The 72,089-nt window shown below is 41.0% G+C and overlaps 5 protein-coding genes across 5 annotated transcripts in view; 4 read left to right on the forward strand and 1 right to left on the reverse strand.

Annotated features, from left to right (window-relative positions):
• Positions 1-5,697: 5,697 nt before the first annotated feature.
• Positions 5,698-15,117, forward strand: LOC308139500 (organic cation/carnitine transporter 2-like; the record flags this gene model as incomplete). The annotated part of the gene is made up of 10 exons (XM_080508961.1): positions 5,698-5,904; positions 7,459-7,641; positions 7,799-7,902; positions 7,990-8,144; positions 8,231-8,399; positions 8,572-8,698; positions 9,579-9,673; positions 9,847-10,061; positions 14,673-14,855; positions 14,978-15,117. The coding sequence occupies 10 exons, from the start codon at positions 5,698-5,700 to the stop codon at positions 15,115-15,117; spliced, it is 1,578 nt and encodes a 525-aa protein (XP_080365087.1).
• A 4,926-nt stretch (positions 15,118-20,043) lies between these two features.
• LOC308139501 (organic cation/carnitine transporter 2-like) lies at positions 20,044-39,606 on the forward strand (the record flags this gene model as incomplete). The annotated part of the gene is made up of 18 exons (XM_080508962.1): positions 20,044-20,250; positions 21,443-21,625; positions 21,783-21,886; positions 21,974-22,128; positions 22,215-22,383; positions 22,859-22,977; positions 26,590-26,725; positions 32,852-33,095; positions 34,640-34,822; positions 34,980-35,083; positions 35,171-35,325; positions 35,412-35,580; positions 35,905-36,031; positions 37,022-37,116; positions 37,291-37,505; positions 38,540-38,722; positions 39,169-39,304; positions 39,537-39,606. 18 exons carry the CDS (start codon positions 20,044-20,046, stop codon positions 39,604-39,606), a joined length of 2,754 nt encoding a protein of 917 aa, XP_080365088.1.
• Positions 39,607-44,923: 5,317 nt separating this feature from the next.
• LOC308138933 (organic cation/carnitine transporter 2-like) lies at positions 44,924-51,730 on the reverse strand (the record flags this gene model as incomplete). The annotated part of the gene is made up of 9 exons (XM_080508213.1): positions 44,924-45,063; positions 46,068-46,250; positions 46,370-46,584; positions 47,499-47,596; positions 49,096-49,222; positions 49,713-49,884; positions 49,976-50,130; positions 50,872-50,975; positions 51,332-51,730. 9 exons carry the CDS (start codon positions 51,728-51,730, stop codon positions 44,924-44,926), a joined length of 1,593 nt encoding a protein of 530 aa, XP_080364339.1.
• A 7,163-nt stretch (positions 51,731-58,893) lies between these two features.
• Positions 58,894-62,789, forward strand: LOC308138932 (organic cation/carnitine transporter 2-like; the record flags this gene model as incomplete). Its single annotated transcript, XM_080508212.1, has 10 exons — positions 58,894-59,283; positions 59,378-59,481; positions 59,927-60,081; positions 60,160-60,331; positions 60,444-60,570; positions 60,811-60,905; positions 61,005-61,219; positions 61,773-61,955; positions 62,120-62,255; positions 62,594-62,789. The coding sequence occupies 10 exons, from the start codon at positions 58,894-58,896 to the stop codon at positions 62,691-62,693; spliced, it is 1,677 nt and encodes a 558-aa protein (XP_080364338.1). The 3' UTR covers positions 62,694-62,789.
• A 2,298-nt stretch (positions 62,790-65,087) lies between these two features.
• Positions 65,088-72,089, forward strand: part of LOC308139502 (uncharacterized protein) — a gene marked incomplete at both ends in the record, with an annotated part of 9,471 nt that continues 2,469 nt past the window's right edge. The window contains 12 exons of the mRNA XM_080508963.1: positions 65,088-65,495; positions 65,747-65,850; positions 65,933-66,087; positions 66,233-66,404; positions 66,532-66,658; positions 67,116-67,216; positions 67,393-67,607; positions 67,806-67,988; positions 68,152-68,287; positions 70,945-71,413; positions 71,661-71,764; positions 71,858-72,012. Coding sequence (XP_080365089.1) covers positions 65,088-65,495; positions 65,747-65,850; positions 65,933-66,087; positions 66,233-66,404; positions 66,532-66,658; positions 67,116-67,216; positions 67,393-67,607; positions 67,806-67,988; positions 68,152-68,287; positions 70,945-71,413; positions 71,661-71,764; positions 71,858-72,012 — 2,329 coding nt within the window. The remainder of the gene's footprint in view (positions 65,496-65,746; positions 65,851-65,932; positions 66,088-66,232; positions 66,405-66,531; positions 66,659-67,115; positions 67,217-67,392; positions 67,608-67,805; positions 67,989-68,151; positions 68,288-70,944; positions 71,414-71,660; positions 71,765-71,857; positions 72,013-72,089) is intronic.

A 72,089-nucleotide genomic window follows, 5' to 3' on the forward strand; every position in this document is an offset into this window, starting at 1 on the left:
ACGTAGAATTGCGGCTGCAGGTCATGACAGCCGGAGCCGCAGCTCCACGGCTCAACTGGTATCTGAAGCTGGGAGCTTCCTGTACCTTTCAGAGTAAAACCGCTGCGCTGCGGAGCGCCGACAATTCCGGGAGGTTCATTGCGGACTTGTTGAGAGTGACGGCAAATAATAGTGAATTACACAACAACTACGGGATATTAAAGCCATACCACTCACACTCATGGTTCTAAAAATCCCAGATCTCCCACATATATCTTCCATTTTAATAATGTGTAGCAATAAAGGAGCCGATAGCTGAAATGCATTATGGGAGTTTCTGTTTGTCGTGTTTTAAATGTAATAATTGGGGGTTATGTTAGGTTTGTAGTGTTGGTAATGATTGTGTTGTGTTTTTGTTGCTTAGTTCATGTAGTTAAGTTTATTAGTTGTAAGTTGGCAACCAGCAGTGAAGAAGGTTTTGTGTGTTGTGTGGTCCTGGCATGGTCTGCCGGTGGGAGTGTCAAAATAACATGCGTGCGGCTCTCTGGGTGTTGTGTTCAGTGGAAAACGGGACCAAATGGCTCTTTGAGCATTAAAGGGTGCCAACCCCTGCCATAGCTGGAAGGTAAAAAACCAAGCATGGGTTTAAAACAGCAGCACCATTTAACTGTCAGAATTATTTTTCTAAATGTTATTGTGGTCATGATTACTAATATTATGATCATTGGAGTAGACCCAACATCTGTGCAGCATGACGCTATTGACGTAAAAATGTTATTTTGACATACATCTCAAAAATATATTGTGCCCCCAGCAGCTTAAAAATAGGATTTTTTAATGCAATTATTATTATTTTATACTAGCATATAATAAACCTAAAAATGTACAAAATGGCAGATGTTACACTCACCACTGTATCAGCTGAATTGAATTCTGCAACACTTCTGCTTGTAATGGCCACCTCTGAGTCTGAACATGAGTTTGGTTCCGGAGCTGTGAAACATAAAATCAGACATAATAAGACTATAATGTATGTTGTACAATATCTAAGATCTGTTTGATTTCGGGCCTACGTATTCACTGATATTTATGCCATCTGCCAGGTCACTGCCACCCCAGGCCGGTTACGTTGTTGTTAGATTTGAGCCCCTTAATCAACGTTGTTTTTACTGGTGGCGCCAGCAACTGGCCTCGGAGGATGAGATTCCAGGGAAACGACTTTATATACAAGGGAGTCAGGGGGGTGGTTGGTCAGATTGTGCATGCCTGTGTGTGTATGAGGATGGTTTGGGGAATGTGTCTTTGTCTGTCAGGTGTGGGAGCGCTCCGGCTTTACGTCTGAATAAATTCCACTCTGCATCTTAAGCCTTGAGTCTCAGTTTCATCTTTCCGAATCTCCGGCCATCACTGAAGAACAGAAAACAATTCTCAACAATGTAGAGATATTAATTAATGCAAGAAAGCTTTTTTTGGTAATTGAATTCAGAATCACTTACAGTGCATGAGAAAATCTTCAACTGTACAAATGAACACTCAAATGCGCTGGTATGCCTTCCCCACTGCCTCCTTGTAGCATTTCAAAGTGAAGGGCATTTCAGTTCCTGGTATATCAATGATTTTTGTACCATCAGAGTAGAGAAGAAAGTATGGTCCGATTGGCAAATTTTGATTGAAGTCTTTAAGTTTTTGGACGGCAGCTTTGAGCAACTCCTCGGCATCCAGCTCTGGTTTCACAACAAGCGGTAGGGCTGTTCCTCTTACAGGTTTTAGTACTCCATCCTTCAGACGCATAAGAGCAACTGAAATCTAGAGAAGAAAAATGAAGGCGACTATTAATCGGTTAAGTGACACAGTGCAAAGAAATGACAGAATGAACTATAACTAGGTAGGCCTGTCACAGCAACAAATTTTGTTAAAAGATATATTGTCCCAAAAATAATTGTGATTAAGGATGTTATTCTCATCCAGTCTCTTTGGTAGAGAGAGGCAAGAAAAACGAACATATATGCAAATGGTGATACAGTAAATTGAAGCCAGCAAAATAATTGAATAATTTTCATATATTGTACAATACGTATATTGATTATTGTGACAGGCCTAACTAGAACAAAATTATTGCCTACATTAGAAAAGACAGGTTACCTTTACGCTGTTTGCCCGTTGTGCCTTTTTCTTTTTAAAGCATGACTGTATCTCCTTCTCTTTTAAAAATATAAATGTGGGAATGCCTCCACTGCACTTTTTCCTTCTCCTCCTGCTGCTGCTGCTGTGGTTCCTTCTTCAGAGAAAAAAAAAACATCATAAAGAGAGGACAAAGATCACTGGTAGTCCTGTTGTTTAGACATCCTGTATTTTAGTCTGTATTTACACAGAATTACTCTAAAAAACAAGTAATCTTTAGAGAGGTAGATGGATGGATGGGTGGATGGATACAGAGAGATAGACAGACAGACTTAAATATTACCTCCACTTGTGCCAGGTTTATCAGCATGATGTAAGAATTTGATGTCTTTGCCACACAAACTGCAAAATGCAGTTTGTGAACCCAGGCTCAATCCACAAAAAGGACAGTACATTTTACTGTGAAAATAAAAAGAATATATCACTAAGCAGGCACTCACAACGATGGACCGTCCTAGATGTATAATTAGCAGATCATAGCTACCTGTCACGGCTGGGAGCCGGCGCGTGGAGTGTCCTGAACCCAGAAGCAGACCTCAAGCAGAAAATTGTTTGCAAACATCAATGTTTTATTGAGGAAACAGGGAACGGGGAGCTGGAACGGAGACGGGACCCGGGGGAATCTCTGGGGGGGCCTCTTGGAACCGGGACGGGACCCGGGGGAATCTCTGGGGGGGCCTCTTGGAACCGGGACGGGACCCGGGGGAATCTCTGGGGGGGGCCTCTTGGAACCGGGACGGGACCCGGGGGAATCTCTGGGGGGGGCCTCTTGGAACCGGGACGGGACCCGGGGGAATCTCTGGGGGGGGCCTCTTGGAACCGGGACGGGACCCGGGGGAATCTCTGGGGGGGGCCTCTTGGAACCGGGACGGGACCCGGGGGAATCTCTGGGGGGGGCCTCTTGGAACCGGGACGGGACCCGGGGGAATCTCTGGGGGGGGCCTCTTGGAACCGGGACGGGACCCGGGGGAATCTCTGGGGGGGGCCTCTTGGAACCGGGACGGGACCCGGGGGAATCTCTGGGGGGGGCCTCTTGGAACCGGGACGGGACCCGGGGGAATCTCTGGGGGGGGCCTCTTGGAACCGGGACGGGACCCGGGGGAATCTCTGGGGGGGGCCTCTTGGAACCGGGACGGGACCCGGGGGAATCTCTGGGGGGGGCCTCTTGGAACCGGGACGGGACCCGGGGGAATCTCTGGGGGGCCTCCTGGGACCGGGACGGGACCCGGGGGAATCTCTGGGGGGCCTCCTGGGACCGGGACGGGACCTGGACGGGGAACTTCGGGACGGGACCGGGACGGGACCCGGACGGGACTTCTTGGAACCGGGACGGAACCCGGACGGGGATCTTCTTGGAACCGGCGTTGGAACAGGAACGGGAACGGGAACCACCCCGGGGAGGACAACACCGACTCACCTGCGGCAGCAAGCCAACAGGGGACTCTCCACACGGACTGAAGAATAGACAATCCTCTGGCACCGGACCCACCTCACTGCAGGGCTTAAGACTGCATGGCAATCAATTAGCTGATTGCCTGCAGGAGTGCCAGAGAGGATCCGGTGCTAGAGCGAGGTGTGTGACTCCTGACAGTACCTAGGCTAACATGGATAGTAAGGTGAGGGCAGAAAAAAATAGACCTTTGCTGACCCAACATAATTGGGATTGTACATTGATAAAAATAAAATACGGTTTACTAGGATTCTATTTGTCTTTAATTACTTCATGGTCAATGAAAGTAATGTAGTTGAATTATTTGATTATACTGTAAAGTGAGAGAGCATTGCTCCTGAATAATTATTTAAATCATTATGTTGGAATCAAAGACTTTTAATATGGACTGTTTTTCTGACAAATAAACAAATAAATAAATAAAATATTTCAATTCAAATCGATTTACTTACGCTTCATTAAATTCTCCCAATACCAGGCTTTGTTTCCGGGGGACCTTATTTTCTGTCGGAACCAAAGTGGAACCAAATGATAGGCGATAGAGCACACACGCAACGTTATGACAATTTCAACACAGTGATCAACATTGCAGTTATCTGAAAACACATAACGACATTAATTATGCAACAGTACTTTACTTACGGCTCATTAAACTCCTTAATGTAAGAAACTGTTGTCCTCCCCGGTCCCAAGTCCGTCAGAAAATATGGTCCCCCGGAAACAGCGACTGCGCTCCAACCGCTGCGCCCTTACATTGTGGCATTTTGTTGTGTTGTGTTGTGTTGTGGCTTTTGTTGTTGTGTTGTGGCTTTTGTTGTTGTGTTGCGGCTTTTGTTGTTGTGTTGTGGCTTTTGTTAGTGTGTTGTGGCTTTTGTTGGTGTGTTGCGGCTTTTGTTGTTGTGTTGTGGCTTTTGTTAGTGTGTTGTGGCTTTTGTTGGTGTGTTGCGGCTTTTGTTGTTGTGTTGTGACTTTTGTTGGTGTGTTGTGTTGTTGGCCCTTCTGGGCCACCGTAGGGAAGCCAATCATTCCGACGCCACCTTGAGAGCATCCAGAGCAGCAGCAGTAGCGCTAACAAGAGTGAGGGGGAGTGAACTTAAAGGTGCAGAGTGGGCCTGTCACAATAAAACTACAACAGGAAGTGGCAGTGGCCCTTTAGGTCACAAAGGTTATAATACCCTTGATTAAAAATAACACATTTTATAAGCACCCTGGGATCCGTGCCTTTGTCCTTCGTACTCGACGAATGTTCGCGACGGAACAATGTTGCAGGCTGCACTGTCTCTGCAAAGTCTGATACTGATAATTGACTGTGTTTATGAGCTAAATCCTGTCCTGACACATTTTTTCACCTCTTCATTAAACCGTCCGTCATGCATTTTGAAGCAGTCACATGCCCTGGAATGTGGATAAGCACATTGTATAAAGAACTCTTTTTTTCTGTGTGAAAAATCAATCCCAACTTCGATTTTCCATTTTTTCTGGAGTGCATGAAGATGTTTTTTTTTTAACCTCAGATAAAAAAAATTTAGACTTTGATTTTTGGCTTTGTTTCTGAAGCACATGAGGTTTTGTTTTTTTTAGCCTTCAATTTTTTTTTTCTTCAGTGGCCCTAAGACTCTTCTGTAGTACTGGCTTTTATTACTGTAAGAAACTGGTTGTTATCCTGGTAAACAAGGAAGTAAGCACAGTCATAAACAGGAGAGATAGCAGACGAGTGTGTCACTACTGATTTTAATCTGTTTCTGTTGAAATACATTTACCGATATTTGGATGGACACTGTCATCATTGAGTGCGGGTAACAATATCATAGTCCAAGTAAGTGAAATACTTGCCTTTATGCACTTTTTAATAACATCTGAATTGTTTTCTTGATGTCCCGTCAGCACATTAAACATTCATTGACAAGCTGTGTGCACTTCGTTCCACTAATCTCTAATCTGATAATAGACATTTCAAATCAACTTTGGCTTGAATTCTGCTGAGTTTGTTAAATTCCCTGCTGATACCAAGAGAATGACACTCATCTGCTGCATAATTTGTGTTCAAAAGGACGAAGACAGTAAAGCACAGCAACCTATCAGACACTATGCAGGACTATGAAGACGCCACAGCATTCCTGGGTCATTGGGGACGCTTCCAGCAACAGGTTTTCTTCCTGATTTGTGTCGGCATCTTGACCAATGGACTGGGAGGTTTATTAATCGTCTTTGTGGCGGACACTCCGGCTCACCACTGCCTGATTCCTGATGTAAACTTGACCGTTGATTGGTACAGAGCCGTCATCCCAATAGAGGTTTGTGATTCTACTGTGCGTAAATTTTACTTAAATTCATCTGACAATTCTTTCACTTGTTTCGTTGCTGTGCATTCATATTAATTATTAATTGATTTTTTTTCCAGTCATTGATTGATTGTGTTTTCCATGTAATGGCCCTTTGCCCCCTGATAAATTATATATTTTGAAGATCAGGGTTTATTTATACAAATAAAATAAAAATCATGCTTTTCACTCTCATAGTGCAGGTACTGTATGAAGGTGTTCCTCTGCATTTCAAGCCTCAAAGCTTTATTAACCTATTCACCATGACTTGACTAAAGCTATGTTGCTGCCGCACAAAAAGTGCAGTAATGGAACGCTATGGTCCAGTACAGTTTGGGTTTCCACCGCAACAATTGCAGATTTTACGGGAAACAACTGCGCCGAAGGTTTTTGGTCACCCTTCCATTGGGGTACTCAGGATGACAGAGTGGGTCTGATTTTGAGGAGCTGTTGCTGATTGGTCAGAGATTTACTACACACCTTCAATATTTTAATATGTCCGCTGTGTGAATCCTCTGTTTTTAAAACATTCAGCTTTGCACTGGTTGTTTTTTTTATTTTGTTCTTGTTCATCTTTGCTGCTTAACTTTCATGTTGGTCCCAAAAGACCAGATGCGTGGCAGGGATGGAGACCGGGAGCAGACGCGACGGCTGTAACTGATGTACTACCGAGTCACATTGTGTCGCGGGCTGCCGCCTCCCCGCACACACTGGCCGGCTCCAGAGCTCTGGTGCGACGTTATGCAACGCAACGATTGGACTCGAATCGCATCCACACACAGTGCGCGAATTGCATCACGTCCACGATTTCTGCCCCAACGCAGAAGTTGCAGCTGTCACATCCAGCTCCATGACACTGGTGCCAACTGGCTTTGTGCTGCCGGAGCGCTCTCCGGTGAACTTAGCTTGGGCAACGTCACAGGTGCCGGCGTTTGCTCTCTCTGAACCAACATCACACATCTGCAGAGCTCTCAACCCTGAATACATTTTAACCGTACTTTCTGTGGAGGAAACGCGCACCAGATTTGGCTCTGGTTATGCTTTGCCATCCTGCTCCGTAACACTCCGTTGCTTCCCTGCACTTTTTGTGCGTTGGAAACGGGGTTTAATAGTCACATCACCTACCTGAATAACTTTAAAGCCTTGATTATATTTTTGGTGACACAAGCATGCCTCCATGAACTAAAAGTCTAAGGAAATTAAGAAATGTGTTTTCATTCTAGTTTTTTGGTGTTAGAATTGTTAATGGTGGAGGAATTACTTCTGATAACATCTGTGATTGAATGATGCTGAAATCAAAATGATCATGTTGCAAATCTCCACCTTCAAACAAAGATCAATCTGCTCCATACTGTGATGAGTATATATTTGTGTAGATAAATGTTATGTAAGGACACAGTTGTTAATGTTTTACTCTTGGACGCTCACCACAGGATCAAAGGTTTTTCCTTATATAGTACAAGAATCAGTTCTGTAATGAAAAACTGCTACAAAAGACACTGAAGTTTTTGCTGTTGTGATTCTGAGGTGGTGGATGGGAAACAGGAGCTGAGCAGATGCAGCAGATACAGGCTGGATGTGGTCAGAAATCTCTCTGCTCAGGGTTTCCTTCCTGGCAGGGATGTCAACCTCACTGATCTGGAGCAGGAGAGCTGTGTGGACGGCTGGAGCTACAGCAAGGACATCTACCAGTCCACCCTGGTCTCTGAGGTCTGTGTCTTTGTCCTTCTGTACCTGGAGGCTTTTTTCAATTCAATATAAATCACTTGGCCAGGATTTGTAGCTCAAGATTACCAAACGACACAGACATTGTCTCCTTGTGGTTCATTTATTGAAGTGTTGAATTGATCATGTGTGGATGTTTCAGTTTGACTTGGTTTGCAGTGAGCAGTGGAAAAAGCCTTTCACATCCACTGTTTTTTACTTGGGCGTTTTAACTGGAGGCTTTGTTTCAGGACCCTTTTCAGACAGGTAAAGTTAAAGCAACTTGTGAATTTTTATTGCTTTTTATACGTGAACTTAGGAGGTTTATCCTTCTCATTCAACTTCTCATCCTAGATTTGGAAGAAAGCCTGTCTTATTCATGTCCATGGGAGTTCAAGCTATTTTCACTTTGGTTACAATCTTTTCGCCTTCCTGGGTAGTCTTCGTCATCCTCTTTTTCCTCATTGGTTTAGGACACAATTCCAAATATGTATCTGCTTTTGTATTAGGTAAATGTGCACATTTTACATTTCACATGCTACAATTAAGATTTTCTAAACTGTTTTTGAGGGAATATTTTTCTTTCTTTGTGCAGGCAGTGAGATCGTCACTGGAAAAGTGCGGGTCCTCTTATCCTTGGGTATAACTCTGGGCTATGCTGTTGGCTACATGTGTTTGTCTCTCTTCGCTTACTTCTTAAGGGACTGGACATCTCTCATGTTGGCTTTGTCATTGCCTCGCTTTCTGTACCTGCCCTTGTGGTGGTAAGTGTATTTAATGATGACTACTTTAGCTGAAGATAAAAACATGTAGAAAACTGTAAACTAATTTATATTTTAATGAATCATATTTTTTGAACTTGAAGAATAAAAAAAGCTTCACTGAAGCAGGTAGTATAATTGATAGCATTCGTAATCTGGGCTCTGTTTGAGGCAGGTTCATCCCAGAGTCTCCTCGCTGGCTGCTCTCTCAGGGGAGAGCAGATGAGGCAGAGGCCATATTGATAAAGGCTGCCAAGAAGAACAAAGTCGAAGCTCCACAACCTATCTTTGATGGTGTACGTGTAAGTTGCCTTCGACTGAATCTGACCCACTCTGCCATTGATGATGTCATCCTTCCTCCTAAAGTCCTTCTAAACAAATTGTACATTTCAAAGCGAATTTTCTTTTCAGCAAATCATTCTATGAATAAAACTCGTTTAAGAAATACACAAAGAATTGTATCCAATTTATAGATTATTTAAGCACAAGTTATTATCAGAATGATGTCAGCAGGTGGAAACATCACATCAGGATGTTCATTTACAATAGCTTGAAAGTACTGAATAAATAAATCAAGAAATAATGTAATAATAGTGATATTTCTATGGATGTCCTAACCAGAGATGAGAAGAGTGCAGAAAAAATGTGTAATGAATATTTAACGCAATTGCATATGCTGTTAGTGTCTAAATTTTACTCCAGTAAAAGTTCTGTTGTTTAAAATGGTTCAGTTACTCAGTACAACATTTGATTGAATGTGTGATTGTGACATTATCCTGGCATGTTTTCATATAAAACAGAACATTTGATGTGTAGTCCATTAACTCCTCCTGTGCATACATGTCTGGAGCTGTAGGATGGCATTTTCAGATCAAATCTGTACGTAACTCACTTCAGACATTGTTCTTAGTATGAGTGGTCTGTATTCTGGTGTGAGAAACAGGGATAGATGATCTGATTGTCCAAGGTGGGGGAGGGGGGAGACATTATATGTGTCCTTGATGTTTCTATAAGAATTATCCAGTATGTTATGACTTCTCAATGCATATGTGACACGCTGGTAAAACTTTAGGAATTACTATCAATGTGAGTATTAGATGACGTCCATATGTGTCCAACCATAATTCAACATCCATCATTTGTGTACCAGCCAGTTCTAACACTGAGGCAATATAGTTGCAGAGTGATGAGGCACCATCTCAAGAACATTATAACGTCTTCACCCTTGTGAGGAATGCAGGACTCCGAAATGTCACTGTGATCCTCTGCCTGTTGTGGTGAGTATCCATTCAGACCAGCTGACACAAACCTATAATAACTGTAAGATATAATAACAAGATAATAAGATATAATAAGCTGTAATTGCAGTGATTGCAAATGAAGGACTAATGACTAATGACACTCCAGATAAAACCAGACCTGGTTACCATGCCTCTTGACATTTTTCCAGGTTCACTATGAGTACCGGCTATGCTGGACTGTCCCTCAACACATCCCAGCTTCATACTGACCCATACATCAGCTGCTTCATCTCAGCGGCTGTCGAGGTTCCAGCATACATTAGCAACTGGTTGGCTCTGCAATATCTGCCTCGCCGATTGGCTGTAATTTGTATAACGGTGCTCGGAGGAGCGTCTCTTTATGGCATTCTACTGGTTCCTCAAGGTAAACTATAAACACTGACAAAACAATCGTCTGCAATTTCTCAATATCTACTGTAGTTTCTTCAATACTGTATCTAACTTAAGGGAGCTGGAGCTGGCTATATGGTCTAAGCAGAATAAACCTTGGTCACAAAACAATCACACACACATTCAAACTTATTGTCAATTTTAGAGTCACTAATTAAACCCAACCAAATGTTTTTAAGTGTGGGGACCAAGAACCACACCTTGGGTTTTTAGTCTCAAGGTGCAGGACAAAGCTTTACAAAAGCAACGTTGTTCCTGTTGCTGTCGCTTTATACAAACAATGACAATGAACATCATCTGCTTCATTCATTTTATTTCTGAGCAATATTTATGATCCTGACTTTTTTATTGTATTGTGGCAGGCCGAAGGATGAGGCAGAGCTGAATCTTGGAACATGTCTTTATTGTAGCAAACACAGAACTGGACTGGTACAGCCCACAAAAGCCCCAGCGCGGGAGAGCCCAAACCCCGCCCCTTTACCCATAGTCCTTTGGGTGAGAGGCCTGGCTCCTAGCAACCGCCACAGTATGTTCTTATTCTGGATGTTAAGTCAGAGAATGCTTTTATCCCCCTACATTTTCTATTGTGTTTTATTATGGTTTATTTTGATCCATTTTAATCTTAATTATTTTGGTCTTATCTTATTCATTAATAGTGAATGAGTACTTGTCTTGTTGTTCTTTGTCACTCAAAATGCAATCACAATCTGCAAAATAAATCTACCCATGGGCACAAGTATAGTCATCTTCAATCTTGAACCCACTCACGTAAAGTTTATACCCATTTATATTCCTTTCCCTTTTCTTTACTATACACTTACACATCGACAATTTGATATTATATGGGTGCATTTGTCAAACAGTAACAACGAGAGGGCATGAACATTATCACTTAACTTCTGACTGTCAGAGTGACAGCCCCCCCCCCCCCCCCCCCCCCGAACACCCAGAAGGCACATCTGGGAAACCAGTCATTACCTCATAGGAGGCTTTAACGGTCGGCCATAACGGCTGCGTTGCCACTCATGCGAAACCTCAGATGAAACTTGGCGATTATGGCGTCCATGAGGAGGAGAAAACACAGGGGGTCTTGAAGGAGGGCGACCACGACGGGGAACCTGGGCCGGACACATGACCTCGTCAGCCATCGTATGGGGTTGGAAGGGCGAGCGGTGAGCAACATGTCGCACGATGCAAGGCGGGCCGAATTGAGCTCCGCCTGAACAAACGACCGTGGAAAACCGTGGTGAACGGGGCCCGGAGCCGAAAAACCGCTGGAGGAAAATGGACCGACGTCTGACCGGGGTCGCAGCGCAGAACTCACAGGCAAAAATTCCCCCAGATGCACGGGACACACAAGCACTCGAGACGGACAAACAGCGACGCAATCCGCCTTACCAGCCACATGTCGAATATCGGTCGTAAACTCGGCGATGGATAACAAATGGCGCTGCTGGCGAGCAGACCACGGCTCCATCACCTTAGACATCGCAAAGGTCAACGGTTTGTGATCCACATAAAGCTGTGAATGAACGACCCTCCAAAAGGAAACGGAAATGACGAGTTGCCAGATATAACGCCAACAACTCACGGTCGAAAACACTATACTTGCGTTCGCTATCACATAACTTGCGGCTGAAAAATGCAAGAGGCTGCCAAACTCCAGCCACCTGCTGTTCCACCATAGCCCCCACAGCTATATCAGATGCGTCAGTCGTTAAAGAGATTTGTGGTAAAGGTGCTGGATGGGCTAAAAGAGCTGCATCAGCAAGAGCAGTCTTGGCACTCTCAAAAGCCTGGACACGATCTGGTGTCCAGTCAACTGGATCGGAGCCTTTCTTCACACGCAAAGCCCCATAAAGTGGCTGCAGAAGGTGGGCAGCACGCGGAAGAAAACGGTTGTAGAAATTAATCATGCCCAAAAACTCCTGCAGTGCCTTAACAGAGGCCGGACGAGGGAAATCTGTCACCGCCTGCACCTTAGAAGGCAACGGAATGGCACCCTGAGCGTAAATCCGATGACCCAAAAAATCAATCACAGGCAGACCAAACTGGCACTTAGCAGGATTGACAATAAGGCCATGTTCCTCAAGGCGCTAAAAAACTTGCTTCAGATGCAACAAATGCTCCTCAGCTTATGAACTAGCCACCAAGATGTCGTCCAGGTAAACAAACACGAAAGCAAGGTCGTGCAGCACCGAGTCCATTAACCTCTGAAAAGTCTGTGCTGCCCCTTTAAGGCCAAAAGGCATACGCAGGAACTCAAAACGGGCTGTTTGAACGCCTCACGATGCCCAAATGCTGCATATTGGCAAACTCCTCTTTAGCTATAGCTAGCTTCTCTGGGTCTAAGCGACGTGCGCGCGCAAAAAACCGGCGGGCCCGTGGTAGCAATGAAATGCTCGACGCCGTGCTTCGTCACCGTGGTGGAAAATACAGGCTTGGTCAAAGACGGATACTCCCCCAACAAACGCTGAAACGCATTCTCTGATACAAAAAAATTTGCGCGGGTTAACGGCCCAGGTCCCCCGGTCTCACACGGAAAGGTAGCAAATGACACTGCATCGATCAACCGGCGGTTTGCGACATCAACCAGCAAATCATGAGCAAAGAGAAAATCAGAACCGATAATGGGAACAGTAATGGAGGCGATCACAAAGTCCCACTTAAACTGGCATCCGTGGAAACATACAGTCGCTGACCTACTGCCAAAAGATGAGATGGGGGAACCGTTGGCCGCGCTCAACGGAGGTCCTGTGTCCCGGGCCGGAAAATCCATGCCGGCTGGAGGGAGGAGGCTCAGCTGCGAGCTGGAGTCCACCAGAAAACGCTTCCCTGACACAGAGTCTTTGACGAAAAGCAGCTCACATCATCCACCAGCACCCACAGCTGCTACTGAGTGCTGGCGCTGGTGTTTCCCGACGCCTTGAACGAGCAAGGAGGGACGCAGCGTCACGCCTTGGCGCCAAAACGCTGATGAAAGAAGCACATGTTGGTCCCGCGTCGTCTGACTCCGGCCACTGCCGCCGGGTCTGCGTCCTCCGTCACCAGCTGGGGGGGCTCCGCTCCCACACCTTGCACCGCAAATCTCCTTGTCGCCAGCAGAACTCGATCCGCCTCCTCGGCAAAACCACGAAAGTCACCTTCGGCCAAGCAGCGGGAGTTATCCAAAGCTGCGCGCGCTGGCGGCGGGAGTTGGCGCAGGAACAAGTGGGGGAAAAGGAATCCACCCTCGTCCTCGCCCAACAGCGACAGCATGTCGTCCATCAAGTCCACGGCCGAGCCGTCTCCTAACCCAGGCAGGGAGAGGAGTTTTTCTGCCCTCTCGGGGGCAGAAAGGCAGAACCTCCGCAGCAGGAGCTGCTTCAGCGCCGTGAATTTTCCGAGCCGCGGAGGAGCGCGCAGGAGCTGGATTACTCGGCTGGTGGACTGCTGGTCCAGAGCTGTGACGGTCAAGTAGTACCTCTGCTCATCCTCCATCATTCCTCGTAGTCGAAAGAGCGCCTCGACATGCACAAACCACGAAGCCGGGTCATTTTGCCACAAGTCGGGAAGCCTCAGAGCCGCAGCGAAAACCGCCGTCCAGCGCGGCTGTGGAGACGAGGACGAATCAACGTCGCAGTCTTCTACTTCCTCGAACATGTCCATAACGGGGTCACCAATGTGGCAGGACGAAGGATGAGGCAGAGCTGAATCTTGGAACACGTCTTTATTGTAGCGAACACAGAACTGGACTGGTACAGCCCACAAAAGCCCCAGCGCGGGAGAGCTCAAACCCCGCCCCTTTACCCATAGTCCTTTGGGTGAGAGGCCTGGCTCCTAGCAACCACCACAGTATGTTCTTATTCTGGATGTTAAGTCAGAGAATGTTTTTATCTCCCTAAATTTTCTATTGTGTTTTATCATGGTTTATTTTGATCCATTTTAATCTTAATTATTTTGGTCTTATCTTATTCATTAATAGTGAATGAGTACTTGTCTTGTTGTTCTTTGTCACTCAAAATGCAATCACAATCTGCAAAATAAATCTACCCATGGGCACAAGTATTGTAATCTTCAATCTTGAACCCACTCACGTAAAGTTTATACCCATTGATGTTCCTTTCCCTTTTCTTTAATATACACTTACACATCGACAATTTGATATTGTATGGGTGCATTTGTCAAACAGTAACAATGAGAGGGCATGAACATTATAACTTAACTTCTGACTGTCAGAGTGACTAACAGACTGTTCTCTTTTCTAAAATATGTGTCTCCAGCTATACAAAAAGGTTTATATGGTTTGGAGGAGCCCATATGCTAATGTTGGTATTTAATATATTCAAAGAACAATGTTGTGACAATATTTTAATGAAAACTCTAAGGGTACAACAACAGGTACTCCTGCACTCTGAGAATATTAAAACACTGCACCATTGACTGCAGACTTGTCTTGTTTGCTCCTGGACAGCAACGTGCTTCCAATGCACTCGACCTCAACTGATTTTAAGACCAGCAGGTCCATGTGGTGTAGTACAGTAAATTAACAAGATGAGCATTAAACAACTTGTCCCCATGTCTTGTCTGCCTTCTCTCACTTTAGATTTGTCAGGTCTGTCTATGACTCTGGAAATGGTGGGAAAATTTGGTGTCACGGCTGGTTTGTCCCTGATGTATGTGTACACCGCTGAGCTTTACCCAACAGCACTCAGGAACACGGGAACGGGGACGTGTTCAGCCGTGTCTCGAGTTGGAAGCTGTATTTCACCATTTATACTAGAGCTGAGTGAGTACACTGAACTGAAGGATCAATAACAGCAAGTTGTTTTTCCACTCCATGATTTTTTGAACCTAGTGCAATGATTCAAGCCTTTCTCTCATTCTATTTTTCTCCACTGCCTTGTGCAGGTGTATACTCTAAGTACCTGCCTCAGATTGTACTGGGGACTCTTTGCTTCCTGGCTGTCTTTGCCAGTATATTCCTACCGGAGAGTTTTGGCCAGCCTCTTCCTCAGACTATTCAGCAGATGCAAAAAAGAGAAAGGTGAGACGTTCAAAGCAGCTTCTTGATGCGTTATATGCATGTAACAGTCATGTAACTTAATGTGATTTGGATTTTATAGTTGTTCTGATGTAAGAATCACAGTAAAAACAATTCTCATTATAATGAAGAGGCTCTGATATCAGTGATTATTATAATGATATCTGTGTATAGAAATAGTTCATCATCCATTTTCACAATTTTCCTTTTGTAGAACACCAAAATAAATAACATCTTATTTCTTGTGTCTCTCAACAGGATAAAGTGCCCGTGCATGAAGAGAAAAGCAAACTCAAAGTCTGTGGTGATTATTGAGAGTCAGTTGTGATTGTTTATAAATAGAATAAATTTGAAGAAATGTTTTGTATCTGTGGAGAGTTCTTACATCATAAGGATCACATGGTACCATTTATGTTGTGTTTTGCCAGTTTAGCTATCAATAATGATCAATGAGCAACGGTGTAAAGACATTGTAGTGCCCCGATGTCGGAACGGGATAATGCCACTTCGTAGCTGACCGCTTTGAGTGATGCGTTCAGGTGCATCACGTAAGTGCACTCTCCGACATATTTAGGCACTGCAGGGCCCATACAGTAGCGACATTACTTGATAAACATGATTAAAATATATGACTGATATGGTTATTAGAGAGCTGGAACACGCATGCGCAGCACACGACATTGCCGAAGTTTCGGGTGGGTGGGGTGTCATGTGCACAAAGAAGAACATTCTTCCCGAGAAACAAAGCCATATGATACTATACTAAATATATATGGATGTATACTAGAGAAATGAAATGTATATAAAATATCAATTAGAAATTATATATAAAACTATATACAGGATTTATTTTCGCCCCAAAATTCTGAAATCTCTTGTCCACTGAGGGTGCTGTACATGGACGTATTGTCCGGGATTGCCATTTTGTGGACGAGTTGTCCTACAATCACCTGGGACGGAACCACAAAACAAGATGGCGGACCACAATAAACCACACTCACAATGGTGGTTGTCAGAGAGCAGGAAGGCTGTCCTCTGTCTCCACCATATGTTGGGAGAACTATAGGACATAGGACATCGTCTTTCACATCTGCTTGCTGTGTGTCTGTTAAAGGTCCATTTCTAAAATGAGTTTATGTGAATGTGATTTGCTTCGTAAAATGTCTGGAGTTGTCAGACGGTGTTCAATTATGCGTGTGATGTTGTCTTTGATGTGATATGCGTAGGATTGCAAGTTAACCAGTTAGTAAAGCAAAGATTAGCATGCAGACCCTGTGTCTGTGAGGGCTTTTCCACTGTAAAGAACCAGGGGCTAGTTCAGAGCCAGAGCTGGACTTGGCACCAGTTCTTTGTCTTTCTACCACCAAAGAGTTATCGCTGGAGTTACCGCTACCTCCGGGGCAGAAGAGACACTGAACCAGCATTCTGAAATCTTCAACGTACATGGAGCGGTTATGGAGAAAAAAATTATAATAATGTGTGGGAACGATATAATAAGTCACTCCCTGAAGTTAATAATGCGATGGAACATTTACAGCGAGTGGAACCCGCTTGCCTTTGTCGTTTGGAATACTTCCGAACGATTTGCTCAATAAAGAAAAAAAAATATCTTTTTAAGGTCTTGATGTCGGTGGCCTCCTACAGTAAACCAATGGAAAGAACAGTGAAGGTCTATACACTGGAGAAAATAACAGCACATTTAAACCTTTTTGCATTTATTTTAGAAAGTAACAGAAATGGTCAAAAACGGTCACAAACAGAAAAAACGAAGTATTATATTCATATAATACAGTCTATTAAACAATTCGGCTTTGATGATAAATTATAAAGTAAAAGGATTATTTAAATAAGAGTCCAAATGGTCAGACTGACCAATAGCTTAATTTAAGCAGGCGTTTCAATGGAGTCCGGGACAACACAAACAGGGCCGCCCCTGGCCAAGTGGGGGCCCTAAGCAGGATTTTATTTTGGGGCCCCCCTTCCAATAACATAATAATACTAATAATACTAATAATAATAATAATAATAATAATACATTTAATTACTAACGAATCAAATGAACAGCCTCTATCAACAGTGGAACAATAACTTTATAGATCAAAAGTGGAACAATCTTTTTTATTTCAACAACATCCCCACCTTCAAGTGAAGCACGAGCCTCTTCTTGTTTGGACTTTTTCTTTCTTTTGCTAGCTCCTGAATGGTATTGACGTTTGGAAGCCGTCTCTCTCTCTCTCTCTCTCTCTCTCTCTCTCTCTCTCTCTCTCTCTCTCTCTCTCTCTCTCTCTCTCTCTCTCCGGCCTCGGGCTGACTTGGTGGCGGTGCTCTACGTCAGTGATTCCCAACCGGGGGTACACGGACCCCTAGGGGTACGCGAGGGTATTGCAAGGGGTACGCAGAAAGATTATAAATTAGCCTACAGTATCCACACACACAAAAAAAAAAATAATACTATATTATATTGTATTACATCATGAATTTTAGTAAGGCCATACGTTTATTTTCCATGAGTAGCAGTTCGTCCACAGTGATTGTAACACTACAATGCACATAATATGAAAAGACTATAAAGTGGCGCGCTTTAAAAAAAAAAAAGGTTCACGTTCTTGCTGCGGGCGCGCACGATTCGCGAAGCTAGCTAACTCTAGCTGCATACCGACTGTAAACATGGATGCATGGCTAGGCAGGAGTAAACGTCCAGCTACCGCTACTGCTACCATCGCCTCGGACGCAGGCACAGGGGAGCCCAGTGAAAAAAGGAATTATGAAAGACTTATGAAAGACAAGCAAGCGCAAGTGTCTCATTAAAAGGTATGTTTTTACACTCACAATCATTGTTTTATTTAAATGAGCAGTTGGATAGATAGAAAGACAAAGGGTTAAATATAAGTACACATTAAGGCGAATAATCACACACGAGAGAGGGGGTACTTTTCACATGGAAATCAGCTCAAGGGGTACACTGGTCAAAAAAGGTTGGGAACCACTGCTCTACGTGCCTCTCGGCAAAATGCACGCGCATCCTTTGCGCATTTGCAGAGAATTATGATACTTTATTGATCCCGAGGGAAATTCAACTCACTTGCGCAAAATGGGGCCCCCATGGATCGCGGGGCCCTACGCACAGCGCTTGTTCTGCGTGTAGGGAGGGGCGGGCCTGAACACAAATATGCAAAATGCATTAAACGTACAAGGTGGATCGACACACCGATGAGTGGGGAGATGTTTGGGTTATAGGTGAAGATGTCTTTCTGGTTGTTTTCCTTGGATGACTTCATTAAATTATTATTTTTAATCAGGAAGCCAATCAGTCCGACGCCACCGCGACAGCAGCCAGAGCAGCAGCAGTAGATCTCACAAGACTGAGGGGGAGTGAACTTAAAGGTGCAGAGTAGGCCTGTCACAATAAAACTACAACAGGAAGTGGCAGTGGCCCTTTAGGTCACAGGGATTACAATACCCTTGATTAAAAATAACACATTTTATAAGCACCCTGGGATCCGTGCCTTTGTCCTTCGTAATCGACGAATGTTCGCGACGGAACAATGTTGCAGGCTGCACTGTCTCTGCAAAGTCTGATACTGATAATTGACTGTGTTTATGAGCTAAATCCTGTCCTGACACATCTTTCACCTCTTCATTAAACCATCTGCCATGCATTTTGAAGTAGTCACATGAGCAGTGTTTTTCAACCTTTTTGAGCCAAGGCACACTCTTGTTGGGAAAAATCTCAAGGCACACCACCACCCTAAAATGTTAAAATGTGAAACTCTGTAGCCTATATTAACAATATAAAGTCGTTCGCATCAAAGTTTTATCAACAGGAATCAAATAAATACAGAAAAAAAGTATTTCTCAATTTCTTTTTTTTTTATTTGTACTCACTCAATGTGAACCCTGGGCCTGTTTGGATGAATACAGAGCTGAGATCCTGGTTAGATTCTTCCTTTTCAAAAACTTCTCCATCACTGTCACTGACACAGTACTTTGATACAAGATGGGAGCAGCTGGATGTGGTGGTGATTAACCAGACTGGCGTCTGTTAAATTTCAATTTTACTGGCACATTTATGTGCTGCCATCTATTGGCGAAGAGTATTTATACATGATTACTCTTCAACACACTGCTCTCACAGCTGACAGCGGCTGTGAGAGCAAATGATTTTTAGAAAAAAATGTGAAATTGGATACTTTCCCACGGCACACCTGACTATATCTCGTGGAACACCAGTGTGCCGCGGCACAGTGGTTGAAAAACACTGGTATAGAGAACTCTTTTTTTTTTGTGTGAAAAAAAATCTCAACTTTGAGTTTCCATTTTTTTTCTGGAGTGCATGAAGATGATTTTTTTTAACTTCAGGGGGGAAAAAAATTTGACTTTGATTTTTGGCTTTGTTTCTGAAGCACGCGAGGTTTTGTTTTTTTTAGCCTTCAAATTTTTTTTCTTCAGTGGCCCTAAGACTCTTCTGTCTTACTGGCTTTTATTACTGTAAGAAACTGGTTGTTCTCCTGGTAAGCAAGGAAGTAAGCACAGTCATAAACAGGCGAGATAGCAGACGAGTGTGTCACTACTGATTTTAATCTGTTTCTGTTGAAATAAATTTACTGACATTTGGATGGACACTGTCATCATTGAGTGCAGGTAACAATATCATAGTCCAAGTAAGTGAAATACTTGCCTTTATGCACTTTTTAATAACATCTGAATTGTTTTCTTGATGTCCCGTCAGCACATTAAACACTCATTGACAAGCTGTGTGCACTTCGTTCCACTAATCTCTAACCTGATAATGGCCATTTAAAATCAACTTTGACTGCCACAAGAATTCTGCTGAGTTTGCTCCCTGCTGATACTAAGTGAATGACACTCGTCTGCTGCATAATTTGTGTTCAAAAGGACGAAGACAGTAAAGCACAGCAACCTGTCAGACACTATGCAGGACTATGAAGACGCCACAGCATTCCTGGGTCATTGGGGACGCTTCCAGCAACAGGTTTTCTTCCTGATTTGCATCAGCCTCTTGACCAATGGACTCGGAACGTTTTTCATTGTTTTTGTGGCGGACACTCCGGCTCACCACTGCCTGATTCCTGATGTAAACTTGACCGTTGATTGGTACAGAGCCGTCATCCCAATAGAGGTTTGTGATTCTACTGTGTGTACATTTTACTTAGTCATCAGAAGATTCTTTCACTTGTTTCGTTGCTGTGCATTCATATTAATTATTGTTTGATTGATTGATTGTGTTGTCCAGGTACTGTATGAAGGTTTTCCTCTGCATTTCAAGCCTCAAAGCTTTATTAACCTATTAACCATGACTTGGCTAAAGCTCTGTTGCTGCCACACAAAAAGTGCAGGAATGGAACGCTATGGTCCAGTACAGTTTGGGTTTCCACCGCAAGAATTGCAGATTTTTCTCCCAGTCTGGGATCCGGGAGAAGGAGCGACGGCCATAACTGATGTACTACTGAGTCTGCGTCACATTGTGTCGCGGGCCGCCGTGTGCCCACACACACTGGCCGGCTCCAGAGCTCTGATGCGACGTTATGCAACGCAACGATTGGACTCGAATCGCATCCACACACAGTGCGCGAATTGCATCACGTACACGATTTCTGCCCCAACGCAGAAGTTGCAGCTGTCACATCCAGCTCCATGACACTGGTGCCAACTGGCTTTGTGCTGCCGGAGCGCTCTCCGGTGAACTTAGCTGGGGCAACGTCACAGGTGCCGGCATTTGCTCTCTCTGAACCAACATCACACATCTGCAGAGCTCTCAACCCTGAATACATTTTAACTGTACTTTCTGTGGAGGAAACGCGCACCAGATTTGGCTCTGGTTATGCTTTGCCATCCTGCTCCGTAACACTCCGTTGCTTCCCTGCACATGTTGTGCGTTGGAAACGGGGTTTAATAGTCACATCACCTACCTGAATAACTTTAAAGCCTTGATTATATTTTTGGTGACACAAGCATGCCTCCATGAACTAAAAGTCTAAGGAAATTAAGAAATGTGTTTTCATTCTAGTTTTTTGGTGTTAGAATTGTTAATGGTGGAGGAATTACTTCTGATAACATCTGTGATTGAATGATGCTGAAATCAAAATGATCACGTTGCAAATCTCCACCTTCAAACAGAGATCAGTCTGCTCCATACTGTGATGAGTATATATTTGTGTAGATAAATGTTATGTAAGGACACAGTTGTTAATGTTTTACTCTTGGACGCTCACCATAGGATCACAGGTTTTTCCTTATATAGTACAAGAATCAGTTCTGTAATGAAAAACTGCTACAAAAGACACTGAAGTTTTTGCTGTTGTGATTCTGAGGTGGTGGATGGGAAACAGGAGCTGAGCAGATGCAGCAGATACAGGCTGGATGTGGTCAGAAATCTCTCTGCTCAGGGTTTCCTTCCTGGCAGGGATGTCAACCTCACTGATCTGGAGCAGGAGAGCTGTGTGGACGGCTGGAGCTACAGCAAGGACATCTACCAGTCCACCCTGGTCTCTGAGGTCTGTGTCTTTGTCCTTCTGTACCTGGAGGCTTTTTTCAATTCAATTTAAATCACTTGGCCAGGATTTGTAGCTCAACATTGCCAAATGACACAGACATTGACTCCTTGTGGTTCATTTATTAAAGTGTTGAATTGATCATGTGTGGATGTTTCAGTTTGACTTAGTTTGCAGTGAGCAGTGGAAAAAGCCTTTCACATCCACTGTTTTATTCTTGGGTGTTTTAACTGGAAGCTTTGTTTCAGGAACCATTTCAGACAGGTAAAGTTAAAGCAACTTGTGTGTTTTTATTGCTTTTTATATGTGAACTTAGGAGGCTTATCCTTGTCATTCAACTTCTTGTCCTAGATTCGGAAGAAAGCCTGTCTTATTCGTGACCATGGGAGTTCAAGCTATTTTCACTTTAGCTGCAATCTTTTCGCCTTCCTGGGTAGTCTTCGTCATCCTCTTTTTCCTCAATGGTTTAGGACAAGTCTCCAATTATGTATCTGCTTTTGTATTAGGTAAATGTGCACATTTTATATTTCACATGCTACAATAAAAATTTTCTAAACTGTTATTGAGGGAATATTTTTCTTTCTTTGTGCAGGCAGTGAGATCCTTACTGGAAAAGTGCGGGTCCTCTTTTCCTTGGGTATAACTCTGAGCTTTGCTGTTGGCTACATGTGTTTGCCTCTCTTCGCTTACTTCTTAAGAGACTGGACATCTCTCATGTTGGCTTTGTCATTGCCTGGCTTTCTGTACCTGCCCTTGTGGTGGTAAGTGTATTTAATGATGATAACTTAAGATAAACATAAAAACATGTAGAAAACTGTAAACTAATTTATATTTTAATGAAACACATTTTTTGAACTCGAAGAATAAAAAAAGCTTCACTGAAGCAGGTAGTACAATTGATAGCATTATATTGCAAGGGGGTTTCTCCTTATAATTACACCTGTTGAATAGATTTGTTAAATGTTAACAACACTGTCTTTTCATTTGAAATGTAATTGAATACTGGGAGAGAGGGTATACATGGATCCTCCATAAGGCCAATAATCACCATGCTCAGTAAATGCCAGTAAGGACAGCGTAGTGACATTCAGCCTGCCAATACATCCACCCTCTGGCAATCACTTGACTCATGTATTCACTTTGACCTGTCAGACACACTAAGCCACAATTATTCAATCTATGTTCACCTTTTTGTGCTTGAATGACCGTTCGTACTCTGGGCTCTGTTTGAGGCAGGTTCATCCCAGAGTCTCCTCGCTGGCTGCTCTCTCAGGGGAGAGCAGATGAGGCAGAGGCCATATTGAGAAAGGCTGCCAAGAAGAACAAAGTCGAAGCTCCACAAACTATCTTTGACGGTGTACATGTAAGTTTCCCTTGACTAAATTCATCCAGATCCTGTCAGTAAAAGTGTGTCAAACATGAACATCAGCTTCAGATTGCACAGAGCAGACACAACATTAAAAATAAAGCATGTATTTGGTGAAATCACTGCTCAAGAAAAATGTCATGGTTTACTGAATCACCATTTCGAATAAAATGCATGTATTTGAACTGTGGAAGGGAAGTGGAGAAAATTGCACAGGACAAGACGTAAACTCCACACAGAAATCTCCCCAAGCACAATTGTTATGCCCCAGCATCCAAGCTGCTGGAATGTGACATAACTGCCATCCTTCAATGGTCCAAGCAGCCACACAAAAACAGTTTCTCAGTGAAAAAGTGATATTTTCTTTGCAGTTTATTTAGAAAGTGCTCTAGTGATGAACACAAAGTGAGCTCTCTAAAAGTAGTGAGGTGTCTAAAAAATAAACTGTGCTTTCAGGAGTCCAACTTACCTGAGGAACCAAAAGAGTAAAATAAACACAAAGGCTTGCCTCCCCGTCACAAATTACCAAGAGAGAAATGCTTAACTTCAAGTAACGGCTCACTCCACTCCAAAGCACATATTGCTTGCTCTATGCTGGTTGAGTCATGCTTAAGGATTGTTTCGCCCATCTGACCCACTCTGCCATTGATGATGTCATCCTTCCTCCCAAAGTCCTCATTGTATGAATAAAACTCTTTTGAGAAATACAGAAAGAATTGTATGCAATTTATAGATTATTTAAGCACAAGTTATTATCAGAATGATGTCAGCAGGTGGAAACATCACATCAAGATGTTCATTTACAATAGCTTGAAGGTACTGAATAAATAAATCAAGGAATAATGTAACAATAGTGATATTTCTATGGATGTCCTAACCAGAAATGAGAAGAGTGCAGAAAAAATGTGTAATGAATATTTAACGCAATTGCATCTGCTGTTAGTGTCTAAATTTTACTCCAGTAAAAGTTCTGTTTTTTACAATGGTCCAGTTACTCAGTATAACATTTGATTGAATGTGTGATTGTGACATTATCCTGGCATGTTTTCATATAAAACAGAACATTGGATGTGTAGTCCATTAACTCCCCTGTGCATACATGTCTGGAGCTGTAGGATGGCATTTTCAGATCAAATCTGTACGTAACTCACTTCAGACATTGTTCTTAGTATGAGTGGTCTGTATCCTGGTGTGAGAAACAGGGATAGATGATCTGATTGTCCAAGGTGGGGGAGGGGGGAGACGTTATATGCGTCCTTGATGTTGCTATAAGAATTATCCAGTATGTTATGACTTCTCAATGCATATGTGACACGCTGGTAAAACTTAGGAATTACTATCAATGTGAGTATTAGATGACGTTTATATGTGCCTAAGTGTAATTCAACATCCATCATTTGTGTACCAGCCAGTTCTAACACTGAGGCAATATAGTTGCAGAGTGATGAGGCACCATCTCAAGAACATTATAACGTCTTCACCCTTGTGAGGAATGCAGGACTCCGAAATGTCACTGTGATCCTCTGCCTGTTGTGGTGAGTATCCATTCAGACCAGCTGACACAAACCTATAATAAGCTGTAATTGCAGTGATTGCAAATGAAGGACAAATGACTAATGACACTCCAGATAAAACCAGACCTGGTTACCATGCCTCTTGACATGTTTCCAGGTTCACTATGACTACCGGCTACATTGGACTGTCCCTCAACACATCCCAGCTTCATACTGACCCATACATCAGCTGCTTCATCTCAGCGGCTGTAGAGGTTCCAGCATCCATTAGCAGCTGGTTGGCTCTGCAATACCTTCCCCGCCGATTGGCTGTAATTTGTATAATGGTGCTTGGAGGAGCATCACTTTATAGCATTCAACTGGTTCCTCAAGGTAAACTATAAACACTGACAAAACAATCATCTGCAATTTCTCAATATCTACTGTAGTTTCTTCAATACTTTAACTTAAGGGAGCTGGAGCTGGCTATATGGTCTAAGCAGAATAAACCTTGGTCACAAAACAATCACACACACATTCACACTTATTGTCAATTTTAGAGTCACTAATTAAACCCAAACAAATGTTTTAGATCCACACCTTAGTTTTTAGTCTCAAGGAGCAGGACAAAGCTTTATAAAAGCAGCGTTGTTCCTGTCACTGTCGCTTTATAAAAACAATGACAATGAACGTCATCTAATTCATTCATTTTATTTCTGAGCAAATATTTATTATCATGACTTTTTTATTGTATGTTCTTATTCTGGATGTTAAGTTAGAGAATGTTTTTATCTCCCGAAGTTTTCTATTGTGCTTTATTATGGTTTATTTAGATCCATTTTAATCTTAATTATTTTGATCTTATCTTATTTGTTAATAGTGAATGAGTACTTGTCTTGTTGTTCTTTGTCACTCAAAATGCAATCACAATCTGCAAAATAACTCTACCCATGAGCACAAGTATTGTAATCTTCAATCTTGAACCCACTCACATAAAGTTTATACCCATTGATGTTCCTTTCTGTTTTCTTTAATATACACTGACACATCAACGATTTGATATTATATGGGTGCATTTGTCAAACAGTAACAATGAGAGGACATGAACATTTTAACATAACTTCTGACTGTCAGAGTAACTAACAGACTGTTCTCTTTTCTAAAATATGTCTCTCCAGCTATACACACAGGTTTATATGGTTTGGAGGAGCCCATATGCTAATGCTGGTATTTAATATATTCAAAGAACAATGCTGTGACAATATTTTAATGAAAACTCTAAGGGTACAACAACAGGTACTCCTGCACTCTGAGAATATTAAAACACTGCACCATTGACTGCAGACTTGTCTTGTTTGCTCCTGGACAGCAACGTGCTTCCAATGCACTCGACCTCAACTGATTTTAAGACCAGCAGGTCCATGTGGTGTAGTACAGTAAATTAACAAGATGAGCATTAAACATCTTGTTCCCATGTCTTGTCTGTCTTCTCTCACTTTAGGTTTGTCAGGTCTGTCTATGACTCTGGAAATGGTGGGAAAATTTGGTTTCTCTGCTTTTTCGTCCCTGATATATGTGTACACCGCTGAGCTTTACCCAACGGCACTCAGGAGCACGGCAATGGGGATGTGTTCAGCCGTGTCTCGAGTTGGAAGCTGTATTGCACCATTTATACTAGAACTGAGTGAGTACACTGAACTGCCTTGAGTACACGGTAAAACCACACCTTAGACACATATGTTGCAGCCAGCTCTTCAAAACACAAATACACACCTCTACATGCATCCAACACTTATCTCTTCTCTATCTCTTTGAATGTCACCCCCCATCCTCCCCTCCACCCCAGTCGTGTACGGCAGCATGCCAACTTCTAATAAAGGCAGCAACAGGAAGAGACTCTTAGTGTCCTCCTGTTGCAAGAGCAAAAACCGTTGGAACACTGGAAGCCTCTCAATCACATAATATTGTTAGCCCAAACTGCCAAACAGGACAAAGGCAAATAAATAAATAAATAACAGCAACATCTTTTTCCAATTCATGATTTTTTTAACCTAGTGCAATGATTCAAGCCTTTCTCTCATTCTATTTTTCTCCACTGCCTTGTGCAGGCGTATACTCTAAGTACCTGCCTCAGATTGTACTGGGGACTCTTTGCTTCCTGGCTGTCTTTGCCAGTATATTCCTACCGGAGAGTTTTGGCCAGCCTCTTCCTCAGACTATTCAGCAGATGCAAAAAAGAGAAAGGTGAGACGTTCAAAGCAGCTTCTTGATGTGTTATATGCATGTAACAGTCATGTAACTTAATGTGATTTGGATTTTATAGTTCTTCTGATGTAAGAATCACAGTAAAAACAATTCTCATTATAATGAAGTGGCTCTGATACCAGTGATTATTATAATGAGATCTGTGTATACAAATAGTTCATCATCCATTGTTACAATTTTCCTTTTGTACAACACCAAAATAAATAACATCTCATTTCTTATGTCTCTCAACAGGATAAAGTGCCCGTGCATAAAGAGAAAAGCAAACTCAAAGTCTGTCGTGATGATTGAGAGTCAGTTGTGATTGTTTGTACCGTAAATTCCGGACTATAAGCCGCTACTTTTTCCCCACACTTTGAACACTGCGGCTTTTACTACGGTGCGCTCATACATGTTTGTTTTTTTTCGTGGCGAAAAAGATTTTGCCTAGTAACCGTAGACCAATCAAATAAATGAGTAGTTCACAGAGGTCCAATGAAATTGTTTGATCAATCAAGCGCACTTTATTATTGCAAATCAGTCATTTGTAGTCACCCTCATCAACATGGAAAATAATGGAAGAAAAGGATATGATGCGGCTTTTAAGTTAAAGGCGATCAATCTGGTGGTTGAAGAAGGAAATCGAGCTGCAGCACGTAATCTTGCCGTGTCAAAACATCCACCATCACCAACGGGTTTGGAAAGGCTGGACTGCTGCGTGATGAAGAGGATGGCGTGCGTTCAAGTGACAGCGACAACGAAGAGGCTGAAGTGAGCAACGAGATCCTGAGGCTGTTTAATTCGGACACTGAATTAGAGGACTTTGATGGTTTCCGTGCGCAGGAGGAAGATGAAGACGATCATTGACTTTTCATGGTAGGCTGCAGTGTACGGTATAGATTTTTACCAGTCGTTATGGAGAAAGGCCTAGTAGAATGTTGTTCATGCACTGTTAAGTAAAAAGGCATAAGCAACGTAATTTGTGTGTTACCGATACCTACGTATATTTACAGGCACTGTTCGAAAAAGTCTGCAATATGTACAGTATTTGTTTATGTTACCATGCTGATTAAAGTAAAAGTTAAAAAATCCTCTGGTGTAATATCTTTCTGTGTAAATATCTCATATTATAAACGTGTTTTTGGTTCTCTGTTGAGACATAAAAGTGAAAAGAATAGATGTTGCGCTTTAGCTTTCTGTTTGACGGGTGACGTGACTTCCGGCACCTGGACGTGTCGCAGGTGCCGGCTGTCACGTCACCCGCTCTACTCTTTTCACTTTTATGTCTTAATAGAGAGAACAAAAACACGTTTACAATAGTAAGAAGACATGATGAACGTTTTTGAGCTAATATCTCACCTTACAACGTGGGACACATGCGGCTTAAAATCCGGTGCGGCTTGTACAAGAACAAAATGTATTTTCTTTCTAAAATTAGAGCATGCGGCTTTTAATCAGGTGCGCTCTGTAGTCCGGAATTTATGGTAATTAGAATAAATTTGAAGAAATGTTTTGTATCTGTAGGGATTTCTTACATCATAAGGATCACATGGTACCATTTATGTTGTGTTTTGCCAGTTTAGCTATTAATAATGATCAATGAGCAACGGTGTAAAGACATTGTAGTGCCCCGATGTCGGAACGGGATAATGCCACTTCGTAGCTGACCGCTTTGAGTGATGCGTTCAGGTGCATCACGTAAGTGCACTCTCCGACATATTTAGGCACTGCAGGGCCCATACAGTAGCGACATTACTTGATAAACATGATTAAAATATATGACTGATATGGTTATTAGAGAGCTGGAACACGCATGCGCAGCACACGGCATTGCCGAAGTTTCGGGTGGGTGGGGTGTCATGTGCACAAAGAAGAACATTCTTCCCGAGAAACAAAGCCATATGATACTATACTAAATATATATGGATGTATACTAGAGAAATGAAATGTATATAAAATATCAATTAGAAATTATATATAAAACTATATACAGGATTTATTTTCGCCCCAAAATTCTGAAATCTCTTGTCCACTGAGGGTGCTGTAAATGGACGTGTTGTCCGGGATTGCCATTTTGTGGATGAGTTGTCCAACAATCACCTGGGATGGAACCACAAAACAAGATGGCGGACCACAATAAACCACACTCACAATGGTGGTTGTCAGAGAGCAGGAAGGCTGTCCTCTGTCTCCACCATATGTTGGGAGAACTATAGGACATAGGACATCGTCGTTCACATCTGCTTGCGGTGTGTCTGTTAAAGGTCCATTTCTAAAATGAGTTTATGTGAATGTGATTTCCTTTGTAAAATGTCTGGAGTTGTCAGATGGTATTCAATTATGCGTGTGATGTTGTCTTTGATGTGATATGCGTAGGATTGCAAGTTAACCAGTTAGTAAAGCAAAGATTAGCATGCAGACCCTGTGTCTGTGAGGGCTTTTCCACTGTAAAGAACCAGGGGCTAGTTCAGAGCCAGGGCTGGACTTGGCACCAGTTGTTTGTCTTTCTACCACCAAAGAGTTATCGCTGGAGTTACCGCTACCTCCGGGGCAGAAGAGACACTGAACCAGCATTCTGAAATCTTCAGCGTACACGGAGCGGTTATGGAGAAAAAAATTATAATAATGTGTGGGAACGATATAATAAGTCGCTCCCTCAATTAATAATGCGAGGGAACATTTACAGCGAGTGGAACCCGCTTGCCTTTGTCGTTTGGAATACTTCCGAACGATTTGCTCAATAAAGAAATAAAAATATTTTTTTAAGGTCTTGATGCCGGTGGCCTCCTACAGTAAACCAATGGAAAGAACAGTGAAGGTCTATACACTGGAGAAAATAACAGCACATTTAAACCTTACTATAGATTTTTTCAAAAAGAGGTGGAATCCTTTAATAACATAGTAAGTAATAATAAGTAATAATATGTACTTGGCATTGTAATAGACTTTGGGTTGGTCTTTTATATTGTGCGCATCTGATTGGCTGTATATCGATATGTATGGGGCAGTGCCGTGTTTATTTAGGGAGTTGAACCTCTAAGTGTACCAGATTGCCCTTTTGCCAAGATGTTTGGTTTGATTTTGTTTATTTTTGGCAATTTTGGGGGGTTTTTGTTGTGGGGGTTGGTTCTCCTGTGAAACAGAAAGTGGAGATTGTGAAGACTTGTTCAAAAAAATCTTAATGGTAAAACAATTTTACTATATGGCATATTAGAAACCAAGTTGTACTTGAACAAGAATTTCAAGCTATATACACTGCGAGATTAATCATGTCAGTGACATTGCCGTTTCTTTCTGTACTATACTTGAATATGAAATGTTTACAAAATTTTTATATTAATCTTTTGGGCTGCTTTATCTAATTTCAATATTTGTGACTGTGGAGTGTTTGCTTTTGGAATTATTGCATCATGTGTTTTGTATTCGATCATGTTGTGGAGCCCTGGAAAGTTAAAGAGTTAATATAATAAAGAGAATTATAAGTTCCTTTGATTAGCTTGGTCTCCCATTGTTATTTTTTTTTTGCTTAATCTAATGTAAAAGGCCTTGTTACTTCTGCAAATGAGGGAAACTCACCAGGTATTTGTAAAGCGATACTCATCCTTGCCACTTACGGTCAGTACTGTACCAAAGAGTATTAGGGCCACTGAAGAAGAAAAAAAATGCATGTGTTTCAGAAAAAAAGGTTTTTTTTTCACAGAGTTATGTCTGTCCATCCCTCATCATTTGCCCATGGATGTGAAATCACATTAAATGACTTAATTCTCACTATATAGGGTTGCTTACTGCTCACTGGCGTGTGATTTTACACAGGATAATGTAACGCACTCGGGGCTCAGGAACTGACAACAAAAAGGGTTAACAGAAATAGGTTTGGCTATGGAGCCATGGTGTGTGAATAATAGACACAACAAAGAGTTTCGTTCTAGTATTATATGTTTATATAGGAAAAATATTTGGAGTCATTATATATATATATATATATATATATATATATATATATATATAGTTTAGTTGCTATTTATAATTAGATATATGCAATACACACAACAACAACAAAAATACAATTATAAACCACAGACAATATTCTCTCAGTTCACTTCAAAGTGTATTTCCTTAGATGTGTCTGAGTTCAGTTTGTTTGGTTTCACAGAGTTGGAATGCAAAGGGTTCCAAAATGTTATTTCACACTTGGGGGGGGGGGGGGGGGGGAATACAAACCAAAAAAAAAAAAAATCCCCAAATATTATAGGTCCGCGTGTCCAACGAACAAAAAAAAAGAACTCAAATATTCCTACCCTGAAGCAGCGGTGGTTGGTCGTGGCTCGCCATCTAGTGGTTGAGAGTATCAGGTGATCCAGAACTTAACAAAAAACCTGACCTATAAAACAAGCCCAAAACAATTAGTCAAAACCTAAAATAAATTAGCTTAAATACTTTTTAAAAATAGAAAATCAATTAAACTGAACACCTTTAAACAATTGGTAATTGATACATAAATATACAGCCATAAATAAAGGCTATAAATCACAGCAGAAAAATCCTTAAAGGTAAATCAATTTGAAGCTTAATTACATTCATTCACTGTTCAAAAAAGAAAGAAAGTGCACTTTTAAATCACAATCATTAGCTGTAAAACTAAGACATTTCATAAACATACATGATTCAATATATTCGTTTAAATAAATCATGGTAGTTGTACAACAGATTTCTAATTCAAGTCACTATTCAATTCAAAACAGGTCGGAGCCCATTCAAAACCACAGAGCCATTTTTGCATTTATATTAGAAAGTAACAGAAATGGTCAAAAACGGTGACAAACAGAAATATTGAAGTATTATCTTCATATAATACAGTCTAATAAACAATTCGGCTTTGATGATAAATTAAAAAGTTAAAGGATTATTTAAATAAGAGTCCAAATGGTCAGACTGACCAAGTGCGTTCCAGCGCTAATGTTTGCTTAATTTAAGCAGGCATTTCAATGGAGTCCGGGACAACACAAATACGCAAAATGCATTAAACGTACAAGGTGGATCGACACACCGATGAGTGCGGAGATGTTTGGGTTATAGGTGAATATGTCTTTCTGGTTGTTTTCCTTGGATGACTTCTTTAAATGATTATTTTTAATCAAGAAGCCGATCAGTCCGACGCCACCGCGACAGCAGCCAGAGCAGCAGCAGTAGATCTCACAAGACTGAGGGGGAGTGAACTTAAAGGTGCATAGTGGGCCTGTCACAATAAAACTACAACAGGAAGTGGCAGTGGCCCTTTAGGTCACAAAGGTTACAATACCCTTGATTAAAAATAAGAAATTTTATAAGCACCCTGGGATCCGTGCCTTTGTCCTTCGTAATCGACGAATGTTCGCGACGGAACAATGTTGCAGGCTGCACTGTCTCTGCAAAGTCTGATACTGATAATTGACTGTGTTTATGAGCTAAATCCTGTCCTGACACATATTTTCACCTTTTCACATGCATGTTGAAGCAGTCACATGCACTGGAATGTGGACAGGCACATTACGGTATATAAACTTTATATTATGTGTTCTTTATATTATAAAGAACAATTTTTTTCTGTGTGAAAAAAAAACTTTCATTTTCCATTTTTTCTGGAGTGCTTGAAGACAATTTTTTTAACCTCAGAAAAAAAAATCTCGACTTTGATATTTGCCCTAATACTCTTCTGTCGTACTGGCTTTTATTACTGTAAGAAACTGGTTGTTCTCCTGGTAAACAAGGAAGTAAGCACAGTCATAAACAGGCGAGACAGCAAACGAGTGTGTCACTACTGATTTTAATCTGTTTCTATTGAAATAAATTTACTGACATTTGGATGGACACTGTCATCATTGAGTGCGGGTAACAATACCATAGTCCAAGTAAGTGAAATACTTGCCTTTATGCACTTTTTAATAACATCTGAATTGTTTTCTTGATGTCCCGTCAGCACATTAAACACTCATTGACAAGCTGTGTTCACTTCGTTCCACTAATCTCTAACCTGATAATAGACATTTAAAATCAACTTTGGCTGCCACAACAATTCTGCAGTTTGTTGAATTCCCTGCTGCTCCCAAGAGAATGACACTCGTCTGCTGCATAATTTGTGTTCAAAAGGACGAAGACAAGAAAGCACAGCAACCTGTCAGACACTATGCAGGACTATGAAGACGCCACAGCATTCCTGGGTCATTGGGGACGCTTCCAGCAACAGGTTTTCTTCCTGATTTGTGTCAGCATCTTGACCAATGGACTGGGAGGTTTATTAATCGTCTTTGTGGCGGACACTCCGGCTCACCACTGCCTGATTCCTGATGTAAACTTGACCGTTGATTGGTACAGAGCCGTCATCCCAATAGAGGTTTGTGATTCTACTGTGTGTACATTTTACTTAGTCATCAGACAATTCTTTCACTTGTTTCGTTGCTGTGCATTCATATTTATTATTAATTGATTTTTTTTCAGTCATTGATTGGTTGTGTTTTCCTTGTAATGGCCTTGCCCCCTGATAAATGATATATTTTGAAGATCAGGGTTTATTTATAAAAATAAAATAAAATTCATGCTTTCCACTCTCATAGTGCAGGTACTGTATGAAGGTTTTCCTCTGCATTTCAAGCCTCAAAGCTTTATTAATCTATTAACCATGACTCTGTTGCTGCCGCGCAAAAAGTGCAGTAATGGAACGCTATGGTCCAGTACAGTTTGGGTTTCCACCGCAAGAATTGCAGATTTCACGGGAAATAACTCCGCCAAAGGTTTTTGGTCACCCTTCCATTGGGGTACTCAGGACGACAGAGCGGGTCTGATTTGAGGAGCTGCTTGCTGATTGGTGAGAGATTTACTACACACCTCCAATATTTTAATATGTCCGCTGTGTGAATCCTCTGTTGTTAACATATTCAGCTTTGCACTGGTTGTTTTTTTATTTTGTTCTTGTTCATCTTTGCTGCTTAACTTTCATGTTGGTCCCGAAAGACCAGATGCGTGGCAGGGACGGAGACCGAGATCCGGGAGAAGGCACGACGGCCGTAACTGATGTACTACCGAGTCACATTGTGTCGCGGGCTGCCGTGTGCCCGCACACACTGGCCGGCTCCAGAGCTCTGATGCGACGTTATGCAACGCAACGACTGGACTTGAATCGCATCCACACACAGTGCGCGAATTGCATCACGTCCACGATTTCTGCCCCAACGCAGAAGTTGCAGCTGTCACATCCAGCTCCATGACACTGGTGCCAACTGGCTTTGTGCTGCCGGAGCGCTCTCCGGTGAACTTAGCTGAGGCAACGTCACAGGTGCCGGCGTTTGCTCTCTCTGAACCAACATCACATATCTGCAGAGCTCTCAACCCTGAATACATTTTAACCGTACTTTCTGTGGAGGAAACGCGCACCAGATTTGGCTCTGGTTATGCTTTGCCATCCTGCTCCGTAACACTCCGTTGCTTCCCTGCACATGTTGTGCGTTGGAAACGGGGTTTAATAGTCACATCACCTACCTGAATAACTTTAAAGCCTTGATTATATTTTTGGTGACACAATCATGCCTCCATGAACTAAAAGTCTGAGGAAATTAAGAAATGTGTTTTCATTCTAGTTTTTTGGTGTTAGAATTGTTAATGGTGGAGGAATTACTTCTGATAACATCTGTGATTGAATGATGCTGAAATCAAAATGATCAGGTTGCAAATCTCCACCTTCAAACAGAGATCAGTCTGCTCCATACTGTGATGAGTATATATTTGTGTAGATAAATGTTATGTAAGGACACAGTTGTTAATGTTTTACTCTTGGACGCTCACCATAGGATCAAAGGTTTTTCCTTATATGGTACAAGAATCAGTTCTGTATTGAAAAACTGCTATAAAAGACACTGAAGTTTTTGCTGTTGTGATTCTGAGGTGGTGGATGGGAAACAGGAGCTGAGCAGATGCAGCAGATACAGGCTGGATGTGGTCAGAAATCTCTCTGCTCAGGGTTTCCTTCCTGGCAGGGATGTCAACCTCACTGATCTGGAGCAGGAGAGCTGTGCGGACGGCTGGAGCTACAGCAAGGACATCTACCAGTCCACCCTGATCTCTGAGGTCTGTGTCTTTGTCCTTCTGTACCTGGAGGCTTTTTTCAATTCAATATAAATCACTTGGCCAGGATTTGTAGCTCCACATTGCCAAATGACACAGACATTGACTCCTTGTGGTTCATTTATAAAAGTATTGAATTGATCATGTGTGGATGTTTCAGTTTGACTTGGTTTGCAGTGAGCAGTGGAAAAAGCCTTTCACATCCACTGTTTTATTCTTGGGTGTTTTAACTGGAAGCTTTGTTTCAGGAACCATTTCAGACAGGTAAAGTTAAAGCAACTTGTGTGTTTTTATTGCTTTTTATATGTGAACTTAGGAGGCTTATCCTTGTCATTCAACTTCTTGTCCTAGATTTGGACGAAAGCCTGTCTTCTTCATGACCATGGGAGTTCAAGCCATTTTCACTTTGGTTACAGTCTTTTCGCCTTCCTGGGTAGTCTTCGTCATTCTCTTTTTCTTCGGTGGTTTAGGACACATTTCCAATTATGTATCTGCTTTTGTATTAGGTAAATGTGCACATTTTGCATTTCACATGCTACAATTAAATTTTTCTAAACTGTTATTGAGGGAATATTTTTCTTTCTTTGTGCAGGCAGTGAGATCCTCACTGGAAAAGTGCGGGTCCTCTTATCCTTGGGTATAAGTCTGAGCTATGCTGTTGGCTACATGTTTTTGCCTCTCTTCGCTTACTTCTTAAGGGACTGGACATCTCTCATGTTGGTTTTGTCATTGCCTGGCTTTCTGTACCTGCCCTTGTGGTGGTAAGTGTATTCAATGATGACAACTTAAGATAAACATAAAAACATGTTGAAAACTGTAAACTAATTTATATTTTAATGAATCACATTTTTTGAACTTGAAAGCGACAAGTGTAGTAGTTATATGCGTCCTTGATGTTGCTATAAGAATTATCCAGTATGTTATGACTTCCCAATGCATATGTGACATGCTGGTAAAACTTTAGGAATTACTATCAATGTGAGTATTGGATGACATTTATATGGGCCTAAGTGTAACTTGAAAAGCTTCACTGAAGCAGGTAGTACAATTGATAGCATTCGTACTCTGGGCTCTGTTTGAGGCAGGTTCATCCCAGAGTCTCCTCGCTGGCTGCTCTCTCAGGGGAGAGCAGATGAGGCAGAGGCCATATTGAGAAAGGCTGCCAAGAAGAACAAAGTCGAAGCTCCACAAATTATCTTTGACGGTGTACATGTAAGTTGCCTTCGGCTGAAATCATGCAGATCCTGTCTGTAAAAGTGTGTCAAACATGAACATCAGCTTCAGATCACATAGAGCAGACACAACATTAAAAATAAAGCATGTATTTGGTGAAATCACTGCTCAAGAACCATGTCATGGTTTACTGTAGTCTATCCCAGGAGCAGTTTGAATTACACAGAACAGATTTCAAGCTGCATGCAGGAGAGTAAAGCATGGTCAGGTTCATGGAAATCACAGGGCCAAACCAGTCACACCTGATGGCAATTACAATAAAATGCATGTATTTGAACTGTGGAAGCACAATTGTTATGCCCCAGCATCCAAGCTGCTGGAATGTGACAGAACTGCCAAAGAGATATTTTCTTTGCAGTTTATTTACAAAGGGCTCTAGTGATGAACACAAAGTGAGCTCTCGAAAAGTAGTGAGGTCTCTAAAAAATAAACTGTGCTTTCAGGAGTCCAACTTGTCTAAGGAACCAAAAGAGTAAAATAAACACAAAGGCTTGCCTCCCCGACACAAATTACCAAGAGAGAAATGCTTAACTTCAAGTAACGGCTCACTCCACTCCAAAGCACATATTGCTTGCTCTATGCTGGTTGAGTCATGCTTAAGGATTGTCTGGCCCACCTGACCATCTGCCATTGATGATGTCATCCTTCCTCCTAAAGTCCTTCTAAAGAAATTGTACATTTCAAAGCGAATTTTCTTTTCAGCAAATCATTCTATGAATAAAACTGAGAAATATACAAAGAATTGTATCCAATTTAAAGATTATTTAAACACAAGTTATACGTCCTTGATGTTGCTATAAGAATTATCCAGTATGTTTTGACTTCTCAATGCATATGTGACACGCTGGTAAAACTTTAGGAATTACTATCAATGTGAGTATTAGATGACGTTTATATGTGCCTAAGTGTAATTCAACATCCATCATTTGTGTACCAGCCAGTTCTAACACTGAGGCAATATAGTTGCAGAGTGATGAGGCACCATCTCAAGAACATTATAACGTCTTCACCCTTGTAAGGAATGCAGGACTCCGAAACATCACTGTGATCCTCTCCCTGTTGTGGTGAGTATCCATTCAGACCAGCTGACACAAACCTATAATAAGCTGTAAGATATAATAATAAGATAATAAGATATAATAAGCTGTAATTGCAGTGATTGCAAATGAAGGACTAATGACTAATGACACTCCAGATAAAACCAGACCTGGTTACCATGCCTCTTGACATTTTTCCAGGTTCACTATGAGTACCGGCTATGCTGGACTGTCCCTCAACACATCCCAACTTCATACTGACCCATACATCAGCTGCTTCATCTCAGCGGCTGTAGAGGTTCCAGCATACATTAGCAGCTGGTTGGCTCTGCAATACCTTCCCCGCCGATTGGCTGTAATTTGTATAATGGTGCTTGGAGGAACATCACTTTATGGCATTCTACTGGTTCCTCAAGGTAAACTATAAACACTGACAAAACAATCGTCTGCAATTTCTCAATATCTACTGTAGTTTCTTCAATACTTTAACTTAAGGGAGCTGGAGCTGGCTATATGGTCTAAGCAGAATAAACCTTGGTCACAAAACAATCACACACACATTCACACTTATTGTCAATTTTAGAGTCACTAATTAAACCCAAACAATTGTTTTAGAACCACACCTTGGTTTTTAGTCTCAAGGAGCAGGACAAAGCTTTATAAAAGCAGCGTTGTTCCTGTCACTGTCACTTTATAAAAACAATGACAATGAACGTCATCTAATTCATTAATTTTATTTCTGAGTAAATATTTATTATCATTACTTTTTTATTGCATGTTCTTATTCTGGATGTTAAGTTAGAGAATGTTTTTATCTTATTTATTAATAGTGAATGAGTACTTGTCTTGTTGTTCTTTGTCACTCAAAATGCAATCAAAATCTGCAAAATAACTCTACCCATGAGCACAAGTATTGTAATCTTCAATCTTGAACCCACTCACATAAAGTTTATACCCATTGATGTTCCTTTCTCTTTTCTTTAATATACACTTACACATCAACGATTTGATATTATATGGGTGCATTTGTCAAACAGTAACAATGAGAGGACGTGAACATTTTAACATAACTTCTGACTGTCAGAGTGACTAACAGACTGTTCTCTTTTCTAAAATATGTCTCTCCAGCTATACACACAGGTTTATATGGTTTGGAGGAGCCCATATGCTAATGCTGGTATTTAATATATTCAAAGAACAATGTTGTAACAATATTTTAATGAAAACTCTAGGGTACAACAACAGGTACTCCTGCACTCTGAGAATATTAAAACACTGCAACATTGACTGCAGACTTGTCTTGTTTGCTCCTGGACAGCAACGTGCTTCCAATGCACTCAACCACAACTGATTTTTAGACCAGCAGGTCCATGTGGTGTAGTACAGTAAATTAACAAGATGAGCATTAAACATCTTGTTCCCATGTCTTGTCTGTCTTCTCTCACTTTAGGTTTGTCAGGTCTGTCTATGACTCTGGAAATGGTGGGAAAATTTGGTTTCTCTGCTTTTTCGTCCCTGATGTATGTGTACACCGCTGAGCTTTACCCAACGGCACTCAGGAACACGGCAACGGGGACGTGTTCAGCCGTGTCTCGAGTTGGAAGCTGTATTTCACCATTTATACTAGAGCTGAGTGAGTACACTGAACTGCCTTGAGTACACGGGCCCCCGCTCCCCCTCAATTTTAAACCACACCTTAGACACATATGTTGCAGCCAGCTCTTCAAAACACAAATACACACCTCTACATGCATCCAACACTTATCTCTTCTCTATCTCTTTGAATGTCACCCCCCATCCTCCCCTCCACCCCAGTCGTGTACGGCAGCCATGCCAATTTCTAGTAAAGGCAGAAACAGGAAGAGACTCTTAGTGTCCTCCTGTTGCAAGAGTAAAAACCGTTGGAACACTGGAAGCCTCTCAATCACATAATATTGTTAGCCCAAACTGCCAAACAGGACAAAGGCGAATAAATAGATAAATAACAGCAAGATCTTTTTCCAATTCATGTTTTTTTTTACCATAGTGCAATGATTCAGGCCTTTCTCTCATTCTATTTTTCTCCACTGCCTTGTGCAGGCGTATACTCTAAGTACCTGCCTCAGATTGTACTCGGGACTCTTGGCTTCCTCGCTGCGTTTGTAACTATATTCCTACCGGAGAGTTTTGGCCATCCTCTTCCTCAGGCTATCCATCAGATGCTGAAAAGAGAAAGGTGAGATGTTCAAAGTAGCTTCTTGATGCATTATATGTTACTTAATGTGATTTGGATTTTATAGTTCTTCTGACGTAAGAATCACAGTAAAAATAATTCCCATTATAATGATATCAGTGATCATCATAATGATTACAATGTCTGTGGATTGAAATAGTTCATCCATTGTCACGGTTTTCCTTTTGCAGAACACCAAAATAAATAACATCTGGTTTCTTGTGTCTCTCAACAGGATAAAGTGTCCGTGCATGAAGAAAAAAGCAAACTCAAAGGCTGCGGTGGTGATTGAGAGTCGGTTGTGATTGTTTGTATCTTATAAGAAATGTTTTGTATCTTTATGTGAAGCTGATTTGCTTTGTAAAATGTCTGGAGTTGCCAGATGGTGTTCAATTATATGTGTGATGTTGTCTTTGATGTGATATGCGTAGGATTGCAAGTGAACCAGTTAGTAAAGCAAAGATTAGCCGACTCGGCCTTCTATTATATCAAATGAAGACTGTCTTTCATGAGAACTGAACCAACATTTCTGTGGTCTTTTGAGATCCCAATCCCGACTTTGTCTTTATGCTCTCGACGAAGGTGGATGCTTTTTTCTCTCCCTCATTCTTCCCCTTTCCTGCCCTGCTTGCTGCTCCTTGTCTTGTATTGTCTTTTATCGGAATCTAAAAGGAGCCTTTCTCTACATCTCTATCCAAATTGAAAATGATAGAATTGATCACCTGGTCTCTCAATGCAATGGACCAAATATTGTCAATAAAAGGAATAGGCAAAGGAGAGCCAGCCTGTCGTGACAAACCGTTTGCTGCCAGATATATTTTGTATTCCTGGGTGAGTTGGAGGATCGTGTGCCTGTCCATTCTTTCCATTGAGGACATGAAAGACGTCTAAATAATTGGAATTATGATTACATGTATGCTGTTAATTGGAGCTGGCAGGTGATTTGGGAAGGCTGCCAGACATCACTGAGGGATTATGCAGAGCTCTCTCACTTCGCACGAGACTTCAACACTCAGACTCATGCGAAAAATGAACTCAAAAGTAAACAGTGTTGGGATTTATGGTTGGTTATTAGCGTTAAATTACTGTAATTAATCGATTACTGAAAGTAATAAATCACTGGAAGTAATTTATGAAAAATTGGAATTATTAATGGATGTACACTGTCATGTAACGCGGAAATCTCGTCTACTAAACAACAACCCCATAGCTGTATTAAGAAAGCATGTGTGTGTGCGTACGTGCGTGCGTGCGCAGGATTGGGGAAGCTTACTTGAAAACTGTTCTCATCTTTTTCGAAACTCTCCTGTAGACCCAATTAATACCTAAATCATGAGATCATCTAAACATATTGAGAATGGCTTCCCACCATCAGTACAAACAATCATATTGGCAGGTTACTGACAGGTTAGCGAGCTAATAAAACCCGAGTCCCTGGACACTGATGTCTCCCATCTGGTCTCCCAGATACCTATTTACATGCACTTTGGCTGTGTGCACCAGCCAATCATTTTGGCAAAGGATCTGTGAGGACCTGTGTGTATGCCTGTATTTCTGTATCACCTGCACTTTGCCTGCCTGACTACACTTCACTTGGAGAAAAATGAATCCTGCATGCTTCTAGTATCCCTAGGGATTCCCAATAAAGGCTATCCTCATAAACGGGGAACCCAAAGGTAATCTAAATATAAACCAAATGTTAATGTTTTACCTTAATCCTGTATTTCATTTATGAATTCATTTTATAAGCTCTTATTTATTTATTTTTATTGGTTGATTATTCTTACTTTTTATTTATCTTATCTTTTATTTTCATTTAATGATTCACTTTATTAGCTCGGATTTATTTCACCCCAGCGTCCCCTCAAGGGTGCCCTCTGCATGGGGAGTTGAGCCTGGTCTGCCTGTGGGGGGGCGTTGTCCTGGGATACTGTTCTAGCCACAGCAGTGGGAGCTCAGCACTGTGGTTCACTGACCGTGGTGTGGGCTCCTGATCGGGTGGGTCGGGGTAGTCCGCTGTGGCGGGGGCCCCCATAGCTGTTGGCTGTGGCTCCTCTCGGTGTGGACGACCCCCGAAGATGGTGTTTCCTCTCCTGGATCATCAGTACACGGCCATTCTCACATTATTCTTATATCACTTTTTATATTCTGTTACAGGCAGTTGGGGTTGGTGGTGTGTGTGTGTGTGTGTGTGTGTGTGTGTGTGTGTGTGTGTGTGTGTGTGTGTGTGTGTGTGTGTGTGTGTGTGTGTGTGTGTGTGTGTGTGTGTGTGTGTGTGTGTGTGTGTGTGTGTGTGTGTGTGTGCATTCGTGCACATGTTTCTATTTTATTTTATTCTATTTTTCTATTTTATGTGAAGCATTTTGTGTTGCATTTTTTTGTATGAAAAGTGCTCTACAAATAAAGTTTGATTGATTGATTGATTGATTGATCGATTGAACCCTTCTTAGACTGGTGCAGTCTAAGAATATTAAAACACGGCACCATTGACAGCAGTCTTTCAGTTTGTTTTGGGGTTTTTTTTTGTCTTAAGACAGCAACGTGCTTCCAATGCTCTCAACCACAACTTATTTTAAGACCAGCAAGTCCATGTGGTGTACAGTCAATAAACAAGATGAGCATTACACATAGCCCTGTGTTCCCATGCCCTGTTTGTGTTCTCTCACTTTAGATTTGTGAGGTCTGTCTATTGCTGGTGGGAAAATGTGGTGTCACCGCTGGTTTGTCCCTGATGTTTGTGTACAACGCTGAGCTTTACCCAACGGCACTCTGGAACATAGCGACGGGGACGTGTTCGGCCGTGTCTCGAGTTGGAAGCTGTGTTGCACCTTTTATACAAGAGTTAAGTGAGTACACTGAACTGAAGGATCAATAACAGCAAGATGTTTGGCCACTCCATGATTTTTTTGAATATAGTGCAATGAGTCAGGCCCCTCTCTCATTCTATTTTTCTCCACTGGCTTGTGCAGATGGAAATGTGACATAATGTGATAAGAATTTTTAGTTCTTCTGATGTAAGAATCCCTGTAAATCCAGTTCCCATTACAGTGAAGATGATGTGATATTAGTGATTGTCATGATTAGTATACATGTGTATTCAAATAATTCATGTTCCATGGTTACAGCATTCCTTTCTGCAGAACACCAAACCAAATAACATCTTGTTTATTTTATCTCTCAACAGGATAAAGTGCCCGTGCATGAAGAGAAAAGCATTTAAGATTTGTATTTAAAGTTTTTGTTTAGTATTGAAAAAGAAAACCTTAATGGCAAAACAAGTTTACTATCTGGAATATTACAAATATAGTTGTACTTAAGTAAGAATTAAAACTATTTTATGCTGCTAGATTAATCACATCAGTGACATCGGCGTTTCTTCCTGTACTATACTTGAATGGAAACGTTTACTTGTTCTTTATTCTAATCTATCTGTGAAAGTATGTAACCACACAACAAAGATACTTCCAGTTAAATGTAATTCATAAAAAAAACCTTTACTAATTAAATATATTCCTCCACTTTCACACATGAAACGTTTACCATGTGAAATATAAATCACAATGTACACAATACATTCCGCTATTTCTAAAGTTTGAACAAAGGTACTACGTTATAGATTGTCGCCAATGTTGAGCATTTCAGGCATATTAGTTCATGAGACACACATTTAATTTATTCATGGTAATTATGGTGGAGAGGAGCAAATACAAAAAGTTATCATTTTACAATACTTTGTTGCTGTGGCAGTAAAAAAACAAAACAAAACATCTGTAGTAAAAATTTAACAGTTTCTTTTCCCAGCAGAAATCACAGTGTTTTCATATTATCTGGTGAAGACAAAAACATTTAGTTATTTCCTTAAAGTAGCAGAAATGTTTTTATGGTACTGTTTTTAGCTCTGCTCCTTGAGTACAAGGTCTTTTTTTTCCACAACGTCTTCATTTTCTTCAGCGTCTTCGGTCTTACGACAACATCTAAAGAAAAACAAAACAGTAATATGTTTATTGTCAGTACACTGTCACTTTCACAGAGGAATGAGTACTTTTATTGCATCTTACGCCCTTTCTTCACTGCAATGTATTTCTATAAACGAGGCATTTAAATACTTAATCGCAATGATGAAGATGACTGAATAGACTCACTTCTTTTTTTTTTTTTGGGCAAAGTTAAGTGAGTTTAAGTGAGGTGAGTGTTTGCCTTTGTAAATGATTAATTTGCCTCCTTCACAAATTGGATCAAGGGAATCTGGATTTGCTGCAAGATCAGCATCCTGTACAATGATTTGCCAAGTCTAAAGTATAGATTGCTGTGACCTGTGAAAAGCAAAGCAGTAAAGCTGTATAATTTAATTCCGAACAAACTTGTGTTTTTAGCTGCAACCAGTTAACACACTCCTTAAAACAATTTATTGAATTCAATCTTCTTGTCTACTCATGGTTTAATCTCAGACTCATTCTGTCAGTTTGATATCAAGTGGATCGGGCCAGTAAAATTATGGTTATTATAACTTTCAAACAACATCCACATTTGTCAGTTTTAGTAATGTAAGGATTAAAAGAATATCTTTATGCATACAATGCAAGAAAACTGAAATCCTCTGTTACCGAGATTCTCACTAATGTTTGCAAAAGCCTGATAAATCTCAGGCTGCACATTTACTGAAGATATCTTGCATGTTTACACAAATAAACCATCACGGATGTAATTGAGGTCTGTGTCATAGAATTGCCATGGAACTTCTGATTTGGCTGAGAAAAGTATAACCTTTTCCCCTGGACTAATTAGAAACTGCATTATAATTTATCAAAATATTTGCAATTGGTGTCTTCTTTGTCGTTTCAACACTTTGCAAAGTCCCTCTCGTGTCTCTGTCAAGTCCACGTCACTTACCTGTATGTCTTTTCCTGTTTTATTTTGAAGTCTGTCTTTGTTCCCTCACCCTTCAAGTTCTCACTCCCTCAGTGTGTATGTCAGATTAGTGTTGATTTGTATCACCTGTTTGCCCTTCTCTTGTGTATATAAGCCACTCTTCCCTTTGTCTCAGTGCTTGATTGTCGCTGCAGAGTCGTCTCGTGACCCCAGTTTCCCTCGTGGTTTTTATCACCTCTCGCCTTTGAATTACCCCTCTGGATTTATAAGCCCTATTTCCCAATAAACACTGCAAATCTGCCATCTGAATCTGAACGTGCTTCTGGGTTCACCTCAGTCCCTGACACATGGTCCCGGTTCAATCCTGTTGCTGTACTCTTCTGTCCCACTGGTCATATATTTGACAAGGCAAAGCGAACAGAAGTTACAGATTAAGTTAAGGAACTACTGGTCATTCATGTGACAGTCAAAGGCAATCCCCTTAAACATTAGGTGGAGTCAGCAAAGTGAAAATCTGTCAACTGTTTAACGAAATGACCACATTTGAGTGAAGGATTAACTCGGTACCCTGTAGCCTTGTACATAATGATTAATTAATTTGGGAAAATTTAAAAAGTAAAACAAGATTAGAAATTTTACATGAGAAGCCATCACAATCTTGACTGTGATTTTCCAAAGATGCAACACAGACGGATGAAACTAATCTTTAATGGGGCTGGTTTCGAGGAAAATTAATGACAGGGAGGTGCAGTCTTACCCGGGGAAGCGCTGCATGTGACTGATGGTGTCAGGCAGAGGCATTCCAAAGCTCTCAGGCAGCAGGAGACTCAGCAACCCTGATCCCACCGTCAGACTTCCCATGAGGATGTAAGGCAGTGAAACAGAATAGCTTCCTGTGGCAACACATCACAGAGAGTGACAAACAACTGTGTCGACAATGGTGCCAAAGAGCTGCTAAAAACTAAAAGACGAACAGTGAAAAGTTCAAGGAAAAACACATAAAAGTTGTACAGTTTAGTGGTTTAAATTCAGTCCATTAAATCTTTGAACATTTTTAACGGAGGGATTCAGGATTTCAGAAGCCTGTTGAATCTGTTCTGATTGCTAATCAAGCTGACTTTTTCTAGTTTTGAATGAGTGGCTGTTCTCCCAGGGTGTGTGTGCTCTGGTTTCCTCCAAGAGCACAAAGAAAGGCAGGTTCAATCAACCGTAACATCCAAACTGCCTGTCAGTGTGACTGTGAATGTCTAAGAGCTGGTCCTGAACATCCACCCGTATAGATTCAGGAGTTCAGGTAAAGAATAAACAGGCACAGATACTAGATATATATGAGCAATAAAAGTACTTGTATGACAAAAGATGGAACACAATATGCTGCATTTGCATGATTCAACCCAAGTAAGAGGCTTCTCAAAGCAATAGAATGAATGAATCAAACAAAAAGCAAAACATTTTCAAGACATATAACCGAGTCTAATTGACTTCATTCAGTTACTTTGAACGGTCAACAACAAATGACAAAAATCTATTAAATATGCAAAAAAAAACAAAAACGTTTTGACCCGGCTGCAAGGCACAAAAGAAAAATTGTGTAAATTAACAATATATATTACACCTGTTAAAGTGTGCTGTGGCATCTGGCACCAAACTGTACAATAAAAATGCCAGAAATGCATATCTGTTTGTAATTCACTGCTTTTCCATTCTTGGAGCGCTTTAGAAATTGGTTGATTGGCTATTTTGAGACAAGATGCTGGAAATCGTAGCATCATTATTAGTATGAACGACTTGGAGAAGAGGATAAGAACATTCAAGTACATGACAACTATAAATTCATCAAAACTGATAATGCAGCTAATAGCGACTGTGCATCAAGTGGAAGATAATGCATTCCTACTCAAGTAAATGAAGAATGGAGCCGTGATGCTGCCTATTCTCGCAGCCATGGAACAGGCACCAACAGCCGTATTCCTCAGGACCGTCGGGTAGATCTCCGCTGAGTAGGCGTATACGATGGTGTACGCTGTCGTCAGCGCAAACTTGCCTGTCATCTCGAGGGCTATGGCCAGAGACACCATGTCTGCAGGGAATCAAATATTGAATCATTCAAAAACAAACAAACAAAAAAAAAAAACGGTACTTGATAAAGCTGGGGAAAAGAGCACTTAAGAGGAAAATCCACAGACGGTGATGTCTTACTTGCTGGAAGGATCTGTATGAGCAGGAGAACTGATCCTCCCAACAGAAAGGTCAGACAGAGGCTCAGTCGTCTGGACCACCAGCGAAACATAGCCCAGGACAAAACGTAGGCTGGGATCTCCACCATAGCCGACAGGAAACAGTTAAAGTATGTATTTCCATGGAGGTTGGCTGTGTTTAGGGAGAGGGCAAAGTAGGCAATAGCGACGGTATTCCTGTTGAAGAAATTTTGAAGCACAAATGACAAAGGTTAGATGTTTTCTGAATCAGAGAGCTTCAGAATGGTTATGAAAACAAGGTATGTTGATCATTTACTGGATGGTTTGCCGTTTGTTGTCCAGGGACCATTTGGCTTATTCATCATACTGTTCTCGTGCTTCAATATCAGTAATTAAATATTTTTTTAGAGGGAAACAAGGAGCAAGCACAACTCAAGCTATCCACATGACAAAGGGACGTCATACAGATTAGAATGGCTCAGAAGTTGAACCCAGTTCTAGCCAACCTCGGGTAAATGTGATGCAGTAAACCCTGGACCGAAGCAAATAATAACGCAACTACAGCAAATCTTGAGTAACTTATTAAACCTATCAAGAATGGTTTTGTAATGTGTGAGGAAGATTGATAACCCAAAGAAAAAATCCACATGTATACTAGAATAGAAAGATGTCAGCATCTAAGAGATTAATGTCTCTCTTTGTAGACACTGCTGACCATTATGCAAGAGCCAAATCAAATAATGGATTAAAATAAATCTTGAACATTAAAAAAAAAATCCTCTTATATCCATCATGATTTATACGGGGGTCTTTTGATGTAAAGTAAATGAATAAATAAATAAAAAGCATATGCACCTGCTATGATGACCTCCTGTCAAAAAAAGAACACTGCATACTGTGTAGTTACATAATATCTGATTTTGATCTCACTTCCAAGCTTCACAGCACCCGACAGGTCATTATTTGTTGTTAGTGAACTGAACTGACATGTGTGTGTGTGTGTGTGTGTGTGTGTGTGTGTGTGTGTGTGTGTGTGTGTGTGTGTGTGTGTGCGTGCGTGCGTGCGTGCGTGCGTGCGTGTCGGGTCACTGTACTGAATGTGAAGGTCAGATGGGACCAGTGGGACTCACCAGACCAGCCACAGCGTGATGGAGACCCAGCGGATGTTTCGGGAACGGAGGAGGTCGCAGATGTTGTGGGCCTTCTTCTTCTGAGACTGAAGTTCTTTCTGTGGGGCGACAGAGCATGCGGAAAAACAAATACTTAGCGAGAGGACCCGTCCATCTGGAAATAATGTCATTAGAGAGAGGCGTGTGAATGCATGGCCACTTGCTGAGCGAGCACATGCATGGCAATATGTTCACACAGTTTATCCCCGAGCACAACGGTCACAAATTAAAGTGGGGGAAAGTTCAACATCACAAGAAAACGTAACAAATTTGCATTGCATTTATTGTACTATCACATTGTTAATTAGCACTGGGAGTATTTGCCTTATATTTACAGAACGAGTTTCAACACACAGCTTAAAGTTGACTTTTACAGTTTTAAACTGAACAACCAAGATGTATTATACTCAGAAAAGCAATTGATTAAAACATTCATGTGGCCCTAAATTTATCAAGTCGGTAGCCATATAACTTTATGAAGACTTGCAAAACAAAGCTGAGATGTTTGTTTTTAATCTGTAAGTCAGCTGTATTGATAGGATATCTCTGATCCATGCTGAGGGTCTGCTCCTTTTAAGGCAGAACGTGCAAATCAACAAGTGACGGAGACTATAAAGGTCATGTGTTGCAATTTAGTTTCTGGAACAAATGTCACATGTGACACACATGTTTGCACCTCCAAAGACACAATTACAGCTGATTATTAATATTAGCTCCCTAAAGTGATCCTAAAGCTTTGTCACAGTGGGAAATAAACTAAAAATCCCTACGAGCAAGAAGGTTCATCTTTATTTTAAGCATAAATTGCTTATATGTCTCACATTTATTGAAGTAGTTGAAATGTTGGGTATTCATCATTTGAATAGTTGAAACAAGCTTATTGTTTAGCTATTTTATGTTGTTAGGCAATGGTTTTAATATAGGAAGCGGTTTGTTCAGGCCAATTTTATGAAACATTCTTCAAGTTGGTGGGACATTCTGAATTTGGTGGGACATTCTGATAATGATGTTTCTTCAACAGAAACACCATTACAGGTGACCTAATCACCCTCTCACAGCACCAGTAATGGGATGCTTTCACCCAAAAGACAGAGATGAGAACCGAACACCCAATTACTTATTACTATATTGGGTTGTGGGTAATAACAAACTACTGCGCAGTAATCCAAGTACAATGACAGCAAAAACAATACACAAGAACTTATTAATTTCACCACGGTGAACTTCCCCTGGGAACTCAAGGCATTTTCTTCAATCATGTCTTTGGCAAATCTCCCCACTTGCTGATGGAAATATGTTGCATAAATCTGGACGCTGTTGGCATCCCGATTAGAACTGATTCATGTGGAGAATAGAAGAATTATTTATGTCTGAGTTGTGATCCCTGAAGGATCAGACTCATTCACCCTTCTGAGTTTTAACATACTCAAAGAAACTAAAACCTAGACTGGTTAACATATTCAGGGTTAAAATGTTACGGAACTTCCTGTTTGTTAATTAATGCATGTAATTTCCATCTAAAAATACCGCCTCCTGACAAAAGGAGAAACATTTTCACCAGCAAAGGACTAAAGATGACCGGTGGAGGCTCAGTTTTGTTCTTCTTAGCAGCTGCTGTGACGATGGCCACGGCCTCGTCCACTCTTCCCTGAGAGAGCAGCCAGCGGGGAGACTCTGGGATGAACCTGCCCGGAGGGGGGCGGGAGACAAGAGCATAAAAACAGTTTATGTAAGCACAAACGAGAGCCTTTTCCAGCAAGATCTTTTTGTGATTTTGATTATATACTCAAAATCACAAAAACATCTTGCTGGAAAAGGCAGCGCCTTCAGCTCAAGCTTTTACTGGCTGCTCCGCCTCTCCAAAAGCTACTGGTCTGCATCATGAAAGTGCCAATACTTTCTTTCAAATTATCGCTAAAATCATTACTATCTACTTGTTTATTGCAAAACAACTAAACATGTGGAAATGTATTAGGTGGATTTCTTTTTTAGCTGATGCACGGTGAAGTACATTCCAACAGCTCAAACACAACACAATATAAGTCTGTATTTTCCAGTGGTCCTTGAATTGGATAAAGTGGTATTGAAAAAGGATAGATGGATTAAAGTATGAATCCATTTGATGAACCCAGTTGAATCCCGGATATCCACACAGACAAACATACACCTACCCACCACCAGAAAGGCACGTAGAGGAAGCCTGGCAGGCTGAGGCACAGCAGAAGCATCCTCCAGTCTCTGAGGAAGTAGGCAGCCAGTGGCAGCAGCATGTAGCCAAAACCGAAGAATGTACACACCCCACTGGTGGAGAACACTGTCCGCACACGTGGGCGTAATATCTCAGCTCCTTGGCACAAAAAGGACGAGACAAAACACAAGTTCAACTGTGCTGTTTGAACTGAATGTGGGAACCGATTAGTCAAAGCCATCGGATGTACCTAATACAAAGGCAGCCAGATAATTTGAAACTAATCCCATCCCGGCAACGAAGTACAAGGCGCAGAACATGGTCCAGGACGTAGAGAAGACCTGGATGAGTGTGAATACTGTCTGGACTCCCATGAAGGCAAACAGCACAATCTTTCTTCCATACCTGAAATCAAAGGCGGGGAAAGAAACGAGGTAAATGAAGTCAGCGTGTTGCATGAATGCGTTTTCAGAGTCACTGGCACATGCTGCATTGCTCGACTATGTAAAAGCAAGGCGATACAAATATTGACATTGTTCACTTTCACCAAGAATATCTGAATGATCTTTTCTCTGTCAGTATAGATTGTTATGCACAAAGCATGAAAGAAAGTAGAATACAGTTTATTGAAACATAATATTGCAACATAAGAACAGCTACTAGAAGGACAAGCAGTTTTCATTTATTAAACTGCCTACAAAGTATATAAACTCTTGTAAGTGTTATACCTTATAGAGTTTTACGACCAATGAGTTCACATAAGCTTTGACATTAAGGAACATGTTGATGAGTGAAATTGGTGATATTAGCGGTCTTATGTCTCTTTTAAAAGTGATAATACTCATGAAAACACATTTCATCACAATTCAATCATCCCATGCAAGGCACTATCTAATCATTTAGTCTTGTATTACCTGATGATTTCACTTTTCACTGGAGTGATGCACATGCCAAACTTGGCTTTATCTAATCTAATATCTAAGAAAAAATCCTAACATCTCGTGATTGACGGATAGTTTGATGAGCAACAACAAAAAAGAAAGGGTTGACGGTTAGAGTGTGGACCTGACAACGGACAAGTAAATACATGTAATGAGTTCCTTTAATTAAAAAAAAGATGAAGAAATAAAGAAAAAGCATCATGACCTGTCAGACAGCTGTCCTGAAAGGATGGAGCCAGTAAGAACCCCACAGAAGAAGAAGGAACTTGTGAGTGGTTTCTTCCAGCCATCATCACACACCAGGTCCCACTGTAAAACACACACACACACACACACAGTAGCAATATTGATTAATCCAAACCGACATTAATAAGGGCTGCATTGCTTTGTTGTTGGTGTTGAAATGTCAAACACCAATCTTAAAGTCATGAATTAAAAAAATAAAAATGACCTAATAATATAACCAATATATCTAATCATGCTCAATATATATATATATTGAGCATGATTATATATCATATATATATATATATATATATATTGAGCATGATTATATATATATATATATATATATATATATATATATATATATATATATATATATATATATATATATATATATATATATATATATATATATATATATATATATATATATCTCAAACCTCCGTCACGATGGTGGAGATGTAGCTGCTCTGGTCGTACTCCCATCCATCCAAGCAGCCCTCTGTGGGCACAAGAGACAGATTGACATCCACGCCCGGCTGCCAGCCTCTCTCCGAGAAGTCCACCACATCCAGGAGCCGGTATCGGGAGCACTTGCTGGGGATGAGCGCGCCTCCGGCACCGTCCGCCTCCAGCGGCGCGCTGCTGTTCCTCCACGCCGCGCTCAGGTTTAGGTGCGCCGGGATGACGCAGCGATGGAGCGGCGTGTCCGCCAGGAACACGACGCCCAGCGCGGCGAAGCCATTGTGGACGGTGGTGAGGCAGAGGAGGAAAAACACCTGCTTCTGGAAGCGTCCCCACTCCCCGAGGAAGCTGGTCGCATCTTCATAGTCTGCCATGTTATTTAGTTGCCAGCGCGGATGGATGACTTTGCAGTGGGCATTTCTGATGCGGGGAGTTTTGTCTCGGCAACAAAACCAACCCACCACACCACCCGCAGCATTAATTACTGTCAGTGGTTTACTAATTCTTCTCTTCTTAATAAGAAACAACCCCCATGGAGTTTAGGTTGAAACCAATTCCCCATACCTATACAATCAACTTGGCCACTATAATAATCCTATAATATAATAAATTATATGATATATATAATATAAAATTAGGTGTACCTGCCTATGTATTAGGTGAGATGTAACTATTACTATCCCGGGACCCATACTTTGAAGCACATACACAAAAAGATCAAAACATGCATACAATTGGGGAATAGAGTATTGTGAACGATTCTGCAACTATTTTTGCAAAAATTGCAAAAGAAAACCCCCGAAAAACACTGACAATTTTTGCCAAAGTGGATAAGATTTATGTGAAATGCATAAAATATGTTTCACATGAGGTTTCTCCATAATTTAATCTACACAATTGATTTGAATTATAAGATGTTACTGCCTGCATCTGTCCACTTTCCAGATGTGAAAGAGCTTTATCCTATCTTCTACCAATTTTAAATTGTGTGCCTTTTGCTTTCTAACATTGGAGTTTATAATGGGTGTATATTGCCTGTGTGGAAAGGTGATTATGTAACAGAGTGGGAGAGAGCTTTTCTCTTGCAGCCAAGGCCACATTGTTCACTGAATCTTTTCATATTATACATCAAAACAAAGTTACAGGTCCTCTCCTTCATAAAGGACCACAAAGCAACATCAGATTTTCCTCCCATATACTGCTATTAATTTTTGGGAGGGATTTCATTTGATGAAAACCAAATGTTTTGATCCTGCAGACATGGAAATTTAAAAATAATTCCCTTCAGATGAGAGGTGAACCCTTTATAAAACTCTCAGAAAATGATGTCCTCTTTGGTAAAACAGACCATCCTCCCTCCCAATAGATACGCATTTCTGTAATACACCTGCTAAAATGTGGTCTTAAGAAATTGACGAGAATAAGAAGGTAATCCGTTTTTTTAAAGCACGTCAGACAATTCTGTATGGAACCAATGGGATCTCCATGTTAGCGACAAGAGTACATGTTGTTGTGAGGCCTCTTGTTAATGTGAAATCCTGGTCCACCAACCCAAGATAAAGTGTTAACAGGTTTTGAAACTACAAGTTAATACTTTAACAATTTAATGGACTGCTGAAATGAAAAATTAACTACAAGAGTGATGTCTAATAAACATTTACAAGTTGCTTTTCATACGATATGCTTATTACACAAAACAAATCTGCACTATGGACCCTTTTATCTTCACTAAGACCATTGTTAATGATTATCTTTGGTCCAAGGTGAGATAGCAAAGGACTGCAAGCTTTATTTCAGGTCAGGTCAATCAAAATGGACATGACATAACAAACTGATGCTCACAAGTGACTTAATGAGTTCTACCTGTGATTTTCAATAATACACTTAGTCAGGTCATAATGGCCTCGTGGTCTGCCCACTTTGGAATGAGTTGGCGGTGGGGTTTGATGTAGTTAACGGTGCGCAATGTAACCATAAAACGGAGCAAAATGCCCTTTTTCATTCCCTTCGGGATCTGTGCGATTTTCTCTCAAAGCTACTCCAGAACAAACGTCAAGTAGAAGTCAGGAGTGCTGATGCCGCACTCACTAACAAACTTTACCTGTTCGTCGGTGACAGGACTCATCCACTCCGGCGTCGCTCACGTGTGTTTCGGTTTAACCTCATGTTGACGAAGTCAAAGAAGAGAATACTGTATCCCAGTGTTTTACGATTGTGACCTTTATTAGTCCTCCCTGACCACGGCGAAGACACAAATGGTACATGGTAAAGTGTACGGGCAATGCGACAGAACAAGATGAGAATGAAGTGGAAGAGCAGAACATCCTGTTGAGAGAAGGAGCACAGGAGGCTCCAGAAGCAATGTTTGGATCAACACTGCTATAAAATTGGGAAAGTCATCGCTTTGATAAAAACAATACAGAATTGCTGGTACTTGCAGGACTTCTATGAAGCTTGTGCAAAAGTACAAATATTTGTGTTCCAATGTATGTAAAAAGTTGTTTGAAAAATATAGAATATATGCTGTTACTTATAGTTAAAATACAGTCATGACACATCTTATAAATGGGAGAAATATTTAATGGTGTCATTTGAAAAAAAAGACACATGATACAACACAGAACATAGAAGATGTTGAGACTGCTAACACTTAACACTAGTGATGTTTATGTTTACATGCCGTGTGAGTTCATCTATGTGTTTTCTATTTTTTTTGCCTCTTGCGCATGTTTGGCACAATCAATAAGCATTGTGTAAAAAATGATTCATCTGTCAGATTAAGCTGGATCGATGATTATACAGACTACTCTCCATTAATTGTGTGCAATTGAGTGGCACTCTATATCCACACATAGGTATAATTCACAAAATGTTATGGCATCATCCATGGCCTAATATCTATTTGTGGTGAAAAGTTCAACAATATCTGTGTGGTAGTTTTGATGTAATCTTGCTAACAGACATACAGACAGACAAACAAATGACGAGTTTATCACATCCTTGGCTGATGTGATCAATCAGTTAACAACATTATTTACTTCTGATAAATCTATTTACTGTCACTCATATTAAGCATGGGGTCCCTTGACAGGATCTTAATTTTGTTTACACTGTACAACTCCAAATATTTGGATGCCTTTACGTTTCCTTCTGAGACTTTGATCAGGTTCTCTCAAAAACATAAGACGTACACAGATAGCTCTGACCCAGTCTTGTCACACATCAATATGCTTTAAGGAAGACAAAGTCTCACTGCTTTTGCTGCAGAGAAAATACATTTACACAATGACATGAGTTGCTCTTAAAGGCATTTTACAAAAGTGTTGGTTGTCCAGATTGTTGTGGCCTTTACATATATATATATATATATATATATATATATATATATATATATACATACATATATATATATATATATATATATATATATATATATATATATATATATATATACATACATATATATGTGCCTTATTATACCCACAGGGTACCTGATCACTGGCAGGGCGTAGCTGTTTATTGCCCTGGACTTGTTCTTGCCATTGAGCTGGCTTCTTAGGACTTGCCTCACTTGCTGGAGGTATTTGGCTTTTGCCGCTTTCCTTGTGCCTGTTCAAGGTTGCCATTTGCCTGTGGTTTTCCCAGGTACTTGTAACTGTCCTCAATGTCTGCTATTGTTCCTTCTGGGAGTGAAACCCCTTCAGTGTGGACTACCTTGCCTCGCTTTGTCACAATCCTACTACATTTCTCATATATATATATATATATATATATATATATATATATATATATATATATATATATATATATATATATATATATATATATATATATATATATATATATATATATATATATATATATATATATATATATATATATATATATATATATCACTGCCAGTGATCAGGTACCCTGTGGGTATAATAAGGTGGCCAAAGGAAGAGATACAGACCACGGATGTTAAGACACGAAAGCTCCTTACCATGCATGGTGGGTTCCATCCCAAATCCAGCACCTTGAGACTGTATGCTAGCCGTAAGGAAGGAGGCCGAGGACTAGTGAGCGTGAGAGCCACTATCCAGGATGAAACATCCAAGCTCCATACGTACATCAAGGACAGGGCTCCAACGGATGACATACTCAACGAAAGTCTCAGACAATGGCGAGATGAAGAGGTGCTGGAAGAGGGACCATCATGGGAGGACAAACCCCTACATGCGATGTACCACCGGAACATAACTGAAGTGGCTGATCTCAAGAAGTCCTACCAATGGCTAGAGAGGGCTGGCCTACAGGACAGCACAGAGGCCCTCATCCTGGCTGCACAGGAGCAGGCTCTGAGCACCAGAGCCATAGAAGCCCAGATCTACCACACCAGACAAGACCCAAGGTGTAGACTGTGCAAAGAGGCACCTGAGACAATCCAGCACATAACTGCAGGGTGCAAGATGCTGGCTGGGAAAGCTTACTTGGAACAGCAAAGATACTGCGCAGGACCCTCAAGCTCCCAGGCCTCTGGTAGAGGACCCGAGCTTGGAATAGAAAAACAGGTGACCGCCCGCGGAGGGCGAGAGGGGAATTTTTTTTAAATATATATATATATATATACAGTACAGACCAAAAGTTTGGACACACCTTCTCATTCAAAGAGTTTTCTTTATTTTCATGACTATGAAAATTGTAGATTCACACTGAAGGCATCACAACTATGAATTAACACATGTGGAATTATATACTTAACAAAAAAGTTTGAAACAACTGAAAATATGTCTTATATTCTAGGTTCTTCAAAGTAGCCACCTTTTGCTCTGATTACTGCTTTGCACAATCTGCATTCTCTTGATGAGCTTCAAGAGGTAGTCACCTGAAATGGTTTTCACTTCACAGGTGAGCCAAACTTTTGGTCTGTACTGTATATATCTACATGGATATATATATCCACCAGGATCTACAGCAATGATATTGGGATGTCATTCGGGCTCGAGAAATGTAATAGGATGGTAACAAAGTGAGGCAAGGTAGTCCACACTGAAGGGGTTTCACTCCCAGAAGGAACAATAGCAGACATTGAGGACAGTTACAAGTACCTGGGAAAACCACAGGCAAATGGCAACCTTGAACAGGCAACAAGGAAAGCGGCAACAGCCAAATACCTCCAGCGAGTGAGGCAAGTCCTAAGAAGCCAGCTCAATGGCAAGAACAAGTCCAGGGCAATAAACAGCTACGCCCTGCCAGTGATCAGGTACCCTGCGGGTATAATAAGGTGGCCAAAGGAAGAGATACAGACCACGGATGTTAAGACACGAAAGCTCCTTACCATGCATGGTGGGTTCCATCCCAAATCCAGCACCTTGAGACTGTATGCTAGCCGTAAGGAAGGAGGCCAAGGACTAGTGAGCGTGAGAGCCACTATCCAGGATGAAACATCCAAGCTCCATACGTACATCAAGGACAGGGCTCCAACGGATGACATACTCAACGAAAGTCTCAGACAATGGCGAGATGAAGAGGTGCTGGAAGAGGGACCATCATGGGAGGACAAGCCCCTACATGGGATGTACCACCGGAACATAACTGAAGTGGCTGATCTCAAGAAGTCCTACCAATGGCTAGAGAGGGCTGGCCTACAGGACAGGACAGAGGCCCTCATCCTGGCTGCACAGGAGCAGGCTCTGAGCACCAGAGCCATAGAAGCCCAGATCTACCACACCAGACAAGACCCAAGGTGTAGACTGTGCAAAGAGGCACCTGAGACAATCCAGCACATAACTGCAGGGTGCAAGATGCTGGCGGGGAAAGCATACATGGAACGTCATAACCAAGTGGCTGGCATAGCATACCGAAACATCTGTGCGGAGTATGGGCTGGAAACCCCAAGGTCACAGTGGGAGACCCCCCCAAAGGTGGTGGAGAATGACCGAGCCAAGATCCTGTGGGACTTCCAGATACAGACAGACAGGATGGTAATGGCGAACCAACCAGACATCGTGGTGGTTGATAAAGGGCAGAGGAAAGCCGTGGTGGTGGATGTAGCAATAGCAAGTGATGGTAACATCAGAAAGAAGGAACATGAGAAACTTGAGAAATACCAAGGGCTCAGAGAGGAGCTGGAGAGGGCTTGGAAGGTGAAGGTGACAGTCGTGCCCGTGGTAATCGGAGCACTCGGGGCAGTAACCTCCAAACTGGAGGAGTGGCTACAGCAGATCCCTGGAACAACCTCGGACATCTCAGTCCAGAAAAGTGCAGTACTTGGAACAGCAAAGATACTGCGCAGGACCCTCAAGCTCCCAGGCCTCTGGTAGAGGACCCGAGCTTGGAATAGAAAAACAGGTGACCGCCCACGGAGGGCGAGAGGGGAATTTATATATATATATATATATATACACTAAATACATTATTTCTACATCACACATATAGTTCTCCACATTGCTATGACTTTTATTTGTTTGTGCATTTGTTAAGTTATTATTGACACAAACTAACTCCAATTTCTGACAGAGATTTTGGCTCACAATAGATTTTCCATGTGCCTCTATCAAAGAGCCCACTGTTGCACATTGCAAGTCAAGTCTTATTTTTAAATCACTGGCCGTTTTGGAAGCAAGCTCATTTGAGGTATCCAAATAAAACTGGATTGCAGCAAAGCCTTGATTATTTGTTTTGGTTTTTGAAATGCAGCAGTGGCTGCAGGATCAGGCCCCATATTTCTGACACACCACAGAAAAAAAAAATCCTTGCAACATGTTGACATTATTGCACAGCAGAGAAAAATCCATCCCGAGATCAGTTAATGTTCATGTCAATATCAGTGCACAAAAGAGCAATAACTTGTCAGACTTGAAGTGTTGACTTGTTGTTAGAGATGTTTTTCTTCCCATATCGTGGGTATTTTAGTTTTGTCTCCTCATAGTATCACTGACATGGATAGAAGACTGTTGTATTTTTACATAAGCTCACCACTACAGTATGGGTTTAAAAAAAACAAAAAAAAACCCAGAGTCCAGTGTGGGTCTTAATGCTACTTAGCAACATTTAGAGTACAGGCACGTGGACTTCTTTGGAGTATTTAAAAGTGAGGAATGTTGTTTAGAGAAAATACCCACAGCCGTGTGGGGGCTGGGAGGCCAGATTTGTCAGAAGGTTCTGACTATTTGCCTTTGTGTAAATCAAATCAAACCGCTGAGAAAAAGAGAGAAACCTCAGAAATGTATGTAGATAAATGTGTCAACGTCTAAAGAAAGGGGGGAGGGGGGGGGGGGGTTCTGGCCTGAAAGTGGGCTTTTCTTTTTTGTTTGTTTTCTTTTTACCTTGGGATGTAAAGTTGTGCTCTGGAAAGAAGGTTTAAAACTCCCTCTGGACTAAAACAAAAAAAGAAAAAAGAAAAAGGTGAAGTTTTTGTCCCCCACCGGGAGTTCAATCCCACCACTCGGGTTCTAAGCTCTGGACTGGAGGAGTACTCTCATACTCTGAGGAATTTTACAGAACACTTTTTTCCTCCCTCGAGAGCAGGGAGGCTGTTTTTTTTCCAGATAGGATGGGAGACTATGATGAAGACACTGCATTCCTTGGACAAACTGGTCCTTACTTCTGGGCCACATTCTTTCTCTTGAACACAGTGTTCGTGTCGACTGGATTTAATGGACTTTACATTGTCTTTGCAGGAGCAGCTCCGAAGCACCACTGTCTCATTCCGGATGTAAACTTAACTGAGGAGTGGAAAAATGCCATCATTCCCATCAGGCGAGTGAAAGGTGAAGAGATTCGGAGCCAGTGCAGTAGATACAAGTTAGACCTGGTTAGAAATCTCTCTGCTGAAGGCTATTTACCCGGAAGAGACATTAATGTCACCAAATTGGAGCAGGAGGAATGTTTGGATGGATGGAGCTACAGCAAAGAGATCTATCACTCCACCATCGTCACTGAGGTTAGAAAAGGATACACGTGTTTGTTCGTTTGTGAGAGATGTAAGTTGTCTTTGTTTTTGCATGAAATACACCTTTTGTTTACATCTCTGACAGTGGGACCTTGTTTGTGACAATCAGTGGAAAGTTCCCTTTGCGTCCTCAACTCTCTTTGTGGGATATCTTGTTGGCTCTCTCATCTCGGGACAGCTCTCTGACAGGTATTTGATTTCTCATTGTAATCCTCAGAGATTACAAATGCTCTTGATGTCACTTATCGTCTTTTACATGTCAAATTTGCATTGATTTAAAATGTTTTGCGTCATTTACTGCATGCATTTTGAAAATGATAGGCACAGAGGTTTTTTTAATGCTTTACGTGCACTGTAACGTTTGTTACTGTAGATGTCGGCTATGCTTTGTCAATGACAACAGCCCCATCTGCTGATGCAAACTCCTACGTACATTGCATACTGTACCTGGTCAGGGCCTCCCAGGCCTTTCCTCCTGAAGTCTCAAAGTCTTAAGCATTTATTGAATTTCATCATTCTGGGTTTTTAGCAAATCACAGTAACTCAGTGATCCAAGGTTGTTGTTTTTTTAATGATTTTTTTTTTTTAATGTAATATTTCTGTGTGTACTCATGAATGAACTGTTTCCATTTAGGTTTGGGAGGAAGAAGGTGGTTTTTATCTCTCTTGGGGCCCAATTCCTGTCCGTCCTGCTTCAGTCCTTCTCTCATTCATGGCGGATGTTCTGTATCATGTTCCTGTTCGTTGGAGCATCTCAGATATCCATCTACATTTCTGCGTTTGTGCTCGGTAAACTTATTTCTTTTCTTTTTTTTTTCACATTCTGCTGTTTGTTTGATTTAAAATGTATGGCTTTGTTGATTACAGGAACGGAGGTGTTAAGTAAAACTATGCGAGTGCTCTTCACTACTCTCGGGGCCTTCCTTTTTTATTGTATTGGGTACATGACACTACCCTGGATTGCGTATGGCATCAGAGACTGGAGGACTCTGCTTGCTGTTCTGTCAACAACCTCTGTTGTTTACATCCCACTGTGGCGGTATGCCTACTATTATGATTACTTTTTTTACCCGATATGTTGCTTATTGTCATTTACATATTTAATGCAGAGAAGAAAATAGTTTCATTGGGAACTTGTATTATTTGTGCAGGTTCATCCCCGAATCTCCTCGATGGCTGATAACTCAGGGTAGAGTGGAGGAGGCCGAGGTCATCATAAGAGAGGCTGCAAGGAAAAATAAAGTTGAAGCACCACCTATAATCTTCAAAGAATCTGATGTAAGATTATGATGCATCCACCAACTTCTGCGATTCTCTCTTTTTAAATTTCGATATCAAAGCTTCCTTAGTTCTGAAGAAGTTGACAAAATAAAAGTACTTTTACGCGCATCTCTGGGATACATTCATGGCTGTATTAATAGTTCTTCTGAAAATGAATCTTTAAATTACATTCTATACAGAATTGTGGACAATTTATACATATTTGTCAAACCGATTCAAGTAAATTGTATTTTCCAGCTCCAGGCAATGCCACCCAAGAAGAGATATACCATGCTAGATGTCCTCAAATCCAGGAACCTCCGATGCATCACACTGATGTGCCTGCTTTTGTGGTAAATCTTTCCCTCTCTCCTTTTATTAACAAAATGGTCCAACATTGACACAGAAAAGGTGATGCCCCATGAAGTTTGGCATTATTTTCATCTTTTTAGGATGGCAATAAACATTGGGTACTTCGGTTTATCCCTGAATACCTCCAACCTGAGTGGCAACCCCTTCATGAACTGCTTCTTATCTGCCATGACGGAAGTCCCTGCGTATGTGGTTTCCACCTGGCTACTGGGGAGATGTCCAAGAAGGGCTCTCCTGTCATCCTTCCTCATCATCGGAGGAGGAGTTCTTCTTCTCATCCAGTTCATCCCAGACAGTACGGTGTCTTTTTTCCCCTCAAATAAATCTTCAATGAAGCGGAGTTATACATGGTTTTGATAATTATCTTACATTTTATCTTATAGGACTCAGTTGACTAATTGGTTTTTGAGTTCTGGTATATTATTCATATTTATTTAATGTGGATGACACATATTAACTGTGACGAAAGATAATACACTTTTAAAAACACCATCAAAGATTGTCTTGTTTTGGGTCTTCTGTGGTGTATCTGGTATAAGATATATTGCAAGTTGCAATCACTTACACTGGCTATGTCTATAAATGAAGAAAGTCGATTAGAAAATGACTGAACAGCATTTAACTATATATATATATATAATGTTGTTTTTATTGTCAGCTAAAAGCAAACCTACTGTCTGAGGTTTTCTCAAGAAGGTTCAACATAATTACCACCAGTATAAACTGGTAAAACGATCAAATGGCCTGATACTGACATTTTCAACTTGCGTCTGACTTCAGTTTAGGCTGAACGCAGTACTTTAACTTTGGTGTTGATGTGCAAACGTGTCACCGCCCTTCCTCCTCAGCTCTTCAGTACGTCGCTCTGGCTCTAGAAATGACAGGGAAGTTTGGCTTCACCATGGCCTTCAGCATCGTCTACATCTACACCGCGGAGATCTACCCCACTGTACTCAGGAACGTCGGCATGGGGATGTGCTCCTCGGCTGCTCGCATTGGCAGCATCACGGCTCCATATGTCATCTATCTAGGTAATTTTGAGATCATCTATATTATTTGTAGCGATACACCATCAATGCTTTGAGAGCAAAAACATCTGCAAAGGATGTCGGTAGCACGTATAAAGATTAAGGAAATTATTGGAGGATTAGGAATCATAATGACAAATCTAATGGTGCTCCTTTGTCTTTTACAGGTACATATAATAAGGTTCTGCCTTATATTTTAATGGGAAGTCTCACGATTGCTTCCTCTGTGGTGAACTTCTTCCTCCCAGAGACACTTCATAAAGATCTTCCAGAGACAGTGGAACAGATGCAAGAATGTCGGGGGTGTGTTTCCATCACTTTGACACAAATCTAGTCTGCACTGCAGTTAAATATCAAATATTACAGAGGTTTTACTGTGTGCACTGGAAAACAATCTTTTAATTATTCAAAACAACACTTTAACTGGGATACATAAAAAAGTCAACAAACTACTTTTTCCTCTTCAGAAACTCTTCATGTATTTTCTTGTAAGATCATGTTTATTTCTGTATTTGTTTTCAAAAACATTTGAAATTCCAAATAATTCTCCAATGAAAATGTAAACATGGTGAAAGGTGACGCGAAGTATGTGTTGATCATTTCTGTGTCTCCGTTGCTCATGTGCACATTTTTAATTCCAGGTTGTGCTGTCGACCCAAAAAGAAGAAATGCTATGAAAATGGAGCATCGGGCAACACGCCCGTCCAACATGAGCCCAAATCTGATGTGATCTCCCTTTAGCTTCTTTGAAAACAATACTTAGCTCGGTGTAAAATTTCTCTCAAAACCGAAAAAAAATAAAATGTATTTTGGGGATTCAGAATTCCACTATCATATTTTTTCATCATCAAGTTTTTTTTTTTGTTTTACAGATAATGTTTATTTTCGTCAAGAGATTAACATATTTTTTAATTTTTTTTGTATGAGATTGAAACACATTTATCTGATTGTCATATGATGCATGCAAATGAACAATAAACCCTTTGAATACCAATGTTGTGCACATGACTCAACATTAGTCCCTGCCTTCCCTGTGTATTTAAACTCCTCACTCTCTCTCTGTTGTCTTCATCAGTTCCTCAAAACATTCCTGATTCCTCTCCGTTTCCTTGTGTTCCTTGGACTGTAGTTTGTGTTCTCTGCTCTCGTTTGGATTGATACCCCATGACTATTAAACAAATTAATTTTTTTTAAAGGACTTCAGAGTCTGCATTTGGGACCACCGGCATCCCTTGACAGTAGTAGAGGTATGATGTTCTACATGGCCACACAGCTGATCCCTGTGGTTATCTATGGGATTCATGCCAAGAGAAAGTGCAGGTTTCACTCCCTTTGAGGTACCACAGTCTCTTAATAATGCCACCTCCATGAGCTGGAACATTGTTGTCCATTAAGATGAAATTAGGCCTGTGTTGTCCACGCAGGGGTACAATGACTATATTAATGTTGTTATTCAGCTTGTCTTGGCATGTCACTGTAACACTTAAAAAGTCTAGATTGTCACAAGTAGCTCAAGTTAGTGACAGTAAACAAGGTGAAGGTGGGGAGTGAACACTGTTTATTTACAATATATACAGTATGAAAGGAAAGACAGGCTTCGGTTGTCGTGGAGTCTGAAGACAGGCAAGCAGCAATTAGGAAAACAGTCAGCAGTAGCTTTCAGTAGTTCTCTGGCCTTCATTAGCTCCCCACAGCTGAATCTAAACCATGGGTGTGATCTGCACACACAGGAGGAGAGGGAGGAGCAACTGGAGGTACGCACAAACCCCACCTTCCCAGCCAGGCACACAGGCCTGGAGAGCCAGGGCCGTGACAAGGGCAGTCATGTATTGACACGACACTCCTGTCCACACTGCAACACCGCCACCAAAGGCTGCTCTTGAGGTCTCCAACATTGTTGGAGGCCATCATTTCTGCTCAATGTCAACAGACTTTCATTAAAGAACAGCACTGAGGCCCATTGGTCCCTCGTCCAGCTAAATGCTCCCTGGCCCATGTAAGATGATGACGCTTGTGCCTGGTGGTGTGGTCAGGTACCCTCAAAGTTCATCTTGCAGTTCACAGACCATTTTGACGTAAATGGTTTCCAAAGGTGTGTTGTGACACTTGCATCTCACCTCCATGAAGAGTTTATTCCGGCTTTTGTTTTTCAGCAACTCACCAGGTTTTCAGTCATCATTATTGTTGATATAAATTTAAAAGGCATCATATCGGGTAAGGCAAGAAAAAGATTCTCATTTCAAAGACGGGTTCTGCCTTTTTCAGTTCGATCATTAAAGACTTCTAGTGCAATGCAAAGACGACTGTCAGCAGAAAGAAAGCTTTGGTTCGTAGGAAGATTAATAACAAACCAGAATGGTCCAAAGGTTAGAACTTGTGCTCACTGATGTATCTAAAGCACATTATATTACTTGGTGCCTCTTTTGTTTAATGATTAAATTTGACAATACAAGCTTGGTGGTGAAAGAAATCCGTAGTAAACAAGGAACCACAGCTCTTTTGTGCCACAAAAACTACTGCCAATGCATCATGTAAAAGGTCCACAGAACATTTCAAACATGAGACAATGTTAATAAATGTATTTTCTTGTGACACAAGTACAGTATATCAAGTCTTCAATCAACCAACCTCACCTCAGTTGCCTGGGGATATTTGTCGAGGTATGATAGTTTCAGTCTATCTTTATCTTTATGCTCAGGGATATAACTGAGTAATGAAAGCAATAATTCTGAGCTTTATTATTGTTTCACACCTGCTTAACAATGATTAACTGTCTTTTCAAAAGTTCCTGGAAGGCACATTCATGGATTTTATAGTTTTCTTGTTTCATAAAATACATGTGCAATTCAAGCATGCCTGGCCAGGCACTGTATCTATGGATTGACCAGAAGTATGATTAGTGAGCGAACAATTCAAAATTGTTTTACAGCATTTCATGTAACTCTGTAACCTCAGAGATCAGTTGAGGGCTGGATATAAACAGAGAGCTCAGCTGAACAGGTCACTTTGACTTCAAATGCATGCCAAGACGTTGTAGAGCACAGTCTGCCGTGTGTCAATCAGTGGAAACGCAGCCTTGGATTCTACTTTGATCAGGTTTTTTTCTTTAAATCATCAAGAATTTTTTGCATCATAATGGCCAGTGAAAATATCAGAGACTATGACACCATCACAGCTTTTCTCGGCTCCTGGGGAGCTTTCCAGCGAAGGATTTTCTTTGCTCTGGCCATCAGCATCCTCCCAAATGGATTCATTGGTATTTATATAGTATTTGTTGGAGACACTCCACCTCATGAATGTTATATTCCTGAAGACTCCAAAATCGGTGAGATGTGGAGAAACGTGACGGTTCCAATGGAAACGGTCAACGGTGTTGAAAAGCGCAGCTCCTGTTCAAGGCTTAACCTGGAAATTGTGAAAAATTACTCCCGAAACAACTTCATCCCAAATGTAGATGTGAACGTGAGTGAGATTCCTTTGGAGCATTGTCTCAATGGCTGGAAATACAGCACAGCAATCTACCAGTCAACTATTGTAACAGAGGTGAGCAATGAGGATTTGTAACTTCAGTTTATTTCAAAGTTCTTCTATCTCCAGGGTCTGAAATGTGTCGTAAAAAAGGAACCAAGAATTCTGACTGGTTCCTGAATTTGATGTGGATATAAAACTAAAAGTCTTCATCTGCCTAAATCAAGGTTATAGTGTATGTACTGTATATGTACATGCCTACATGTGTGTCTCTCAATGTGTGACATAAACAGATCTTTGAATGTTTTTTATGTATAATTTTGCAGTGGGACTTGGTGTGTGACAATGCATACAAAGTTCCTCTGTCCACATCTATTCATTACGTTGGAGTGCTGGTAGGAGCGCTGATCTCAGGCCAGTTGTCAGACAGGTTTGTGAAGAGCTTTTGTTTTCCCAATGTCCTTGTCAGCAGTTTAAGAACGACGGTTTAATCAACCTGACTCGTCACACAGGTTTGGGAGGAAGCCAGCACTCTTTATCATGATGGTTCTTCAGACTGTGTCTCTCACAGCACAGATTTTCTCCCCGAGCTGGGAGATCTTCTGCTTCATCTTCTTCTTTGTGGGTGCTGGTGGATTCTCCAACTATATCATTGCATTTGTGCTCGGTATGAAACGCCCTAATTTGATCTTAACCAGAGTATTTCTTGAAAATAAAGTGAGATACAGAGAATCGGTAATTGTATTCTCACCGATACACGTATATGCAAAGTTTATTTTACTGGATTATTTTATGACTTCTACCACCCGCAGGGTCAGAGGTTCTCAGCCCTAAAACCAGAGTGATTTTCTGCTCTCTTGGAGTCTTCATGAGCTCGGCTCTGGGGTACATGGTGATGCCCGCAGTAGCCTACCTCCTCCGTGAATGGCGGATGTTAATGATTCCCATGGCTGCCTCAGGCTTGATCTATATCCCTCTGTGGTGGTGAGACTATTTAATGTATATGGTACACCGAAACTCTTCTTTCATACTGTGTCCCATCCTGTCAGTTCTTTGGGTGACATACAGATGTTTTTCAGCACATGCTGTACTCTTGTGTTCATCTGATCAGGTTTATCCCAGAATCTCCTCGATGGCTGTTTTCTCAGGGGAAAGTGAAGGAAGCTGAGGCCATTCTGAGAGACGCCGCCAAGCTGAATAAAGTCGAAGCTCCGCGGGATATTTTTACCAAAGCGGAGGTCAGCAAATTAAAAGTCAAGCTAAATTCCATTTGAGTTTGTTTGTGCTTGAGATTTCTCTGCATACTCTTCTTTAACTCTTGAGTCTAAAAATGTGCATGTCAGGCTAATCAGTGACTCTAAATTGTTCGCATGTGTCAATGTGAGTGTATTTGTTGTCTGTCTCTGTGTGTTTGCCCTGTTAATGACTGGTGGCCAGTGCAGGTTGTACTCTGTCTTCACGTGAAGTCAGCTGGGATTGGTTCCAACCCTGTGTACAAGGTGGATGAAAGTCAAACAGGGGAAATTAAAATCTGGTCATGTTTGAACTTTATTTAATGACTCATGCTAACACAAACTGTCTTTATAGGACAACACGAATATTAAGGTCTACTACAAGTGATCCGTTTTCTAAGTGCAGTGACAGAATCAAGAAATGTTGAATTGCTTTTAACATATCTTTGTTTTTCTGTTTCAGGTTGAAGATGCATTGGTCAGGAAAGAAGAGAAATCCAACATACTTGTCATTCTGAAATCCTGCAATGTTCTATCTATTATATTACTGTGTTCATTTCTGTGGTGCGTATACTCTTTTTCTTCTTTTTAATTTAATCAACAAACATCATGATTGACAACTCTTGTTAAATTACAAGACAAAATATGTGTTTTTTCTATTTGGGATTCATGCAGTTGGTTTCAAAGCACACTGTGCTTCGGTTTTGTGTTTTTCTCTAATGGGTGTATTGTCTCTGCAGGTTCGCCATCACCATCAGTTACTATGCTTTAATCCTCAACACATCAAACTTGCATGGCGACCCTTACCTAAACTGCTTCTTGTCAGCGGTCACGGAGGTGCCAGCCTACATAATTGCCCTGATTTTGCTCCAGTACTGCTCCAGGCACATCTGTCAGTCCTCCACACTCCTGCTAGGAGGCATTATGATCTTCTGTGTGAACCTCATTCCAATAGGTAATGTTCAAACGCCTCTCTCTTCAGTGAAAGAGCTTGACAAGAGATATACAAACGCAATAAACATTTGGCATTTTGGGATCTTTAAACGTGCTTTGATACTTTAGAGAAGATTTCTATCGTTCATCGTGGGGGAGCTTTTGGAGTTAATAACAAATGTTCTTTTCTTTTTGCTTCTGCTGTCTTGCTTCCATACAGGTTTACCAAGTGTGGCAGTGTGTCTTGAGATGTTGGGAAAGTTTGGCATTACGTCAGCTTTCTGCGTGGTGTATGCCGTCACATCGGAGGTCTTCCCCACCGTCATCAGAAATACAGCGATGGGATGTTGCTCCATGGCTGCGCGTCTCGGCACCATCACCTCCCCCTTCATGATTTACCTGGGTAAATGGAATCATTTGTTGTTTTGGGTAGCAGAGCAATGTTTATGATCAAACAGTATCAGCGGCATCAGATATTTTTACATCCAAACACATTTACTGAAATCTTCAAGTGAACATTTCAACAAATATAAGTTTTATCTTAACTTTACGTTCCTTTTTGGCAGGACAATACTTCAAGTCACTGCCATACATATTGATGGGCTCTCTAGCCATTTCTGGTGCTATTGTATGTTGGATGTTGCCAGAAACATATGGAAAAGCTTTGCCAGAGACGTTATCACAAATGCAGCTGATTTGCAGGTGAGTTCAGATATTAATATGATGCCTGGCCTCATTGTTTAATTTAATCATTCATTTATTCTTTCATCCATTTATCATATTTTGAACATGAGGAAAAACAAAATGCATTGAAGGTGAAAATCTAGATGAAAATATGTTCAAAAAGAAGTCGGAGGAAGCAAAAGCTTATTAAATCCTCCCCCCTCTCCAATTTATTTACACAGCATTTTTTTTTAACCAATCCCATAATCCCAAAACAATGCAAGGCAAAGTAGAACAAAGCAAAGAAAGCAAATGAGTAAGTAACAGGTAAATAAGCAAGTTGTAACAGTCAAAACACCTACTGCATATTCCATTCTTCTTCCCTACACCTTGTAAACCGCGTGTATTTGTACCATTGTTTGAGGTTTTCCATGGTTGGACATTGCTTGAACTCCAAAAACAGTCTATTCCACACTGAAATGCTAAATATTTTTAAAGTTGTGTTCTCTCATGGATGTTTGAAACTGTTTCCTCATTTTGTGTTACCTGAATGCACTGTTAGAGCGAGATGGCCGGTGATTGGCTCAGAGTGGAGAAAGGGGCGGGTCCGATGATTGCGTGTGTGTGTGTGTGTGTGTGTGTGTGTGTGTGTGTGTGTGTGTGTGTGTGTGTGTGTGTGTGTGTAAAAACATATTTTATAGTATGGGATATCAGTGTGGGGGTATCCAATATTCCTCACAGCCATTACTGTAGCTTCCATACTGAGCAATAAATACTGGTGTCATCTGCAAATAAAGTCAATATTACAATGTTTGATACTCTGCAGATGTCATTTATGTAAAGAGAGGACAGTTTTGGGACCCAATACTGACCCCTGGGGGACGCCACAAGCAATGTACAATCATAAAGAAATAACCATTCCCAGCTTCACAAACTGTCTCCTGCCCTCTAAATAACTTTTTACTCAGTGTAAATCTGTTCCCCTGATCATATATCGTTCCAGTTTCTTGATTATTATGTTGTGGTTGAAGGACGATAAAGAGGAACCCAATGTTTCATTATTGGGTTGCTCTTGCAAAATGTGATATATTATCACCAAGAAAATAACTAAAGAAAAGTGTCACTGTTCCAACAGGGGGCGAGGCAAAAAGACAAAGACAAAGGAAGTTGAAAAAGGAGACAGCGCATCCAGAGAGACCAAGTTATAGATTCTTATGGCTTGTTTGTTTTTTTCTACATTCATAGTGTTGTTGACTGCTGAACTTTGACTACAAGTGACGTATTTCAAAACAAATTTTACCCGGCAGATTTATTTGCTTGTGTTTGTTTAAAATGTTGTATTTATTTAGTTTTGAATATGGTAATGTTTTCAAGATACATATTTAAATAGAGAATATTGGTAAGGAGCTGTTGAAAATTGATTGTTAAAAGTATCTTTGACTCTGTGATTTGTAAAGAAAATATGTAAAAAAAAGAAAAAACAAGTGAATCAAATTAAACTGAAAATATCAAATGTTGTTTGAGATGTTTGAGTGTGTTGAAGTGTGAGTAACACACATGAAAGTGACAAAATAAAGTGATGAAAGTCACATAACTGATTTACTATTATATCTTATTTATACTAACCACCTATAGAAGAAAGTAAGCTCTTATTTGCTACCTACAATATGATGCTTCTTCCAGCAGACCATACAAAGCAAAATAACTAGACATCTCAGTAATCTCCAACCAACACCTGTAAAAAGTTCAAATGCATTTTACATTCTTCCTGAAATTTCTCCTGATAGCTGAATATCCCTAACTTGTGAGCAGTGTATGTGTGCCTCATGTTAATATTTGACAGTGACACAAAGTTTATTCCGACTTTTGTTTTTCAGCAACACGCAAGGTTTTCAGTCATTATTGTTGTTGCCATAAATTCAAAGTGCATGAATTTCATTTCAAAGACTGGTTCTGCCTTTTTCAGTTCTGTCATTAAAGACTTCTAGTGCAGTACAAAAGATGACTGTCAGCAGCAAGAAAGCTTTGGCTGGTAGGAAGATTGATAACAGACTAAAATGGTCCAAAGGTGAGAACTTGTGCTCGCTGATGTAGCTAAAGCACATTGTATAACGTGGTGTCTCTTTTGTTTAATGATTACATTTGAAAATACAAGCTTGATAGTGAAAGAAATCTGTGTTAAAAAAGGAACTATTGCTGATTTGTGCCACGAAACTGACTGCCTGACCCAAAGCATCATGTCATTAAAGGTCCACAGAACATTTCAAACATGAGACAATGTTACTAAATGTTATTTTATCTTTACCTTTTTCTTTATGCTCTGGGACACACTGCAGGGGTAAAAGTGACAGTTATGTGATTTATTACTGTTTCACACCTGCTTAACAATAATTAACTGTCTTTTCAGCCGTTCCTTGAAGGCACATTCATGGATTTGACAGTTTGCTTGTTTCATAAAATACATTTGCATTTCAAGCATGCCCAGCCAGGCACTGTATATCTGGTTTGACCAGAATTAGGATTAGTGAGCGAACGTTTCAAAATTGTTTTACAACATTTCATGTAACTGTAACCTCAGGGGACAGTTGAGGGTTGGATTTAAACAGAGAGCTCAGCTGAACAGGTCACTTTGGCTTCAAATGCATGCCAAGACGTTGTAGAGCACACTCTACTGTGTGTCAATCGGTACCACGCAGCCTTGGATTCTACTTTGATCAGGTTTATTTCTTTAAATCATCAAGAATTTTTCACATCATAATGGCCAGTGAAAATATCAGGGACTATGACACCATCACATCTTTTCTCGGTTCCTGGGGAGCTTTCCAGCGAAGGATTTTCTTTGCTCTGGCCATCAGCATCCTCCCAAATGGATTCATTGGTATTTATATAGTATTTGTTGGAGACACTCCACCTCATGAATGTTATATTCCTGAAGACTCCAAAATCAGTGAGATGTGGAGAAACGTGACGGTTCCAATGGAAACGGTCAACGGTGTTGAAAAGCGCAGCTCCTGTTCAAGGCTTAACCTGGAAATTGTGAAAAATTACTCCCGAAACAACTTCATCCCAAATGTTGATGTGAACGTGAGTGAGATTCCTTTGGAGCATTGTCTCAATGGCTGGAAATACAGCACAGCAATCTACCAGTCAACTATTGTAACAGAGGTGAGCAATGAGGATTTGTAACTTCAGTTCATTTCAAAGTTCTTCTATCGGCAGGGTCTGAAATGTGTTGTAAAAAAGGAACCCAGAATTCTGACTGGTTCCTGAATTTGATGTGGATATAAGAAAAGTCTTCATCTGCCTAAATCAAGGTTATAGTGTATGTACTGTATATGTACATGCCTGCATGTGTGTCTCTCAATGTGTGACAGAAACAGATCTTTGAATGTTTTTATGTATAATTTTGCAGTGGGACTTGGTGTGTGACAATGCATACAAAGTTCCTTTGTCCACATCTATTCATTTCGTTGGAGTGCTGGTTGGAGTGATGATCTCAGGCCAGTTGTCAGACAGGTTTGTGAAGAGCTTTTGTTTTTTAAACGTATTCCCAATGTCCTTGTTTCCCGTTTAAGAACAACAGTTTTATCAACCCGTCTCATCACACAGGTTTGGGAGGAAGCCGATACTCTTCATCATGATGGTTCTTCAGACTGTATCTCTCACAGCACAGATTTTCTCCCCGAGCTGGGAGATCTTCTGCTTCATCTTCTTCTTTGTGGGTGCTGGCGGATTCTCCAACTGTATCATTGCATTTGTGCTCGGTATGAAACGCCCTAATTTGATCTTAACCAGAGTATTTTTTGAAAATAAAGTGAGATACAGAAATATTGTTCTTTGC

This window comes from Blennius ocellaris (assembly GCF_963422515.1).
Source record: "Blennius ocellaris genome assembly, chromosome: 14".
Classification (NCBI taxonomy): Eukaryota; Metazoa; Chordata; class Actinopteri; order Blenniiformes; family Blenniidae; genus Blennius; species Blennius ocellaris.